Genomic DNA, 72,089 nt, shown 5'->3' with positions numbered 1-72,089 from the left:
CACTGCCACACTGGTGTTTTTGTTTTGAGTAGTAAGTATAAAAATAGTGACATCTGTGTTTCATTCTGTGCAGCCTGACACTTTTCATAGACTTCCCATCTGAGCTGACCCACTTTTTACAGATTTCACAGATTCAGAAATTCAATTTACTGTCTATACTTCCTTCTCACCCTCCCTGGGAATTGAGCCAACATGGAAAATGTGGCATTTTCAGACTTCATTCATATTGAAACACTCTAGAGATAGTTTGAACCAGAACAGACGAATTAAATGCAAGCAAAATGGAAAGCATGTTACAGGGAGACAGCCCCAGGGTGAAGCACTTGCCTTCCATACACATGGCCTGGGGACAGCCCTGGATTCCAAATACTAGTACTGTACTAATAATACTAACATAATGCCAGAGAGTGCTTGAGGATGCCCAGATTCCAGTCCTGGCACCACATGCTGCCCTGAGCTCCATTGAGGTTCCTCTAGAGCAGCCCAGAGTGAGAAAGTAAAATAAAATAATAGTAATACTTGGAGCTGGAGCAATAGCACGGTGAGTAGTGCATTTGTCTTGTACAGACAGCCCCAGTTCTATCCCTGGTATCCCATATGATCCCCTTAGCTTGTCAAGAGTGATTTCTGGGGGCTGGAGAGATAGCATGGAGGTGGGATGTTTGCCTTTCATGCAGAAGGGCGGTGGTTCAAATCCCGGCATCCCATATGGTCCACTGTGTCTGCCAGGGGTGATTTCTGAGCCTAGAGCCAGGAGTAACCCCTGAGCACTGCTGAGTGTGGACCCCCCCCCCAAAAAAAAAACCACCCAAAAAAGAGTGATTTCTGAGTAAAAGCTAGGAATAACCCCTGAGCACTGCTGGGTGTGGTCCATAAACAACAATAAAAATAATAGTAAAATCTACAGACATGGCCCACAGCTGGGGGCACACCCAGTGATGCTAAGGAGTTACTCCTGGCTATACGCTCAGAAATTGCTTTTGGCTTGGGGGACCATATGGGATGCCAGGGATCAAACCCATGTCCATCCTGGGTCAGCTGTGTGCAAGGCAGACATCCTACCACTGTGCCATCACTCTGACCCCTTAATGAATCTTTTTATTTTCTTTTTCTTTCTTTCTTTTTTTTTTTTTTTGTTTTTTGTTTTTTGAGCTACACCCGGCAGTGCTCAGGGGTTACTCCTGGCTGTCTGCTCAGAAACAGCTCCTGGCAGGCACGGGGGACCATATGGGACACCGGGATTTGAACCAACCACCTTTGGTCCTGGATCGGCTGCTTGCAAGGCAAACGCCTGTGCTATCTCTCCGGGGCCTCTTTTTTTTTTTTTTTTTTTTGTGGTTTTTGGGTCACACCCGGCAGTGCTCAGGGGTTATTCCTGACTCCAGGCTCAGAAATTGCTCCTGGCAGGCACGGGGGACCATATGGGACGCCGGGATTCCAACCGATGACCTTCTGCATGAAAGGCAAATGCCTTACCTCCATGCTATCTCTCCGGCCCCCCGGGGCCTCTTTTTATTTTCTTACTGAATTTTTTTTTTTTTTGATAATTCCATTGCCATTTAGTTCTAACGAGTAAGATAAAGTAAATTATTTGAGGTGGGGGCTGGAGAGATAGCATGGAGGTAAGACATTTGCCTTGAATGCAGAAAGATGGTGGTTTGAATACCGGCATTTCCCCCCCCCCCCCCCCCCCCCCCCCGAGCCTCCAGGAGCAATTTCTGAGTGTAGAACCAGGAGTAACCTCTGAGTGCTTCCAGGTGTGACCCAAAAACCGAAAAAAAAAAAAAAAAAAAAGTAAAACTATTTTGTGCCTACCAAGAGGACAGGCTTAGGAGCGGGTGAAAGATGGAACAATGGTGGAGAGAATGTTATACTGGTGGTGGGCCTGGTGCTGGAACATAGATTGGAATGCCAGAAACAACTGAATCTTGAACAACTCTGTAAACTATGATGACCCCAAAATCAAAAAAACCAAACAAGATTCCTGCTGTGCTTCTCTCACATTCTTTCCAGGGAGTAGAAATGCTTATATTATTTTGTGTGGGGGACACACCCAAAATGATAATGAAAACAAAAACCTGGTCAGGCAGGGACTGTGAGTCTGATTCCAGCACCACTTATGCACTCCAACCCCAGTACCCTTGAGTCAGGCCCTGGTGACCCCAGCACTTCTGGGCCTCACCAGGTCACAGTGCCGACAGAGTTTTGAGCCTTCTGCTGGGTTGGCATAGGGATTCTCGGGGGTGGCCTTGTGTGAAGCTACCTCCACCCCACAGCAACCAAAGCAGAAGCAGGGAATTATCTGCTGGGATTCCAGCAACCTAGTGGGCCTTCACAGCCTTTGTAGAGATTGGCAGCACTTCTTTTATTAGTTTAGAATGAGCTCTTCTAGATTCTAGGTTCAGTCAAAGCCTCAAAATAAAATATTCGTAAGACAAAATCCAGTCTCTCTCAAACATCACAATTTTTTTTTTCATTGAGGCCTGAGTGATAGCACAGTGGTAAGGCATTTGCCGTGCAAGTGCCTGACCCAGGACAGATGTGGATTTGATCCCCGGCATCCCATATGGTTCCCTGAGCCAGGAGCAATTCTGAAATCCCTGAGCACTGCTGCTGGGTGTGGCCCCAAAACCCAAAACAAACAAATCAAGTGTCATTTCTATTTTCTTTAAATCAAGAGGATAAGGGCTGGGGCAATAAATACAGAGGTGGGCTATTTGCCTGGAATGCTGCTGGCCTGTATTTGATCTCCGGCATCCCATTTTGTCCCCCAGTCCACTATGCTCTGCATTCAGCACCTGAGTGTCACTGGGTGTGTCCTCAAATCTAATAAATAAATAATTAAACCCAGAGGACAGTCTGTCTTCAGCTCTTTACTCAGGCTTTGGTCTTGGGGCAGCAGTACAGATCTCTGTCTGGGCTGGAGGCCTGTGGTTCTGACACTCTTGGACAACTCTAGAGAGGCCAAGAAGACACATACCTCTCAGCACTGTTATTTCACAGGTTACCAGGAAGCACAGATATAGCCAAGACACTCATGGCACCAAAACCCCAAAACAACCCTCCCAAAATTCAAAGTTTGGTAGTTTATTTATATTTGGGGGGTCACACCTGGCAATGATCAGAGGTTACTCCTAGCTCTACACTCAGGAATCACTCCTGATGGTGCTCAGGGGACCATAAGGGTCTCTAGGAATCAATCCTGGCTTGATCACATATACATGCAAGCCAAATGTCCTACCCATTATACTATTATTCCATTCTGTCTGTCTGTCTGTCTGTCTGTCTGTCTGTCTCTCTCTCTCTCTTTTAATCTTTTATTGATTGATTGATTATTGGACCACACCCAGCAGTGCTCAGGAGTTATTCTTGGCTCTACACTCAGAAATAGCCCTGGTTGGGCCGAAGAGATAGCACAGCGGTAAGGCATTTGCCTTGCATGCAGAAGGACAGTGGTTTGAATCCCGGCATCCCATATGGTCCCCCAAGCCTGCCGGGGGCGATTTCTGAGCATAGAGCTAGGAGGAACCCCTGAGCACTGCAGGGTGTGACCCAAAAACCAAAAAAAAAAAAAAATTAGAAAAAAAGAAATAGCCTTGGTAGGCTTTGGGACCATATGGGATGCTGGGAATCAACTGAGTCCCTCCTGGGTCGGTTGCATGCAAGGCAAATACTCTGTGCTATCTATCTCTCCAGCCCCTTTGACTTCATTCTCAACAACTCAAGTTTTGGGAGATCTAACTTTCAGGCAATGAGATGCAATCTTTATCTTATTCTGAGAGTTTTGGCAAGCACATACAGTTGTATAATCATAATCAAGATTTAGGTTAGTTCATTGTCCTTGCTCCTCTCTCAAGTTCCTGTGTTCCTTTGTAGTCAGCTTCCCTTCTCATATTTATCTTTTGGCAACACTGAGCTATTTTCTGATCCCCCTTAAATTTTGCCTTTTCCAGGATGTCTTGTGTATTCCCTTTTGTGTCTGCCTACTTTCACTTAGCATCCATTCATGTTGTTGGTGCTTATGAGAAATCTGTTTTGTTTTGTCTTGTTTGTTGTTTTGGGGTCACACTCAGAAATCACTCCTGGCAGGCTTGGGGGATCATATGAGATGTTGGGAATCAAACCACCATCAGTCCTGGGTCGGCTGTGCTCAAGGCAAACGCCCTACCTCTGTGCTATCGCTCCGACCTGTTTTGTTTTATTGATGTTTCCCCATAACGTAGATATACCACAGTTTATCCACTTGCAAGTAGAAGAATATATAGATTATTTCTAATTTGGGACAACCATACATAAAACAATTTTTTTGTTTTTGTTTTTGGGTCACACCCGACAGCCCTCAGGGGTTACTCCTGGTTCTAGGCTCAGAACTCACTCCTGGCAGCCTCAGTGGACCATATGAGATCCCGGGATTCGAACCATCGTCCTACTTCCATGCTATCTCTCTGGCCCAAAACAATTATTTTTTCTGTTTGTTTGTTTTTTTGTTGTTGTTGTTTTTGGGCCACACCCGGCATTGCTCAGGGGTTACTCCTGGCTGTCTGCTCAGAAATAGCTCCTGGCAGGCACGGGGGACCATATGGGATACCGGGATTCGAACCAACCACCTTTGGTCCTGGATTGGCTGCTCGCAAGGCAAACGCCGCTGTACTATCTCTCTGGGCCCTATTTTTTTTACTTTTTTGGTTTTTGGGTCACACCCGGCAGTGCTCAGGGGTTATTCCTGGCTCTACACTCAGAAATAGCCCCTGGCAGGCACAGGGGACCATATGGGATGTCAGGATTTGAACTACCGTCCTTCTGCATGAAAGGCAAACGCCTTACCTCCATGCTCTTTCTCCGGCACCCAAAACAATTATTTTTGATTTGAGTAGATATTTGATTTTTTTTTGTTTGTTTGTTTGTTTGCTTTGGGCCACACCCGGTGACACTCTGGTTACTCCTGGCTATGTGCTCAGAAATCGCTCCTGGCTTGGGGGACCATATGGGACGCCGAGGGAACCAAATCGCGGTGGGTCCTAGCCTGGCGCTTGCAAGGCAGACGTCTTACTTCTAGCGCCACCACTCCGGCCCCTGTTTTTTTTTTTTTTTTTGAGGGGGTGGGTACCAGGTGGTGCTCAGGGATCACTCTCAGTTCTGTGTTCAGGGATGGGGCTTAAGAAACATATGTGGTTCCATGCAGGCATGGACTATTTTTCTGCTTTTATTGTTGTTGAGTGGCTTTAACAGCCAGTATATGTTTAACTGTAAGGAATGGATGAGTTATTTTTCATTATGATTGTGCTAGATTTTGTTTCCACCAAGGACTCCAGTTGTTCCAAATCTAATAGATTTGGAGTGATGTTTCATTTCAGTTTTAGTTGGGGGAGCCAGAATCAGAACAAAAAATAAACTCCAATAGATGCTGCCAGACATAAATGTCAAATGAGCTAGACAGTTAATAGGTTCTAAGAACCCTGAGGAGGAGCAATCATTTTGATGAAAGTAGGACATTGTAAACAAAAGTCAAGAGAGCAGAATGTCCATCCCCGTTACACAGCAACAAGAACACTAATAGGGACTTGAGTACGACAGGTCGGTGTTTGATTTGAATGTGGCTGACCCAGGTTTAATCCCTGGCATCCCATATGGTCCCCTGAGCTCTACCAAAAGTTATTGTTAAGTAAAGAGCTAGGAGTAGGCTTTGAGCACTGCTGAATATGACCCCCAAACAATAAACAAACTAACACAAGAAAGAGCACTAGTGAGACTTGATCAGAAAATTTTGTTCTAGGACCTTCTTTTTTTCTTTCATCTTCTTTCTTTTCCTTCTCTCCTCTGTTTTGTTTGTTTGTTTGTTTGTTTTGTTTTTTGGGTCACACCTGGCTCCAGGGACCATATGGGATACGTACTTCTGCATGCAAGGCAAAAGCCTTATCTCCAGGCTATCTCTCTGCCCCCCCTCCTTTTTTTTTTAATCTCCACAAATGGTTATGCTAAGAGCTTATTTGTGGATCTATCTATACTCAGGGATCACTCCTGAAAGGGGTCAGGGGACCCTATGGGGTGCAAGATTGAACATGAGTTGGCTGCATGCAATGCAGCCCTCTATTATCTCTTTGATCCTGGGACTTTTGAAATCATAGATCATGATCCTGTATGAAATCACATAACTAAAGATGTGAGGGTCATGAAAAACTTGGTAACAGCTAAAGGTTTCTGGATGCGCAATGACAAAAATGAACTCAAAAATCAACTGCATGGGGCCGGAGAGATAGCATGGAGGTAGGGCATTTGCCTTGCATGCAGAAGGTCAGTGGTTCAAATCCAGCATCCCATATGGTCCCCTGTGCCTGCCAGGAGCGATTTCTGAGCATAGAGCCAGGAGTCACCCCTGAGTGCTGCAGGGTGTGACTCAACCAAAAAAAAGAAAAAAGAAAAAAAATCAATCAACTGTATAATGAGCCCGAGACTTTTTGCAGATGGAAGAGTCATGGTGAACATTTAAGAAACCCTGTCTAATATATTTGCTCCAACTACTTTTTTTGTAAAATAGCTCCAAATTTAGAGGAGAGTTAAAACAATAATGAAGGTTTATCATGGGTTCTGTGGGCCCAGCACTTGGGACAGCTTCAGCTGATCGGCTCAGGATTTCTCTTGTTGTAATGAGACAATGACCAGAGCTGGAAAAGTTGGCAGGCTGCAGAAAGTAGGGCTTCCTCCGAGGGTAGGTCTTTGGAGAAGGCCACTGTTATTTGTCGGGTTCCTGAGGAAGTAAACGAAGATAGAAATAGCATTCAGGATATTTACTGGGAAGCAATATTGCAGACCAACATCTATTAAAGGGAAGCAGAAATGAGTGGAAAGAATTCTGTTCCAGGGGCCGGAGTGGTGGTGCAAGCAGTAGGGCATTTGCCTTGCACACGCTAACCTAGGACAGACTTTGATTGGACTCCCTGGTGTCCCATATGGTCCCTCAAGCCAGGAGTGATATCTGAGCGCATAGCCAGGAGTAACCCCTGAGCATCACCAGGTGTGGCCCAACCACCAAAAGGTGATAAATATTTTCCTTGAAGTAACTTCACAGTCAAGTGAAGAAAAAGGGGCCTCTAGAGAAGAACTTTAAAACTTGAAATTGAAAGATAGTATTTTTTGTTTGCTTGTTTTTGGGCCACACCTGCTGACTCTCAGGGATTACTCCTGGCTATGCATTCAGAAATCGCTTCTGGCTTGGGGGACCATATGGGACACCCAGGATTTAACACAGGTCTGTCCTGGGTCAGCCACGTGCAAGGCAAATGCTCTATCGCTTGTGCCACTGCTCCTTCCTTCCTTCCTTCCTTCCTTCCTTCCTTCCTTCCTTCCTTCCTTCCTTCCTTCCTTCCTTCCTTCCTTCCTTCCTTCCTTCCTTCCTTCCTCTCTCCCTTCCTTCCTTCCTTCCTTGTTTTCTTCCTCTCTCCCTTCCTTTCTCCCTCCCTCCCTCCCTCCCTCCCTCCCTTCCTTCCTTCCTTCCTTCCTTCCTTCCTTCCTTCCTTCCTTCCTTCCTTCCTTCCTTCCTTGCTTGTTTTCTTCCTTCCTTCCTTCCTTCCTTCCTTCCTTCCTTCCTTCCTTCCTTCCTTCCTTCCTTTCTTCCTCTCTCCCTTCCTTCCTTCCTTCCTTGTTTTCTTCCTCTCTCCCTTCCTTTCTCCCTCCCTCCCTCCCTCCCTCCCTTCCTCCCTCCCTCCCTCCCTCCCTCCCTCCCTCCCTCCCTCCCTCCCTCCCTCCCTTCCTTCCTTCCTTCCCTCCCTCCCTCCCTCCCTCCCTCCTTCCTTCCTTCCTTCCTTCCTTCCTTCCTTCCTTCCTTCCTTCCTTCCTTCCTTCCTTCCCTTTTTTATTTTTATGTGGAACAGAGAGATAGCATGGAGGTGAGGTGTTTGCCTTTCATGCAGAACGTCATTGGCATCCCATATGGTCCCCTGAGCATAGAGCCAGGAGTAATCCCTGAGCGCTGTGGGGTGTGATCCAAAACAAACAAACAAACAAACAAAATTTGGGGGGGGCACACCTAGTGACTCTCACAGAAATCGCCCCTGGCTTGGGGGGCCATATGGGATGCCAGGGAATCCAACCGAGATCTGTCCTAGGTTAGCGTGTGCAAGACCAAAACGCCTTACTGCCTGTGCTATTGCTCCAGCCCCTCTTTATATTTCTTTTAACACAGTTGTAAAGTTGTTCATGATTGAATTTTAATCATACAGTGTTCCAACACTTATCCCTTTAAATTCCTGATTTTTTTTTTTTTTTTTTGGTTTTTGGGCCACACCTGGCGTTGCTCAGGGGTTACTCCTGACTGTCTGCTCAGAAAGAGCTCCTGGCAGGCACGGGGGACCATATGGGACATCGGGATTCGAACCAACCACCTTTGGTCCTGGATCGGCTGCTTGCAAGGCAAACGCCGCTGTACTATCTCTCCGGGCCCACCTGATTTGTTTTGTTTTGCTTTTGCTATTGGGCCTCTCTTGGCAATGCTCAGAGCTAAGTCAAAGCTAGGAGTAACAACCCAGATGCCTAACAACAGATGAGTGGCTAAAGAAACTGTGGTACATATACACAATGGAATATTATGTAGCTATCAGGAAAAAATGAAGTCATAAAATGGAAGTCATGGACATGGAAACTATTATGCTGAGTGAAATAAGTCAGAGGGAGAGAGATAGACATAGAATAGTCTCATTCATCTATGGAATTTAAGAAAAATAAAAGACATTATTGTAATAATACCCAGAGACAATAGAGATGAGGGCTACAAGAACTGCCCCATAGTATGAAAGTTAGCACAAAGAATGTTGAGTCCAGTTAGAGAAATATCTTCACTGACAACTGTCATGATAATGGTAGTGAGAGAAATAGAATGCCTGTCTCGAATAGAGGCAGGGGCTGGGGGAGAAGGGAGATGGGAGGCATTGGTGGTTGGAATGTTGCAATGGTGACGGGGGTGGGGTGGTGGTGTTCATTTTATAACTGAAACCCAACTACAGACATGTTGGTAATCATGGTGCTTAAATAAAAATATTAATTAAAAAAATTAGGGGGGCCAGAGAGACAGCATGGAGGCAGGGGTTTGTCTTGCATGCAGAAGAGCGGTGGTTCCAATCCCAGCATTCCACATGGTCCCCTGAGCTCACCAGGAGTATTTCTGAGTGTAGAGCCAGGAGTAACCTTTGAGTGCTGCTGGATGTGACCCAAAAACCAAAAACCGAATAAAAAAAAAACAACAACAAAAACAACAAAACAACAATTAGTGTCTTACTTAAATGGGTAGATTCCTTTTATGGCTGGCTGGTGCTGGACTGTAGGACTAGAATATGGAACAATAAACCCCTACAAATAGCTTACGAATTCTTGTGGAAAAGAAGATAGGAAGCATCACTTTCCCCAACTTCAAACTGTACTATTAAGCAGCAGTCATTAAAACAGCATGGTACTGGGCCCGGAGAGATAGCACAGTGGCGTTTGCCTTGCAAGCAGCCAATCTAGGACCAAAGGTGGTTGGTTCGAATCCCGGTGTCCCACATGGTCCCCCGTGCCTGCCAGGAGCTGTTTCTGAGCAGACAGCCAGGAGTAACCCCTGAGCACCGCCGGGTGTGGCCCAAAAACCACAAAAAAAAACAAAACAAAACAAAAAACAGCATGGTACTAAAGACAGACGCTCAGATCAATGAAATAAACTTGAATCTCCTGAGATAGATCGTCAGGTAGATGAACAATTAATCTTTGATAAAGGGGCAAGGAATGTGAAGTGGAGCAAGGAAATCCTCTTGAGAAAACTGTTGAGAAAACTGGTCAGCTACATTTAAACTTTTTTTTTTTTTTTTTTTTTTTTTTTTTTTGGTTTTTGGGCCACACCCTGTGACGCTCAGGGGTTACTCCTGGCTATGTGCTCAGAAGTTGCTCCTGGCTTCTTGGGGGACCATATGGGAGCCGGGGGATCGAACCGCGGTCCGTCCTAGGCTAGCGCAGGCAAGGCAGGCACCTTACCTCCAGCGCCACCGCCCGGCCCCTTAAACTTTTTTTTTTTTTTTTTTTTTTGGTTTTTGGGCCACACCCGGCGTTGCTCAGGCGTCACTCCTGGCTGTCTGCTCAGAAATAGCTCCTGGCAGGCACAGGGGACCATATGGGACACCGGGATTCGAACCAACCACCTTTGGTCCTGGATCGGCTGCTTGCAAGGCAAACACCGCTGTGCTATCTCTCCGGGCCCGGTCAGCTACATTTAAAAAAAAAGTGGGGGCCGGAGAGATAGCACAGAGGTGTTTGCCTTGCAAGCAGCCAATCCAGGACCAAAGGTGGTTGGTTCGAATCCCGGTATCCCATATGGTCCCCTGTGCCTGCCAGGTGCTATTTCTGAGCAGATAGCCAGGAGTAACCTCTGAGCACCGCTGGTGTGGCCCAAAAACAAAAACAAAAACAAAAAAAAAAAGTGAACTCAGACCGCTTTTTAATGCATAAAAGTCAAATCAAAATGAATTAAATACCTTGATATCAAACCTAAAACTATAATGTAAACAGAGAAAAATGTAGTGAGAACACTCCTTGACATTGAAGCTAAAGGCATCTTTAAGGGTGAAACATCACTGGCTAAGCATGTGGAAGCAAAGAGATACAAATGGGACTACATTAAACTAGAACTTTTGCACTTAAAAGTTATGGTGACTAGGATACAAAGACTGCCCATAAAATGGGAGAAGATATTCACCCAATACTCATCTTATAGGGAATTAATATATAAGATATATAAGGCAGTGGTAGAGCTTAACAAGAGGTAAAACATCTAGCCCCATTCAATAATAGCAAGAGACGAACAGACATTTCCTCAAAGAAGAAATACAGAGGGGCTGGAGTAATAGCACAGTGATAAGGCGTTTGCCTTGCACACGCCCAACATAGGACAGACCCTGGTTCGAATCCTGGCATCCCATATGGTCCCCCGAGTCTGCCAGGAGTAACTCCTGAGTGTCGCTGGGTATGCCCCCCCCCAAAAACCCTAAACAAACAAAAGAAGAAATACAGGTGTCCAAAGGCACTTGAAAGGATGCCCCATATCATTAGTTGTCAGGGAGATACAAATAAAAACAACAATGAGATATCATCTGACACCAAAGAACATCAAGAAAAACAAGAACAACCAGTGGGTGGCAAGTATGCAGGGAGAAAGAGACTTTTACTCACTGCTGTGGGAATGTCAACTGGTTCAGATTTTTTTGAAAAACAATATGGCAGTCCTGGAAAAACTAGAAATTGAATCCCATATGACCCAGCAAAAATGCTTCTACGAATATATGCAAGGAGCCCAAAAATACAGTGCAGAAAAGCCCTTTTGTTAAGTCCAGGAGAACCATGCGCCGTTCAAAGACACCAAGACCACAGTCTCATGCAAAAGCAGGGGGTTTATTTTCTTACAAGCATATGCAGGGGCTGCGCTAGAATCCAGCATAAGCCAGAAACTGCCAGCCCCGAGCCATGAGCTTATAAGCTGTATATAGCATTTCAAACAATAGAAAGTTACAGTAGATTGATTTGCTTTAGGAAGTACATCATATCTGGCATTTGCTCAATCACATTTTTGCAAGGTGCAGGTGCAAGCTTACAGGGTTAACATGACCAGGTTAGAACCATGTCAGAACAGAAAGCAAGTTGAACTGTAACTGGGTCTACAAGTTTCCACAATTGTGAAAGGGGGGTAGGTGATCAGGGCAGTCAGGGAACTCAGGGGAAATTTTTCCTTTTCACTTTGAACTCCTAGGTTCACTGCAACACTATTCACAATAGCCAGAATATGGAAACAATCCTAGTGTCTGAGGATAAATGAACCAAATAAAGAAGCCGGGGCTGGAGAAATAGCATGGAGGTAAGGCGTTTGCCTTTCATGCAGAAGGTCACCGGTTCGAATCCCGGCGTCCCATATGGTCCCCTGTGCCTGCCAGGAGCAATTTCTGAGCATGGAGCCAGGAGTAACCCCTGAGCACTGCCGGGTGTGACCCAAAAACCACACACACACACACACACACACACACACACAAAAAGAAGCTATGGTACATCTACTCAATAGGAAATACTACACACCTGTTAGGAAAGATGAAGTTGTGAATTTTTCTTATGCATGGATAGACATGGAAAGTATTATGCTGAATTAAATGAGTCAGAGGGAGAGAGACAGGCATAGGAAGAACAACTCATTTGTAGGATTGAAAAAAAAAGAAGAGGGCTGGAATGATAGCACAGCTGTAGGTTGTTTACCAGAGGAGGAAGAGGAAGAGGAGGAGGAGGGGAGGGGGAAGGGAAGAAGAGAAAAAAGAAGAGGAAGAAGAGGAGGAAGAATAAGAAGAAAAAGAGGAAGAGGAGGAAGAGGAAAAAGAAAAAGAAAAAGAGGAAGAAAGAAGAAAAAAGAAGAGAAGGAGGAGGAAGAGGAAGAGAAAGAAGAGTACAAGAAGTCTGCAACCCTACCATACCAAAATCACTATGCAGAAAAGCTCTTTGCATTCCTATGTTCATTGCAGCACTATTGACAATAGCTTGAATCTGGAAACAACTCAAGTGCCCAAAAACTAGAACCCGAGTGATAGCACAGTCATTGAGCATTTGCCTCACACAATGCTCACCCAGAATGGACCTGGTGGACCTACTTTCAGTCCTCTGCATCCCATATAGCTCCCCAGTCTGCTAGGAGCGATTATGAGCACAGAGCCGGGAATAACTGCTGCTGGGTGTGTGCTGCAGGCATCTTGTGTCTCAGCATCTCTAGTGGGGAGCAAATCCGTCATGAGAGGAAAACAGGTAATATGAAATAATGAAACCATACACAGAGTATGTGGGGTCAACACATCTTCTGATACGAGTGCAATAAGTTTAATCTTTAGGCAAGGGGATTTATAGAGGTAAAACCAGTCATAGGTATAGAGAAAAATAATTACAATCACGAAGCAAAGTTTAACAGTAAACATACTTAAGCTATGGGTGTGAGTTATAAGGATTCTGAGTTACAAAGGAGAAGGTTGTAACTCAAGGCAGCTCTTTGCAAGCTAACTTCAAATACAAAATCAGGGTTTATTAGCAAGTAGAAAATATCTAGGAACTTGATCTTCACTGGGCTGGGCTCTACTGTTTTAGAGGGCAAGTAAAGGAAGGAGCTAAATCCCCTCAGGTGTGGTTCGCTTTATCTAAGAAGTATCATCTGCCTTCTGGCTTCGCCCTTGATTACCAGAAACTGCAGCTGCAAGGACATATTTGAAAAAGAGGAAAAACATTGTCTTTGCTTTTAGGGCTAAATATTATCCAGAAAAGGGGTTCTCTTAGCAATCTTTGGTGTTGGAATTTCTGAGCCAAATTATTTGATAGAGGCCACAATTTTGCCTGATATTTACAAAGGAGAGCCAAAAAATGACCGGAAATGTAATGCTAAGCATCTCTTTGGAAATTCCTCAACCATCCATGTAGGGGGAAAAGGCGTCCACAGCGGGCCTTTTGAGGAACCATGTGGGGGTTATTTCAGTTCTCCCCACCAGGAAAATCTGGGGAAACATCTGGTGGGCTGAGCTCCCCTAAAAGTTTAGGTATGCCGTAGCAGGTGTGCCCCCTCCCCCCAAAAAATGAACAAACAAGTGGTAAAGAAACTATGGTACAAGTACACAATAGAATACTACAAAACTGTTAGGAAAAAGGAAGTCATCAAATTTGCTTATACATGGACTCAGATACGTGGAAATGATCGCTCTGGACAAGAACTGGGTGCTGAAAGGAATAAAATGATATGCATGGTAACCCTTTCATTAGTAATATTGCAAAAAGGAAGAGAGAAATAGAGAGAGAGAATGAGAGAGAAGTAAAATGCATCTCCTAGAATCAGGGAGGTGGATGGGAGGGAAACTGAAGACATTCGTGGAGAGAAATGTGTGCTGGTGAAGGGTCGTGTAATTTCTATGGCTAAAACGCAATCATGAAGTGCTTAAATTAATTATATGGAAAAAAGAGGGGGCCGGGCGGTGGCGCTCGAGGTAAGGTGCCTGCCTTACCTGCGCTAGCCTAGGAGACGGACCGCGGTTCGATCCCCGGCGTCCCATATGGTCCCCCAAGCCAGGAGCAACTTCTGAGCGCATAGCCAGGAGTAACCCCTGAGCGTCACCGGGTGTGGCCCAAAAACCAAAAAAAAAAAAAAAAAAAAAAAAAGAAAAAAAAAAGAAAAAAGAGTAAATGAAGATCTTGGTGGGGAAAAAAAAACCCAGTGCCTAAATAAAAATATTTAAATAAAAATATAAATAAAGAACTCAAAGGTACAGTGAGTCTACTATCAGTATATGTTAATTATGTTAATTAAAATAATAAATAAACTATGAAATTTAGAAAAAGAAAATGTCTGCAATAGAGGCAGCTGCCCTGAATGGGAGAACTGGAGGGAAACTGAGGACTTTGGTGGCAGGAAGTGTGCACTGGTGACACTGGTGAAGGAATGCGTGTTGGACATTGTATGACTGAAACTCAATCATGAATAAATTTGCAACTCTATCTCACGGTTCAGTTAAAGAATTTATTTTCCTATACATGGATGTACTTGGAATCTATTATGCTGAGTGAAATAATTCAGAGGGAGAGAGATAGACGCAGAATAGTCTCACTCATCTATGGATTTTAAGAAAAATAAAAGACATTTTGCAATAATTCTCAGAGACGAAAGAGAGGAGGGCTGGAAAGTTCAGCTCACGGCATAAAGCTCACCACAAAGAGTGTTGAGTACAGTTGAGAAATAACTACATTGAGAACTATCATAACAATGTGAATGAATGAGGGAAGTAGAAAGCTTGTCTAGAGTACAGGCGGGGTGGGGTGAGGAGGAAGGAGATTTGGGACTTTGGTGATGGGAATGTTGCATTGGTAAAGGGGGGTGTTCTTTACATGACTGAAACCCAACTATAATCATATTTGTAATTAAAGTGTTTAAATAAAGATATTAATAAAAAATAGAAAAAAATAAAGTTAGTCTGGAACCAAAAAAATTTTTTTTATTTCAAGGGCCGGAGCGATAGTACAGCAGGTAGGGCATTTGCTTTCCACACGGCAGACCCAGGTTTGATCCGTTGCTTCTCCAAGACTGCCAGGAGTGATTTCTGAGCATCGAGTCAGGAATGACTCCTGAACACTGCCAGATATGGCCCCCAAACCAAAAAAAATTTTTTTATTAAAAATATGAATAAATAAACAAGAACACACACACACACACACACACACACACACACACACACACACACACACCAAAACATGCTACAAACTCAATTCCTCAGGGAGTTAATTTTATAGCAAAAATGCTGCTCTTCACAAAATTCCTTTCCAGGAAAATTAGGGGAAAATTTTTACCCAGATAATGCAATCAGTATTTTGTTTTCCTTTAACATAGTTAACACTGGGGCCAGAGGACTAGCAAAGTGGAGAGGGTGTTTGTCTTGTACATGGCCATTTCAGGTATGATCCTGGACATCCCTTATGTTCCCCCGAACCTGCCAGGAGTGAGTCCTGAGTTCAGAGCTAGAAATAAATCTGGAGCATCACTGGTGGGTCCATTAAAATAAAACAGTTAACATGTCAGGACCTCTCCTTGCTTTTCTACCACCCCTGGGAGGCCTGCCTTCAGTTGACATCCCTTTGCCTACTCTGGTTTGTGAAGTAGAGCAGATCCCTACCACAGGGCGTCCTAGCAGCCTCCACATCTGACCTGCACCTTATTAAGAGCCCACATGGTGGGGCCGGGAAGGTGGTGCTAGAGGTAAAGTGTCTGCCTTGCAAGTGCTAGCATAGGACGGACCGCGGTTCGATCCCCCGGCGTCCCATATGGTCCCCCCAAGCCAGGGGCGATTTCTGAGCACATAGCCAGGAGTAACCCCTGAGCGTCAAACGGGTGTGACCCAAAAACCAAAAAAAAAAAAAAAAAAAAAGAGAGCCCACATGGTCTCCCCACATATCCACTCAGCAAATTAGATGTTGAGGGAAGCTATTCTTCCAGTCAGTCTGTGAAGATGAGCAGAAAAGACAGAGAATAACCTCCAGTTCAATCTCTCAGCATCTTTCAGGGGTATTAACCACAAACACCACCAGTATAGCAAGAACTGTCAACTAGGGGGAAAGTAAAGGGGAAAACACAAAGAAATCTGCCAAGTTCGATGAGTGAAAACAATATTACTGAAGACATAAACAACACCAATATTCTCACACACACAGGTCTCCAAGTGGAGAAATTGGAACCAATAATATGTAACCAGGGCCGGAGAGATGGCATGGAGGTAGGGTGTTTGCTTTGCATGCAGAGGGGCTGTGGTTTGAATCCCGGCATCCATATGGTCCCCCGAGCCTGCCAGGAGTGATTTGAGCATAGAGCCAGGAGGAACCCCTGAGCGCTGACGGGTGTGACCCAAAAACCAAAAAAAAAAAAAAAAAAAAAAATGGAAAATAACATGTAACCAGCTCTGGGAGTAATTGGATGGAGGAGTTCACTCACTTCTGTCCTCAAAACAGTTAAACATTTTCTGGCTATTTATCCTTAGAATGTTATTGAAAGAAAAGGGTAGAATTTAAGTAAACACTGAAAAAAACGTTAACGAGTTTGTTTTTTGTTTGTTTTTGTTTTTTGGGTCACACCCAGCAGTGCTCAGGGATTACTCCTGGCTCCATGCTCAGAAATCGCTCCTGACAGGCATGGGGGACCATATGGGATGCCAGGATTTGAACCAATGACCTTCTGCATGAAAGGCAAATGCCTTACCTCCATGCTATCTCTCCGGCCCCAACAAGTTTGTATAAGGGGTCAGGGATGTAATTCATTTGAGAGGGTATGCCTGCCAAGTATGAGACTCAATCCTGGAACTGCGAAAATGAAACACATAAATAGATTGGCAAAACATTCTCATCCCCTCTGGCATAAACAGACTTTTAATATTTATTTAATTAATTTTTTTGGGTCACACTCAGGGGTGCTTAGGACTTACTTCTTGTGGGGTTCCGGAGACCATATTGTGTGTTGGAGATGACACTTGGGATGGCCCTGTGCAAGGCAAGCCCTCTACCTACTGTCCTGTCTCTGGCCGTGACAGACTTTTTTTTTTGGTCACAGCCGGTACACTTTGGTCCTGGGTCAGTCGCTTGCAAGGCAAACACCTACTGCTGTGCTATCTCTCTGGACCCATTTCTCCATTCCTTCCTTCCTTCCTTCCTTCCTTCCTTCCTTCCTTCCTTCCTTCCTTCCTTCCTTCCTTCCTTCCTTCCTTCCTTCCTTCCTTCCTTCCTTCCTTCCTTCCTTCCTTCCCTTCCTTCCTTCCTTCCTTCCTTCCTTCCCTTCCTTCCTTCCTTCCTTCCTTCCTTCCTTCCTTCCTTCCTTCCTTCCTTCCTTCCTTCCTTCCTTCCTCTACTTATTCTGGGGGTGTCATAAAGGGCAGTACTTTTTGGTTCTGCACTCAGAGATTACTTTTGGCAGGCTCAAGGTGCTGGAGATGGAACCCAGGCCCAACCAAGGTAAGCACCCTACCAGATGCATTATCACTTCACTTCGTATATATTTGCTTGTTTTTGGGCCACCCACAGGTGCTCAGGGCTGACTCCTGGCTCTGTACTCAGTGTTCATTCCTGGCAGTGCTTGGGGGACTACATGGGTTGCGGGCGAGCAGCTTGCTAGGCAGGTGCCCTGACCTCTGTACTAGACCTGGCCCCAAGAGTTGTTCCATTCACTTATTTATTTTTTTGTTTTGCTTTGGGTCACACCTGGCTGCACACAGGGGTTACTCCTGGCAGACTCAGGGACCATGCGGGGTGCTGGGATTCGAACCACCGTCCTTCTGCATGCAAGGCAAATGCCCTACCTCCATGCTATCTCTTCGGCCCCTGGGTTGTTCTATTGAAAGATACCAGACTTGTATACTTTTCTCAACCATTTGGTCACTCAGCTGTACATCATAGACACCATTCTTGGGCAGGAAAGAGATCACGGCGCGTAGGATTCTTGCCTGGCACAAGGCCAACCTGGGTTCGATCCCTTCCACCCCATTTGGTCCCTTGAATCTCTCTAGGAGTGATCCCCGAACACAGACAGGGATCTAATGCTCTGAGCACAGTGGAGTGCCTAACTTCTTCCCGACCCCCATAACAGCCAGAAGCCCACCATCTTCATCCCTGTTGGTACTCTGCACCAAGTCCCAGGTAGGCAAGTGCTACCAAGGTTCACTTTTTTGAAGTGCAGCTGCGCTTTCAAATGGACCCATGTTGTGTGCTCAAAGATCTGTGTAATAACTCTGGCAAGTAAAAAGGACGCCTTTTTTTTTTTTTTTTTTTTTGTTTTGGTTTTGGGTCATACCTGGCAGCGCTCAGGTATGACTCTGCTCAGAAATCGCACCTGGCAGGCTCGGGGCACCATATGGGATGCCGAATTCGAACCACCGTCCTTCTGCATGTCAGGCAAATGCCCTACCTCCATGCTATCTCTCTGGCCCCTCATCTATGGGTTTTAAGCAAAATTAAAGACAATATTAGGGGCCGGAGAGATAGCATGGAGGTAAGGCGTTTGCCTTTCATGCAGAAGGTCATCGGTTCGAATCCCGGCGTCCCATATGGTCCCCCCCGTGCCTGCCAGGAGCAATTTCTGAGCATGGAGCCAGGAGTAACCCCTGAGCACTGCCGGGTGTGACCCAAAAACCACAAAAAAAAAAAAAAAAAAAAAAAGACAATATTAGTGGGGCCGGAGAGATAGCATGGAGGTAAGGCGTTTGCCTTTCATGCAGAAGGTCCGTGGTTCAAATCCCGGTGTCCCATATGGTCCCCCGTGCCTGCCAGGAGCGATTTCTGAGCATAGAGCCAGGAGTAACCCCTGAGCACTGCCGGGTGTGACCCAAAAACCAAAAAAAAAAAAAAAAAAAAAAAAAAAAAAAGACAATATTAGAGACAATAGAGTTAAGGGCTGGAAAGATCAAAAGAACCGGCTCACAATTTGAAGTTCACCCTAAAGAGTGGTGAACGCTGTTGGGGAAATAACTTCACTAACAACTAGCATGACATTGTTAAAGAGTGAGAGAAGAGGGGCCGGAGAGATAGCATGGAGGTAAGGCATTTGCCTTCTGTCCAGAAGGACGGTGGTTCGAATCCCGGCATCCCATATGATCCCCTGAGCCTGCCAGGAGCAATTTCTGAGTGTAGAGCCAGGAGTGACCCCTGAGCACTGCCGGGTGTGACACCCCCCAAAAAAGAATGAGATTGTGACCCCAAAACCAAACAAAGAAACAAAAGAAAAGATTTATATATACATAAAGCAAACAAACAAAATCATTATAAAATTTCCTAATCTAAAGTCATACAAAAAATAATATTTTGGGGGGAGGGTCACATGTGGCAGTGCTCAGGGGTTACTCCTGACTCTACGCTCAGAAATCACCCCTGGCAGGCTCAGGGGACCCTATGGGATGCCAGGATTTGAACCACTGACCTTCTGTATGCAAGGCAAACGCCTTACCTCCATGCTATCTCTCCGGCCCCCACTTTTTGTTCTATATTTTATTTATTTTGGGTGTTGGGTCATACCCGTCAGCGCTCAGGGGTCACTCTGGCTCTACGCTCAGAAATCACTCCCAGCAGGCTCTGGAGACCCTATGGAATGCCGAGATTTGAACCACTGACCTTTTGAATGCAAGGCAAATGCTTTTTCTTTTTTTCTTTTTTTCTTTTTTTGGTTTTTCGGTCACACCGGGCAGTGCTCAGGGGTTACTCCTGGCTCCATGCTCAGAAATCGCTCCTGTTAGGCTCGGGGGACCATATGGGATGCTGGGATTTGAACCACCGTCCTTCTGCATGTAAGGCAAATGCCTTACCGCTATGCTATCTCTCCAGCCCCGCAAGGCAAATGCTTTACCTCCAGGCTATCTCTCGGGCCCCTTGGTTTTTGGGCCACACCCAGCGGTACTCCTGGCTGTCTGCTCAGAAATAGCTCCTGGCTGGCACGGGGGACCCTATGGGACACCGGGATTCGAACCAACCACCTTTGGTCCTGGATCGGCTGCTTGCAAGGCAAACACCGCTGTGCTATCTCTCCGGGCCTCTTGTTCTATATTTTAATACATTCTTAAATTCATAGAAAACCTTTTTATGTTCTATATTTTAATAAATTCTTATCAATAAAATATAAATATTTTATGTTCTATATTTTAATAAATTCTGTTATCAACCCCGAAAGTCACTTTTTATGTTCTATATTTTAATGATTTTTTGTTGACAATCAAATAAAAGTAACTTTTTATGTTGTATATTTTTTTGTTTTTCCTTCTTTTTTGTTTTCTTTATGTTGTATATTTTAATAAATTCTTTATGAACCCAGAGAAAAGTTTTTATGTTGTATATTTTAATAAATTATTTACCAACCGTATACAAACTTTTTTTTTTTTTTTTTTTTTTTTTTTTTTTGGTTTTTGGGCCACACCCGGTAAGGCTCAGGGGTTACTCCTGGCTATGTGCTCAGAAGTTGCTCCTGGCTTGGGGGACCATATGGGACACCGGGGGATCGAACTGCGGTCCGTCCAAGACTAGCGCAGGCAAGGCAGGCACCTTACCTTTAGCGCCACCGCCCGGCCCCGTATACAAACTTTTTATGTTCTACATTTTAATAAATTGTTTTCAACCGGAAAAATAACTTATGTTCTGTATTTTAATAAATTCTGCTATGAACCAAAAAAAACTTTTTTTTTTTTTTTTTTGGTTTTTGGGCCACACCCATTTGACGCTCAGGGGTTACTCCTGGCTATGTGCTCAGAAATCGCCCCTGGCTTGGGGGGACCATATGGGACGCCGGGGGATCGAACCGCGGTCCTTCCTTGGCTAGCGCTTGCAAGGCAGACACCTTACCTCCAGCGCCACCTACCCGGCCCCATCTGATTTTTTTTTTTTTTTTTGCCAAAAAAAACTTTTTATGTTGTATATTTTAATAAATTGTTCACCAACGCACAAAAGTTTTTATGTTCTTTATGTTAGTAAATTCTTCATCAACAACAGCAAAAGGACGACAAAAATGAAGGCCGCGTTCCCCTTTCCTTCCAGGGTGGACCCGAAAACCCACCTGCATACCAGCCCCCGCAGGGCCTGAAAAAGCGCCCGAGAGCCCCGGAGGTGGGGAAAGCGCGCCAAGGACACAAAGAAAGGGAGGGGGCGTGAGGGATTCAAAACTGCTCTCGGGGAGACGGACAGACCCCCGAGCCTATCGGAATTAACTGCGCGTTTGCTGTCAGCCAATAGGCCGCGGGATCCGCCTTGGTCCCGCCCTCGACGCGGATCGACGTCCGGGCGGCCCAGTGGGCGAGCGCGACGCCGAAGCGCCGGCCAATCGGAGGCGGGGGCGGGCGGGGCCTGGGCCAGGGGGCCGGCGGGGCCGTGTCATGGAGGCTCAGTCGCGCAGCAGCCATTGAAGGGGAAGGAGCCGCGGGCGAGCGGGCGAGCGAGCGAGGCAGCGGGCGCGGGGCGAGGCGAGGCGAGGCGAGGCGAGGCGAGGCGAGGCGCAGGCGCGCGGGGCCGGGGTGCGCGTGGCGGCGTCGGGGCTCGCTGTGCCCGCGGCGCGTCTCCCGTCGGGCCGCCCATTCATTCGGGCGCCAGCCTCGGAGCCCGCGCGGGCGGCGCCATGGAGATGCACAAGAAGATCCGCCTGGAGCTGCGGAACCGCGCGCCCGAGGAGGTGAGGGGCGGCGGCGGCGAGGCGAGGGGAGGCGAGGGGAGGCGAGGCGAGGCGCGGGCGGGCGGCGGGCGGCGGGCGGGCGCCTCGGGGTTCTCGCCTCGCGTCGCGTCGCGTCGCGTCCTCACGCGCTCTAAGATGGCGCACGCGCCCGGTTCGCGCTCGCGCCGCCGCTCGCGCAGCAAACTTTCCGCAACTTGGCGCCGCCGGGAGGGGCGCTGGGGCCGCACGCCGGCACACGACGCAGCGACAGGCCGCCCGCCGGAGCCAGCGGGCGCGGCGCTTCGGGCGGATGGAGGCGGATGGAGGCGGATGGAGGCGGCGGCTCCCGGGCGCCTCAGCCTCCCCGGCTCGGAGCTTGGGGAACGAACGGCGAGGGGCCGCGGGCACGTGCGGCGCACCTCGCAGCGGCTCTCCGCCGCCGCCGCCGCCGCCTCCCTCCCTCTGCTTCCTCCCTTCCCTCCTCCTTCCCCTCCCTTCCTTTACCTTTTCCTTCCTTTCCTCCCTTCCTTCCCCTTTCCTTTCCTTCCTTTCCTTTTCCTCTTTCCTTCCCTCCCTCCTTCCTTTAATCCTTTCCTTATCCTTCTCCTTTCCTTCTTTCCTTCTTTCCTTCCCTCCCTTCCTCCCTCCGCCCCCTCCCCTTCTTCCTTCCTCCCACCTTCCTTGCCTCCCTTTTTCTTTCTTCCTCTTTCCCTCCTTTCTTTCTCTCCCTCTCTCCCTTCCTCCCTCCCTCCCTCCATCCCTTCTTTCTCAGGGAGGCACGAGGCACGCAGGGTGGGCAACGCCGGCCCCTGATTGCAGAGTTGGAGCCTCCTCATGTCTTTGTACCTTTGGAAGTTTCTGTGTCCCAGTACTCAGGTCACCCCCCAAAACAACCCGACTCCCGGGACACCTCCACACGCGGAAACAAGAGTCAGACTGAAAAATTTGCCTTGAACTCAGCTCTCACCTGAGAGGGAGAGAGGGAAAGGGAGGGAGGGAGAGACAGAGAGAGACAGACAAAGAGACAGAGAGAGAGAGAGAGAGAGAGAGAGAGAGAGAGAGAGAGAGAGAGAGAGAGAGAGGGAGGGAGATGGAGGGAGGGAGGGAGGTACTGTCCACCTGTCCACCTGCCCGGTGCTCCAGCCCCCCTGCTTCCTGGCCAGTTTGGGGAGAGCCTGACTTCCCAGCGCCGAGAGACCTACCGGCCTCAGATTCACATCACACACTTGGCAAAACACACCTCTAGTTTGTTTGCCGTCTTCAGCACACACCCCGTCAAGTCGAGTGGACTGTTTAGTTCTAGAATCCCAGCTCGCAGACCGAGTCTATAGGGCGGCAAAGAGGCGGACTTGATGCGGCGGGGGAAACTGGGTTTCTGACATCGAATCTCTTTGTGCCTGTCGTTTCACCACCGGGCCGGGTCTCCGTGTGTAGCGACCCTTGCAGGTGCCACCTTTGCTCAGGAAAAGAAGTATTTCAAGGGCTGGAGCCAGATAGCACAGCGGGGAGGGCATTTGCCTTGCACGCCACTTAGATGGATCACTGAGGTCTCGGGGTTCCCCAAACTCCTCCAGGAATGATTCCTGAGTGCAGAGCCGGGAGCAACCCTTGAGCGTTGCTGCTGTATAGCCCCAAACCAACATTATTTCAGAGTCGCACTCACACTACTCTTTGTGTGGTTGTTATTTATTTTTGCTGATTTATAACCCTCACAATATCTGGCATGTTTTTTTGGGGCCACTCAGGGGTTGTTACTCCTGGCTCTGTGCTCAGAAGTTGTTCTAAGTTTACTTCTGGCAGGCTCAGGAGACCATATGGATGTTAGGGATAGCATCCAGGTTGTCAGTGTCCCTACCCACTGTGTTATTGCTCCAGCCCTAACATGGCATATTCAACCTAAATGAGGTAAAATTAAATGTAGGGCGAAAGTGTCTTGTTGCCCTCTACTTTTATTTTTTTGGTTTTTGGGTCAGACCTGGCAATGCTCAGGGGTTACTCCTGGCTCTACGCGCAGAACTCACTCCTCGGGGGACCATATGAGATTATGAGATGCCAGGATTCAAACCACCATCCTTCTGCGTGCAAGGCACGCCCTACCTCCATGCTATCTCTCCAGACCCTCCCCTTAAGTTTTTTTAAAAACAAAAATAAATTATTTCTTGGGTTTTGGGCCACACCCAGAAGTCCTCGGGGATTACTTTTGACTCTGAGCCCAGGATCACTCCTGGTGGGCTGGGGGACCATATGGGATGTTGAGGATCTAACCACTGGTTAGCTGTGTGCAAGGCAAGCACCTTACCCACTGTGCTATATACTCTGGTTCCACCCCCAAGTTCTTTTTTCAAATTTTAATTTTTTTGAGTCTTTTAAAAATATTGTATTTATTTATTATGTATTTATTTATTGTTTTTTGGCCACAGCCAGTAGCATTCAAAGGTTACTCCTGCTCTGCACTCAGAAATTGCTCCTGGCAGGCATGGAGGACCATATGGGATGCTGGGATTCGAACCAATGACTTTCTGCATGAAAGGCAAACACCTCACCTCCATGCTATCTCTCCAGTCTTTAAAAAATATTTATTTACTTATTTATATCTATTTACTTATTGTTTTTGGGCCACACCCTGCAACACTCAGAAGTTACTTCTGCTCTGCACTCAGAAATTGCTCCTGGCAGGCACGGAGGACCATATGGGATGCTGGGATTCAAACCTGGGTTCGTCCTGGGTCGGCCACATGCAAAGCAAATGTCCTACCTCTGTGCCCCCAAATATACTTTTATTTTTTGCTCCTCTTAATAAGAGTTTTAAGAACTGTCACAGAAAGTTTTGTTATTACAACTCTGAATTTATCCTTTTGTGGTTCATCATGCCTCAGGGAGAATGCCACAAAAATGTCTTTAGGATGACAGAAGTAATGTTTTATTTTGGGTTCTAGGTGATATTGCTTGGTCTCCATGTTAGAACAGATAACCTTCCAAGACTGACTGTCACAGGTGTTCACCTCCCTTCGTCCCTCTCTCCGTTTCTTTCTGCTTACTTGTGATTCTGTACTCAAGAATCACTCCAAGTGGACTCGGGATCCTATGGGATCCCGGGAATTGAATCACCTTGTCTGTGCAAGCCTAGCGTCCTACCGGCAGTACTATCTCTCTGTCACAATTTGTCTTTTATTAGGGAAGGTGATGGTTCTTTTTTTGTTTGTTTTTGGTTTTGGGTTTTGGATTACACCCTGCTGCACTAAGGGGTTACTCAGAAATCCCTCCTGGTGGGCCGGAGAGATAGCACAGTGGTAGGGTGTTTGCCTTGCAAGCAGCTGATTCAAGACTGAGAGTGGTTCTGTGCCTGCCAGGAGCAATTCCTGAGTGCAGAGCCAGGAGTAACCCCTGAGCACTGCTGGGTGTGACCACCCCCCCCCCCAAATTTGCTCCTGGCAGGCTCAGGGTACCATGTGGGATGTCGGTTTTTGAACCCATGTTCATATCCTGACCAGCCTTGTGCAAGGCGAATGCCCTGCTGCTGTACTTATCACTCCAGCCTCAGGAAAGGTGTTTTTTTTTTTTTTTTTTTTTTTTTTTGTTGTTGTTGTTGTTTTGTTTTTGGGCCACACTCAGCAGCACTCAGGGGTTACTCCTGGCTCTGTGCTCAGAAGTCGCTCCTGGCAGGCTTGGGGGACCATGTGGGATGCTGGTATTCGAACCCATGTCTGTCCTGGCAAATGCCCTGCCGCTGTGCTATAAACCCCAGGAAAGGTTTTTTATTTTATTTTATTTTTGGGTCACACCCGGCAGCGCTCAGGGGTTACTCCTGGCTATACTCCTGGCTCTATGCTGGCAGACACAGGGGACCATATGGGATGCCGGGATTTGAACCACCGTCCTTCTGCATGAAAGGCAAACGCCTTACCTCCATGCTATCTCTCCAACCCCAGGAAAGGTATTTTTGAGTTAGGGTGCATTTGCCAACCAACGATAAAGGGTTTAAAATGAGAAAGTGAATTTTCCTGAGTCTTCTCTTACAGGTTTGCTTTGACAATAGAGTAGAAGGCTTTTTCAGTTTTTTTTTTTTTTAACGCATCATTGGTTTGAAGCAGGCATTGGGTTCCTCTTTCCAGTTTATTTATTTATTTATTGACCGCACCCAGTAATGCTCAGGGCTCTGTGCTGAGGGATCACTCCTGGAACTCAGGGATTGAACTCGGGTTGGCCACATGCAAGGTAAAATGTTCTCCTGTTCTATCACTCTGGCCAATTCAGTTTATTTATTTATTTATTTATTTATTTATTTATTTATTTATTTATTTATTTATTTATTTATTTTTACTGTTTGGCTCATCCCCAGCATTGCTCAGGAGTTCCTTCTGGCTCTGTGCTCAGGAATCACTTCTGGAACTGCTCAGGGAATCACACGGGGTCTTGAGATTGAACCAGGATCAGCCTCTGGCAAGACAAACATCTCCGTCCGTCTGTCCCATGTCCCATCTCTGGCCCATCATTCCAGTCTCCTCTTTCCAGTTCAAGTCCATCTCTGGTGTATCAGCCTTTGCTCCTGTCCTTTGCTGGGAGAGAATTCCGGCCAGCCGCTTTCTCTTAACCGGAACAGAAGGCAAAAGCAGCTACAAATAATTCGCGAGTGTTAAGCTCTTTTGTGAACACCTAGAAAATTAATCCGTAGAAGTTAATAATAAAAGCTCAAGCTGAATTCCTGTCAAGAGGTTTATTGAGAGAATAAGCAAAGCTTTTATAGCCTGTTTCAGTGGGAGGAGCAAAAACACAGGATTGAAACTTAAACCAATCAGATTTGTACAGGTACAACGATTTTTAACCAATGGGAGCAGACACATTTTGATGGCGGGAAGGATAAGGAGAAACCTGGCAGGATGGGGGGAGGGGAAGCAAATCCTTAATAGATTCTAACAGTTTAAACCTTACAAAAATCTATTTATGACTATGCTTGAGAGCAGTTACAAAAACAGATTCCATGGAAAGATTAAGGAACCTAGTTAAGCCAGGTTCTCTGTGGTGAGCTAAGTTTATTTGCAGGGTTCTTTTGGCTCAGGGCTATGCAAACTTTTGGCTTGAATCAGGCAGCGGTGAAAAATCCATACAAAGTTCCTTTAAACATGTGGGTACTCGGTCGCCCACATCTCCCCCTGTTTAGTATACAATATGGAAGGGACAGATGTGCCTCGGTGGACTGGCCACACTGGGTGAAGAGGTGTGGGGCTTCCAGTCACCGCATCTGCTACCCTTGAGTCAGTCGTTTCCAAAGCTTGGCAAGGCGCGAGCGCACAGATTGAGGTCTATGCGCCAGCTCCTCGATTACTTCAAACTTAAGTGGTGGAGAGTTGGCAGGAGGGGAGATGTCAGGCGTCAGCTGGTCTTCTGAGGTGCATAGCTGTTGGTATAAAACTTTTGAGTCCTTTCTGGTTGCTTCACCCACTTGATTTTTCACGAAGGTGGTGAGTTTGCGAAAAGCCCAAGGACCAAAAGAAACTAGCAACATGAAGCCAATGAAGGGTCCCAAAAAAGCTGGGAGCACTGTAGTTATCCATGGAGTGGTAGAAAACCAATTTTTGTACCAGCTCTCACTCTGCTCTAAATCTTTTTGTTTATTTACTAAATCATCCTCTATACGTTGAATGCTGTCTCTAAGTAAACCTGTTTCATCCTTAAAAACACAACATTCTTCTTTAGGAGCTACACAGATTCCCCCTTTCTTCAAAAAAAAGGAAACCAAATTAAACCATGGTGGTTTTGCTGCACTATTTTTGCTAGGGATTTAACAATGTGCTTTAAGTGTTGTAAACTTAGTTTAAGTTTGGAAACATTATTAACAACAGTTATACTTAAGGCATTGACAGATTTTAGAGTATGAACCAATGAATAAATTATTGTGCTTACAGCGGTAGCACCCAGGCCTATGATTAAGGCTAGGGTGAGAGCAGGTTTGACAGGTAAGTTAGGCATTAAAACAATGAAAACACAGTAGTTTTAGGACTGAAAAAACAAATGTGAAACAATGTGGGGAGATAAACCAGTAAAACAGGCAAGAAACGTTAAATTGGGGGCAATTATGAACTGAAAGGAGGAATTAATGACAAGAATTTGATTACAATTTTCAATAGGGGGAATTATATTGGGTACCAAAAGGCAAAGTTCAAGTTTCACCACCTGTTTGAAGGTGATGCTGAAGTGAGGCTTGGGGCTGGATTGCAGAGCGAAGGGGTCAGAGACAGGCAGGAGGTTGCCAAAGCAGAAGGGCGGTTGAGATGAATAGCAGATAGGCAGGGTCGGTGATGGTGGAGGCGTTGACCATCTGCAGGATGAGGTTCAAGGTGGAAACTGGACCAACAGGTTTGATGGTTAATCTGGCATTAACAAAGCTAATAGTCATGATAAGCAAGAAACATTTCAGTAACAATATGGGGAGAATGTCCAGTGGAGTTGGGGGCTTCAATGAAGATGTAAGTGTTGTTAACCACAATGGTTTGATTGCAAATGTCTGATAGTTGGACAGGGGGGGCGCATATATGGTCCGAGTAAGCAAGGTCCCACGCCCATGACCTGTGTCAAAGGTATGCCTTGATGAGTCTCAGCTCCCCAGTGGAGGTCAGCAGGGTCGTTGGTAGCAGTGGGCATGCTGAAGGTTTATAGAAGGGCTGCCAGGCAGAGTATCATCCAGCATTCCCCTTAGGCAGAGTCAGTCAGAAACAGGTGCAGCAGGAATGGTGGGATAGCAGGAGGGGTGGCAGGCTTTTTTGAAGTGAATGAGGACAGGACTGCAGGAAGCTGTAGGAGGTCTATAAGAAAACAACTTGGCAGGAGGTAAAATGATTATTTTTGAATGCCACAGAAATGCCTTCTGACTTTTGCCAGACTTTAGCACTTTTAAAAAATCTTATAATTAATGATAGCCAATTGTTTAAAAACCTTTAGACTGAACTTAAATGATTTCTTTTAAACTTTTTAGTTATTATTTTAAAGCTAGATGCTTCTTTTTGTAGCCACATTTGGCCTTATTGTATTGGCCTTAACTATACATAGCAGAAAAACTGGGGATTGCAAAGTTCAAAAATTCTCCAGGAAAAAGTTATTCCTGATGGCCATTTGAGAAATTTTTGAGGTTTACCATCCCCTATCTTTTTTGCCATGCTGATAGAACAAAGCTAGCTTAGCACAGGATTTTTAGCATGATTTCACAGTTTATAGATGACTAGACTAAGCTAGGTAAAAAATTAATTGAAATTTTAAAAATGGATAAGACTATAAAAATTGTATTTATAGAAATGCAAAAACAACAAATAGACAGACAGAACAAACAAGAAACACAACATTGTGGCCACTTTCACTGATAACACGCACACCTGAACAAAAGGATTGAATGAAAACTTGCATTAGAAAAATGGACAAGCGCTTTTAAAGTATTTAGCCGGCATATTTGTGAGAGAAAAGAAGAAGGAAAAAAAATTATTTTAATGTAGCTGGAATGGAACTGCTGAAAATAAATTTTAAGGTTGGCTTTAACACAAAACATTTTTTAAAACAATTTAAATTTGAAGTTTAAAACATGAAGTAAAATGTTAGCAGTTAAAAAAAATTTTTTTTTTTTTTTTTTTTTGTTAAGTGACATGGTTAGGGGAGCGCTGAAGAAGGAGTTTCCACGCTGAAGTATATTATTTGCTGAAAATGAACAGGTTTGTTATAAATTGGTTTCACAGTAGAATAGTAAGACAGCTGTAATAAAGTGTTAAAATTTTTATGATTAAAGACGAGAGCATGAACTATGATTATTAAAGGTATAAAAAACTGACTTTAAAAAACAACTGTTTGTACTTTGAAGATTTTAAGTGAATAATTTGTAAAAATTATATACCAAATTAACAAGATGTGTAGACATTATAAAATATAGTTAAAGACATTTGATGCATTTTTACACCTAGAACTGAAGACCAAAATTATTTTTAGTACTTGTGAATTTGCTTATAAAATTTAGGTACCTTTATAATGCTAATTAACAATATTATTTTAAAAAAGGCTAACCAGAACATGAACAGAGACAATTTAAGATTAAACTTGGAGAATGCAAAATTATTTGTACTTACCTTTGAGTTTAAATTTAAGCTTGAAATTGAGAAAAGGGATAAGGCTACTTAAGGTTTAAGTTTTTTAAATGGCAATGCTATTTTGCTATATTTATTATGCATTTAAAAGAACTTAGGCTTAGTTTAGAGTTTTGGAATGTTTACACACTATTGTTAAGGAAAGCTGACCAACTTATTTTGCTTACTTGTATTATTTTAGTTGTTAAAAAATTAACTTTATAAACATGTGCAGTAATTTTAACAAAGGAGTTTTGCTCTTTTTTCAATGCAGAGGTAAGAAAGACACCTGTGTTATATTTACAAATTATTCCTTAAAAACAAAGTTAAAAATGTTACAAAATGTTATTTGACTATTAGATTTGAATAGCAGACATGGAGAGGAAAGAGCAATTAAAAAGACAAAATATAAGAAATATTTAAATGCAGATTAAGGAGCCTAAGCTACTAAAAAATGCCCATGACATGAACTATTTTACAAACTTTATATACTTTTAAGATTAAAAATAATTTTTAATAGAAATATAAGATTTAAACTTTAATACTTGTGTGTTTGTTTAAGTTTTAAAACACGAAAAGGTTTTTTATTTACTGATAATTTGTTATTACAAGTAACTGAATTATGACCTTGCTTTAAAATTTTTGAGAGGCATGAACAAAGGGTGTTTATTGCTGTTAGTTGCTTTTTTTTTTTTTTTCTAGAGAATTTTTTTTTTTTTTTTTTTTTTTTTTTTTTTTTTTTTTTTTTATGTTTTGCACCTTAGCTACACAGAAACCTAGTTTTTAAAACAGGTACAAAGTATACCACATATACGCCACCTTTGCATAGGTTAAATAACTTATTATGACATTTTTTAACACATATAAGACTTTTTAATTTCACCAACTGTGGCCTTTATCTTTAGAAAAACATTTTAACTTAGGCATTTCGACTTAGGAGAAAGGAAAGCTTGTAAGGGATGGAAGGAGGAGGGGGGAGGACCGTTCTGCTCGCTTAAATCTTTGAAGCAGCCTGAAGTTTTTGTAGGCAACGGCCACTGGCTAACCCAGACAGGTGTGTTTGAACACCAGGTAATTTATTTTGCTTGGGGGTAGGTTAAAAAGCCGGAAAAGCGTGTGAATAGCCTAATTTTAGGCGTTCAGGAATGGGGGCGGGCTAGAACCGGCCACAGCTTCTAGCTCGCCGGCATTCTGCCCCGCGGGGGGCTGTGGGGGGTGCAGGCATAGAGAAGGGAGTGGCAGCGGGAGTTAGTAGAAGTTGGTTGCTGTGACACAGACCTGGAGAGTGACTCAGGCACAGAGTTGCTGACAAGCTGGGATTTGGAAAATGTGTGTTGTTTTTATAAGAGTTTAGAGACTGGGATATTTGCCCGCCCGCCGGCTGGCTAGAGATTAACAGCGCGGGGGAAAAAAAAAAGCGGCGAAATTTTGGCCCGCCCGCCGGCTAGAGCTGTTCAGGGAAAAAGGCGGCGGTTTTAACAGGATTAGCACAGAGGTTGAAGCAGCAGAAGTGAAGATAAAGGGTTAAAGGAGGGAGGGAACTGAGAGATTTAAAGCGACAGGAACCTGAAAACTAGATTTTTGGTAAACATCATAAACAAAACATTAAGAAATTACAAATATATTTTTTGGTAACTTCTATGTGCCTGCGTTTTAATGCAGACTGAATATTAAGCACTGAATTTGGCTTCTGTGCTTGAGGGGGGCTGCCCATAAAAAAGCACAGGAGTCCCAAAGCCAATTGCGGGACGATAGGTCGGCACAAAAATAAATGTGTGCACACATAAGAAAGGCTGACTTACGCAGCGTCACTCCGGATGGGAGTTTACCCGACGTCTTACCACGTTAGCTCCTGGATTCGCCTGCCTCCAGCCGACGGGATGATCACATAGGATTCAAAACACACACGTGGGGCGCCATTTTGTATCAGCCTTTGCTCCTGTCCTTTGCTGGGAGAGAATTCCGGCCAGCCGCTTTCTCTTAACCGGAACAGAAGGCAAAAGCAGCTACAAATAATTCGCGAGTGTTAAGCTCTTTTGTGAACACCTAGAAAATTAATCCGTAGAAGTTAATAATAAAAGCTCAAGCTGAATTCCTGTCAAGAGGTTTATTGAGAGAATAAGCAAAGCTTTTATAGCCTGTTTCAGTGGGAGGAGCAAAAACACAGGATTGAAACTTAAACCAATCAGATTTGTACAGGTACAACGATTTTTAACCAATGGGAGCAGACACATTTTGATGGCGGGAAGGATAAGGAGAAACCTGGCAGGATGGGGGGAGGGGAAGCAAATCCTTAATAGATTCTAACAGTTTAAACCTTACAAAAATCTATTTATGACTATGCTTGAGAGCAGTTACAAAAACAGATTCCATGGAAAGATTAAGGAACCTAGTTAAGCCAGGTTCTCTGTGGTGAGCTAAGTTTATTTGCAGGGTTCTTTTGGCTCAGGGCTATGCAAACTTTTGGCTTGAATCAGGCAGCGGTGAAAAATCCATACAAAGTTCCTTTAAACATGTGGGTACTCGGTCGCCCACACTCTGGGGCCAGGGCAAAGGCCCTGAGGGTCAGAGTCAAGCTGACCCCACAACTGCAGGGCTCTTCTGCCTACTGGGAGTGACCCCTGACCTCTAGCACCAAGCTTGGATTCTTTTTTTTTTTTTTTTTGTTTTTTTTTGTTTTTGGGCCACACCCGGTGACGCTCAGGGGTTACTCCTGGCTATGCGCTCAGAAGTCGCTCCTGGCTTGGGGGACCATATGGGACGCCGGGGGATCGAACCGCGGTCCGTCTCCTAGGCTAGCGCAGGTAAGGCAGGCACCTTACCTCGAGCGCCACCGCCCGGCCCCCAAGCTTGGATTCTTATACCCAGAGTATTACCTGGTGTGGCCCCAAGCCAAAAGGAAAAATGGGGAAAAGCTGGACTTGGCTGGAGCAATGATCGTACAGTGGGTGGGGTGCTTGCCTTGCACCCAGCCTAGCTGGGTTCGATTTTGGGCCCCACACACGGTCCCATAAGCCTCACCAGAAGTCATTCCTGAACTGTTGGACAGGAGTAAAACCTGAACACTGCCAGCTTTGTCTCTAACTTCAAAACCAAAAATAAGACCGCCAAGGAAAGCTTGACTTGTCGTGACTTTAGCCTGTTTGGTCTTGGGAGGAGGGGCTTTCTTTGCACAGAGCCTGGTGGCAGTGATGTCCTCTTTGTTGGTGTTACGGAACAGACAGCGAAGCAACCCTGATGTGTGTCCTCTTTCTTCCAGGTGACGGAGCTAGTTCTGGATAATTGCCTGTGTGTCAATGGCGAAATTGAGGGCCTGAATGATACGTTTCAAAAACTGGAGTTCCTGAGCATGGCTAATGTGGAACTTAGCTCACTTGCAAGACTGCCCAGCTTACATAAACTTCGAAAGGTAAGGCTTGATTTGTCTGTCTGGGTTTTGTTTGTGCTAAACTGGCCGTGCAGGGGAGTCTCTCTTGGCCTTACCTCTTTTTTGTTTTTGTTTTTTTTGTTTTTTGTTTTTTGGGCCACACCTGGCAGTGCTCAGGGGTTACTCCTGGCTGTCTGCTCAGAAATAGCTCCTGGCAGGCATGGGGGACCATATGGGACGCCGGGATTCGAACCAATCACCTTTGGTCCTGGATCGGCTGCTTGCAAGGCAAACGCTGCTGTGCTATCTCTCCGGGTCAGGCCTTAGCTCTTTTGCTCAGGGGACCCCACCTCCTATGTGCAAAAAAGCCTGTGCTCTGACTCCATGAGCTATTTCTCTGGTCCTAGTCAGTTGGTTATTTAGTTATTTAGTTATCTGGTGGTGTTCAGGGGTTATTCCTGGCTCTGTGCTCAGGAATCACTCCTGGTAGCAGGCTCGGGGACTAAACTATGTGGGATGCCGGGGATCGAACCCAAGTTGGCTGTATGTAAGTCGAACGCCCTACCCCTTGTACTATAGCTTTGGTCCTAGACTATTTTATTTAAATATTAATTTGTTTGTTTATTTTTGGGCCATTCCCAGCATGGGCTAGCTCCTCCCATTTCAGGTTGTTGGGGACCATTCCTGGCAGTACTCTGGGGAGTAAGAGAGGCCTGAACCCACCTTGTGCAGTATCGTCATTAGCAACGTCATCCAGGGCAGTGCTCTTCCCAGGCCCAGTAGTGCTATGTTTCGGTGTGGGAGAGGGGAGGCTGCTCCCAGCAGTGCTCTGTCCTCTGCTAGAATTTGAACAGGGATCTGTCACAGGCCAGGCCTTAACCATCGCTTTGACTCTATCCTTCCCTATTAGAGTTTGTAAGCGAATGATTCCCATCCATGCCAAGACCTGGTATGTCAACTATTTGGCTGAGAAAATGACCGAGCGCTTTTTTTTGGTTTTCGGTTTTTGGGTCATACTCGGCAGTGCTGCTCAGGGATTCCTCCTGGCTCTACGCTCAGAAATCGCTCCTGGTAGGCTCGGGGGACCCTATGGGATGCCGGGATTCGAACCACCATCCTTCTGCATGCCAGGCAAATGCCCTACCTCCATGATATCTCTCTGACTCCCGACCGTGAGCCTTTTAATGAGAAGGTGTTGACTTTTCAGCAAGACGAGTCAGAGGGACAGAAGAAATAGCACAGCTGTTAAGATGCTTGCCTTGCACATGATCAACGCAGCTCAATTCCTGACACCCTATGTTTGCCCACGCCCACCAGGAATGACTCCTGGCTGCAGAGCTAGGAGCAAGCCCTGAGCATGGATATGGCCCCAAAACAATGAAACAAAAGCTCCCCCCCCAAAAGAAAATAAACCAAGGTACGACAGATTTTAGAATCTGCTCATAATGATTTAGAAATTTAAATTTAATGATACTTTGTGACATCAGTTTGAATTTTATGTATACTTTTTTTTTTTTTTTTTGTTTTTGGGCCACACCCGTTTGACGCTCAGGGGTTACTCCTGGCTATGTGCTCAGAAATCGCCCCTGGCTTGGGGGGACCCTGTGGGACGCCGGGGGATCGAACCGAGGTCCGTTCCTTGGCTAGCGCTTGTAAGGCAGACACCTTACCTCTAGCGCCACCTTCCCGGCCCCTGAATTTTATGTATACTTAATGTTTTTCCTTTTCTTTTTTCTTTCGCTTACTACTGACTCTGTGCTCAGGGATCATTCGTGGTGATGCTCGGGGACCACTATAGGGTGCTGGGGATCAAATCATGGTCGGCCATATGGAAGGCAAATGGCTTACCCACTGTACTGTCTCCCTGGCCTTATACCTAACATTTTTTTTTTTTTTTTTTTTTTTTGGTTTTTGGGCCACACCCTGTGCCGCTCAGGGGTTACTCCTGGCTATGCGCTCAGAAGTTGCTCTTGGCTTCTTGGGTGACCATATGGGACACCGGGGGATCGAACCGCGGTCCGTCCTAGGCTAGCGCAGGCAAGGCAGGCACCTTACCTCCAGCGCCACCGCCCGGCCCCATACCTAACATTTTTATCTGGAACATGAAATCAAGTTTTGATACAGCTGGACTCAAATCTGGGTTTGGTTTCTGTACCTGTTTTTGGTTTGGGGTGATGCTCAGTTGTTACTCCAGGTTCTGCACTGAGGATAACTCCTGGCAGTTTCTGGGGACCATATGGGATGAAGGGGATTAGAACTCAGGATGTTTGCTTGCAAGGCAAATGCCTTACCTGCTGTACTGTTGCTTTGACCCCTGGGTTTAATTTCTTTTTTTTTTTGGTTTTTGGGCCACACCCGGCAGTGCTCAGGGGTTACTCCTGGCTGTCTGCTCAGAAATAGCTCCTGGCAGGCACGGGGGACCATATGGGACACCGGGATTCGAACCAACCACCTTTGGTCCTGGATCGGCTGCTTGCAAGGCAAACGCCGCTGTGCTATGTCTCCGGGCCCTGGGTTTAATTTCTTGAAGAAATTCACTGTTCTTTTTTAAGTTGACAGATTTTGTAATTTGGTTTGATTTTGAGTCCATTTTGCTGTGCCCAGCTATCTCTTCTGGTAGTGCTAGGGGTACCATATGAGGTCTTGGGGAATGACTGTTGGCTGTGTGCAAGCCAAATACACTACCTATTTTTTTGCTTTCTCCCTATACTTTTTTTTTTTTTTGGTGGGGGTGGGGGGAACCACACCTAGCAGCTCTTTAGAGGTGTCTCCTAGCTCAGGGCCCAGAAATTACTCCTGGCTGGCTCAGGGGGTCATCCAGGTTCCCAGGGATTGAAACTGGGTTGGCCATGGGCAAAGCAAACACCCTCCCAGCTGTGACATCATTCTGGCCCTCACCAGTTTTTGTTTTGTCTCTGTGTTGCCTGTCTAGCTGGAACTTAGTGACAATATAATTTCTGGAGGCTTGGAAGTCCTGGCAGAGAAGTGTCCCAATCTCACTTACCTTAATCTGAGTGGTAACAAAATCAAAGATCTCAGCACAGTGGAAGCTCTGGTAAGTGGGTAGATTTGTGTTGGGCTTTCTTGAGGGAAGGGGAGTAGATTTTCTGAGATGTGCTCATGGGGATTTTTGGTTCTTGGAGTTGTGGATATTCCTGAAGATTGAAGAACCAGCCACTCCTCCAGTGCCTGGGATGGAACTCAGGGCACTTTCAATTCATGCAAGGCCTATGTTGCTACACTTGGATCAGTATCCCAGCCTGACATCCTTGGACTTTGCGACACTTTTGAGCAACCTTCTGATTTCAGTGCTGACCGCTTTCCTTTTGTGAGAAACATTTAGGGCCAGGATGTGGGACAGAGCTGTCAGTCTAGCCTTGGATATGTTTGAGATCTGATTTTGACACACACACACACACACACACACACACACACACACACACACACACACACACACACACACACACACACACACACACACCCCTGATTTTGACACACACACACACACACACACACCTGATTTTGACACACACACACACACACACACACAACTTTCAGGGGGAAAAATTGGGAGGCAGCACACCTGGGGATACTTGGGTTATGTCTGACTCTGCACTCTTTTTTGTGGGGGGATCACACCCAGTGGTTAACTCCTGGCTCTGTGCTAAAAAATCACCCTTGGCAGGCTTGGGGGGGCCATATGGGATGCTGGGAATCGAATCCTGGTTCATCCTGTGTTGGCTGCATACAAGGCAAATGCCTACCACTGGGTTATCTTTCATCTTTCTGGCCCTGTCTCTGCACTCTTGATGGTGCTGGGGGGGGACCCAGTACACAGGATAAGGCAAGCACCCTACCTGCTATACTATAGTTGTGGCCCTTCCTCTTTCTAAGGTTTCTTTTTTTTTTTTTTTTGGTGGAGGGGGGGACACCCAGTGGCATTCAGGGTTACTCCTGGCTTCTGTGCTCAGAAATCTCTCCTGGCAGGCTTGGGGGACCACATGGTATGCTGGTGATCAAACCCAGGTTGGTCCCGGGTCAACAGCATGCAAGGCTGTTGCGACATTGCCCTACTACTGTGCTACTCTTCAGTCCCTGAAAATGATTCTCTTGATTTTAAGTATATATATTTTCTGATTTATGAATGAAAAATAAATTATATGGTGTCTTTATCTTGAATATGAGTTTCAACTTTTTTCTTTTCCAGCAAAATCTGAAAAATTTGAAAAGTCTTGATTTGTTTAACTGTGAGATTACAAACCTGGAAGATTATAGAGAAAGTATTTTCGAACTGCTGCAGCAAATCACTTACTTAGATGGATTTGATCAGGAGGATAATGAAGCTCCAGACACAGAGGATGATGATGATGATGAGGGTAATTATTCTTTTTTTTTGTCTCACACCTGGCAGTGCTCAAGGGTTACTCCTGGCTCTACACTCAGAAATCGCCCCTGGCAGGCATGCGGGACCATATGGGATGCCGGGATTTGAACCACCGACCTTCTGCATGGAAGGCAAATGCCTTACCTCCATGCTATCTCTCTGGCCCCGAGGGTAATTATTCTTAAAACTGGTAAATGTGGGGCTGGTGAGGTGGCGCTAGAGGTAAGTTGACTGCCTTGCAAGTGCTAGCCAAGGAAGGACCGCGGTTTTTTGATCCCCCAGCGTCTCATATGGTCCCCCCAAGCCAGGGGCAATTTTTTTTTTTTGGGCCACACCCGGCAGTGCTCAGGGGTTACTCCTGGCTATCTGCTCAGAAATAGCTCCTGGCAGGCACGGGGGGACCATATGGGATGCCGGGATTCGAACCAACCACCTTAGGTCCTGAATTGGCTGCTTGCAAGGCAAACACTGTGCTATCTCTCCGGGCCCAGGGGCAATTTTTGACCGTAGCCAGGAGTAACCCCTGAGCATCAAACGGGTGTGGCCCGAAAAAAAAAAACAAAACCCTGGTAAATGTATCAGACTTATAACCTCTAATTGAGCTATGTAAATTAGAAAAGGATTATGGAAAAGGATATCAATAAGAGGAAAAATTTAAAAACATGTAATGACTTTTCTTTCCCTCCCTCCCTCCCTCCCTTCCTTTTGGTTTTTGGGTCATACCCGGCAGTGCCCAGGATTTACTCCTGGCTCTGTGCTCAGAAATTGCCCCTGGCAGCCATGGGGGACCATATGGGATGCCGGGATTTGAACCACCGTCCTTCTGGGTGTAAGGCAAATGCCCTACCTCCAGGCTATCTCTCCGGCCCCTCTTTATTTATTTACTTTTTGATTCTAGTCGTCTTGGGGGAATTTAATTATTATAAGAGACCCCATGAAAATTTGTATCTGTAGAAATTTGTGTATTGGCTCCTAGTGGAAGTGTTTACAATACTGATTTAAGATACAACCAACCATCATTGTAGTAGTATCCATAGTAGCCTAAAAATGGGAGCAGCTCAATGTCAGGCAGCTGATGGATAAACAAAAGGTGATAATACCATATATTGTGAGATTACTCAGCTATGAAAATGATATCAGAGGCTCAGCTTAGCATCTGGGAGTGGCCCTCATATCCCTCAAGAGAAAAAAAAAGGAAGAAATAGGTACTCATACATGCTTCAGTACTCATGTGTGAATGAAACTTGAAAATATTCTGAATGAGGGGCTGGAACGATAGCACAGTGGTAAGTAAGACATTTGCCTGACATGCAGCTGACCAGGAACTGACTTGGGTTCGATCACTGGCATCCCATATGGTCCCCCAAACCTGCCAGGAATGATTCTTTTTTTTTGTTTGTTTGTTTTTGGTTCACACCTGGCAGGGCTCAGGGGTTACTCCTGGCTCTATGCTCAGAAATCACCCCTGGCAGGCACAGGGGACCATATGGGATGCCAGGATTCGAACCACTGTCCTTCTGCATGAAAGGCAAAAGCCTTACCTCCATGCTATCTCTCCGGTCCCAGGAATGATTCTTTAGTCAAGAGCCAAGTGCAGGGCTGGAGAGATAGCATGGAGGTAAGGCGTTTGCCTTTCATGCAGGAGGTCATCAGTTCAAATCCCAGCGTCCCATATGGTCCCCCGTGCCTGCCAGGAGCAATTTCTGAGCATGGAGCCAGGAATAACCCCTGAGCACTGCCGGGTGTGACCCAAAAAAAAAAAACCACAAAAAAAAAAAAAAAAAAAAAAGAGCCAAGTGCACACCCTGAGCACCGTAGAGTGCGGCCCAACTCCCCCCCCCCCCAAAAAAAAAAATAATTGAAATGATGGGCCAGGTATATCTTGGTCCTTTGCTGGTCTAGAAGGACCCTTAGCCCTTCTGGACACTGCTTGGGAAGCTTTCCCAAAAGAAAAAGAAATGGTGGAAAAGTATACTTGAAAGTGTTTATAAAGCGGGCCCGGAGAGATAGCACAGCGGTGTTTGCCTAGCAAGCAGCCGATCCAGGACCAAAGGTGGTTGGTTCGAATCCCGGTGTCCCACATGGTCCCCCAAATAAAAAAAAAAGTTGTTGATTTATTTTGGGGCCTGAGAGATAGCATGGAGGTAAGGCGTTTGCCTTTCATGCAGGAGGTCATTGGTTCGAATCCCGGCGTCCCATATGGTCCCCCGTGCCTGCCAGGAGCAATTTCTGAGCCTGGAGCCAGGAATAACCCCTGAGCACTGCCGGGTGTGACCCAAAAATCAAAAAAAAAAAAAAAAAAAAAAAAAGAAAAAGAAAGTGTTTATAAAGCAAAACAAACTTTAGTTCATATGACATTTGGACAACTGTTGGGAAAAGAATCAGCATTTAGAAATCACTTTTTTCAGATAGGAAATGTGGATGTTGTCAAAGGGAAAAAAGACTTAATCACTCAGAGGTCACATGTTTTGCTTAGGCATTTGAAGTGATGGGGGCAAGGGCAAAAAGAATCCTAGCAAAAAGCATTTGTCGGGGCCAGAGTGCTGGTGCAGGGCGTAAGGTGTCTGCCTTGTGGGCACTAGCATAGGACGGATCCCCTGGCGTCCCATATGGCCCCCTCAAGCCAGGGGTGATTTCTGTTTTTTGTTTGTTTTTGTGCATGGTTGCTTTTATGGTGGTGGTGGGTGGTAGTGGTGGTGGTGAAGGGGCGATTTCTGAGCGTATAGCCAGGAATGTGTGGCCCAAAAACCATTAAAAAAAAAAAAAAGGAAGCATTTGTCTAACCATTTACTTACCTCTTCAAATGTCATTCAAGATGGAGATGAGGAGGAGGAGGAAGATGAAGCTGGCCCGGGATACGAAGGTGAGGAAGGCTGCGAGGAAGATGATGAAGAAGAGGATGACGACGACGATGACGATGATGACGAAGGCTCTGAATTGGGAGAGGGAGAAGAGGAAGTGGGCCTCTCATATTTGATGAAAGAAGAAATTCAGGTGATAGATGCTTCTTAGAAGCACTGAATATTATTTAGGCATGGGGCTAGGACTTGAAAAGTAAGTGTGGGTTGGAGCACATGCTTAATCAGCCTTGTAGGAATTTCTGTCTCCACCCGTGGTCCCTGGGAGCTGCAAGGAGTGCCACACTAGCAGTGTTCCCAGCCTTGCTTTGGGGACCCTGTGGTTCCAGAGATAGAACCCGGTATCCTGCATATGAAACATGGGCTCAGTCTATTGCTGTTCTCCCTCATGGCTGGGACTGTTTTATGTTTATGTTTCTGAGCTTCGATTTGGGCATTTACAAAACTAAAATTATACAACTTTCAGAGGATTAAAGATTTGGGGCTGGAGTGATAGTACAATGTTGTAGGGTGCTTCCCTTGCACATGGCTGAACTTGGTTCATATGACATCCCATATGGTTCTTGAGTCCTGCCATGAGTGACCTCTAGCGCAGAACCAGGAGTAACCTCTGAGCATTGCTGGGTATGATATGCCCCTCAAAAAAAATAAAGATTTTAAGGTTTGGAGAGATAGTATGGAGGTAGGGCGTTTGCCTTGGATGCAGGACAGTGGTTTGAATCTCTGTATCCCATAGGGTCCCCCGAGCCTGCCAGGAGCGATTTCTGAGCTTAGAGCCAGGAGGAACCCCTGAGTGCGGCCGGATGTGACACCCCCCCCCCCCCAAATTTACAAGCTAGTTTGTGTAAAGTATTTAGTTTCTGGCTCTTGAAAAAGAAAATGGTTCCTTTAGTTTTCTTTACATATACATCTACATATATACACTCATACATATATATATAATTACATACACACACATACACACACACTGTTGGTGTGTACATAAATGCTGTTACTCTTGGCAGTGCTCAGTTGACCATAGGGGATGTCAGGGATTAATTAAACCTCGGTTGACCTTATGAAGGCAAAACCCTAATCTCTCTGGCCTTGTGTCTTTAATCTTTTAGTTCTTCTTCTTTTTTTTTTTTTTTTTTTTGGTTTTTGGGCCACACCCGGTAACGCTCAGGGGTTACTCCTGGCTATGCGCTCAGAAGTCGCTCCTGGCTTGGGGGACCATATGGGACGCCGGAGGATCCTAGGCTAGCGCAGGTAAGGCAGGCACCTTACCTCCAGCGCCACCGCCCGGCCCCTTCTTTTTTTTTTTTTTATTGAAACTCATATAGGAAGATGTGAGTGTTGAAAAGAGAGGAGTGCTTGTGTTTTTTTTCTTTTTAAGAGAGAAAACTGAATGTTTAAGAAGCTTCTTGATTACAGCTTCTCCAGAGTGGAAATAAACAAGCAAAATTATATAAATACAGGCAAAGGTTTTGAAGGGAGAACCCAGGCTTAAATAGCCAGCCCCTTTTTCAAATTCTTTTATTCATTTATTTACTTACTTATTTACTTATTTATTTATTTATTTATTTATTTATTTATTTATTTATTTATTTATTTATTTATTTATTTATTGGTTTTTGGGCCACACCTGGTGCTGCTCAGGGGTTACTCCTGGCTGTCTGCTCAGAAATAGCTCCTGGCAGGCACAGGGGACCATATGGGACACCAGGATTTGAACCAACCACCTTTGGTCCTGGATTGGCTGCTTGCAAGGCAAACACCGCTGTGCTATCTCTCCGGGCCCCATCCTTTTCCTAATTCTTACGTATGCATTTGAGTAGCTTTCTAAAGGGTCCTGGACCACTTTGGAGTAGCTCCATTCAATGCTGGTCTTGTCATCTGAGTGCTGAGGCCACCATTTACGTGGCTTGGTGGAAATCATTGTGTTTGTTTTCTCCAAGACATAGGAGCCCTTAGATAGACAGGTAGATAGGTGGATAGATAGATAGATAGATAATAGATAAATAGATAGATAACCTTCCTTGAATTCCATCTCCCAAAGTGCAAACTTAAATTGTCACAACAAGCCTTCTTGTTTTTCTACTTATATATATTGTTGAAATGACGATCTTGCCTTGCATTTAATTGCTTTACTAAGTGAAGAGCACTGATGATAGATATAAGGCCATGAAATTTCACTACGATACTTGTGCAACCACCGCCCAAATCATGCTTCATGACTTGTTTTATTTTGCTGTGTGTGGTGAGAGGCTCAGATCAGGAGTCACTTCTGGCCACTCAGGGACCATATGTAGTGCTTACCCAGTTCAAGGTAAGCACATGAATCTCTGTATTGTTTCTAGCCCAGTATTGTGTTTTCTTTTTCACCATGATTTTGTTTAGGGCTGCTTCCAGCTCAGTATTTGTGTGATGCTGGGGATTGAACTTAGATCTTTTGCATGCAAAGCATATGCTCAGCCCCTTGAGCCATCTGCGAATCTTCAGCTTGGTGAATTTGTATGAATTCCTATTTTTCTTTTTTTGGGGGGGCCATGCCTAGCAATTCTTTGCCTCTATACTTCAGAATCATTCTTGGCAGTGCTCAAGAGACAGTGTGATGCCAGGGATTGAATTTGGGTACGCAGTAATATCACTTTGGTTACATTTCAAAAAATTCTTAGCGATAAGAATTCCCTGTAGTTGTCTCATGCAATTTTAAAATCAGTCACACCCAATTCCTTTGCTCTTTGTTCCTTTTTTTCCTGATGCTTTGGGGTCATGCTCAGTTTACTCCTGACTACTCAGGGTTCACTCCGGGAGTGGCTCAGAGGACATTTTGGGGCTGGCCATGTGCAAGGCAAGTGCTTTGCCTCTGTCCTAACTTTTCAACCCTGTTTTCATAATTTATATTGGTTTTTTATTCGTTAAAATAACATTTCTTGAACTTGCTAGTGTTCTTTTTCAAATTAGTTTTATATTGATCAGTTATAGTTCTTATCTATTGGATAATACAGCCTTTCTTTTGGTTGGGGCAGGGACCCAAACTTGTGTAAGTGGCCAAAAAACAAAAAAACAAAAAAAAAGAACTGCTAGGCAGGGAAAACTTGGGTAACACACTCTGACAGTGTTCACAGCCCCATTCACATCCAGAAGTACTAAGCAGAGGGGTGAGAGCGATAGTACAGCGGGTAGGGCCACGCAAGCACCAATCCAGGTTCAATACCCAGCATCCCTTATGGTCTCCTAAGCACCACCAGGAATGACCTGGAAGCACAGAGCCAGGAGTAACACCTGAATATGCCAAGTGTGGCATTCATGAGACCAGAGAAATAGTATAGCAGGTAGGAAGTTTGTCTTGCATGCATCCAACTCTGGTTTGATCCCTGGTATCCACGGCTGCCAGGAATAATTTTTGAGCACAGAACCAGGAACAACCTGAGTGCTACCAAGTGTAGCCCCAAAATAAAAACAAAACAAACAAAAACAGCTAAGAAGTTCTTAGCTTCTTAAAATAAGCATCTTTGAGGGGGGCCACACCCGGTGACGTTCAGGGATTACTCCTGGCTCTGCAATCAGATATCGCTCCTGGCAGGCTCGGGGTACTATATGGGATGCTGGGGATCAAACTCAGGTCCATCTGAGTCAGCTGCATGCCCTACCTCTGTGCGATCTCTCCAGCCCCTATCTTTAAATTCTTTTTTTTTTTTTTTTTTTGGTTTTTGGGCCACACCCGGCGTTGCTCATGGGTTACTCCTGACTTTCTGCTCAGAAATAGCTCCTGGCAGGCACTGGGGACCATATGGGACACCGGGATTCGAACCAACCACCTTTGGTCCTGGATCGGCTGCTTGCAAGGCAAACGCAGCTGTGCTATCTCTCCGGGCCCCCTATCTTTAAATTCTTAAAAGTTTATCTTCGGGCCCAGAGAGATAGCACATCTGCGTTTGCCTTGCAAGCAGCCTATCCAGGACCAAAGGTGATTGGTTCGAATCCCCGTGTCCCATATGGTCCCCCGTGCCTGCCAGGAGCTATTTCTGAGCAGACAGCCAGGAGTGACCCCTGAGCACCCATGGGTGTGGCCCAAAAACCAAAAAAAAAAAGTTTATCTTCAGGGGCCAGCGAGGTGGTGCTAGAGGAAAGGTGTCTGCCTTGCAAGCGCTAGTGTAGGACGGACCGGGGGTTCCCCCGGCGTCCCATATGGTCCCCCCAAGCCAGGGGCGATTTCTGAGCGCTTAGCCAGGAGTAACCCCTGAGCATCAAACGGGTGTGGCCCGAAAAAAAAAAGTTTATCTTCATTATTCTATAGCTCCTAATTTACCAAGATCCCAAACAAGTTGTCAGGATTTGAACCACCGTCCTTCTGCATACAAGGCAAATGCCTTGGACCCGGAGAGATAGCACAGCGGCATTTGCCTTGCAAGCAGCCGATCTAGGACCAAAGGTGGTTGGTTCAATCCCGGTGTCCCATATGATCCCCCGTGCCTGCCAGGAGCTATTTCTGAGCAGACATCCAGGAGTAACCCCTGAGCGCCACCGGGTGTGGCCCAAAAACCAAAAACCAAACCAAAACAAAAAACCAAGGCAAATGCCCTACCTTCATGTTATCTATCCGGTCCCCTCTTCTGTTGAGGCTAATGGGACCAGATGTGGAGCCCAAAATCGAACCCAGGTCAGCTGAGTGCAAGGCAAGCACCCCACCCACTGTACAACCAATGTTCCAGCCAAGTACAGCTTTTTCCCATTTTTTCCTTTTGGCTTGGGGCCACACCAGGAAATCCTCTGGGTATAATAATCCAAGCTTGTGCTAGAGGTCAGGGGTCACTTCCAGTAGGCATAAGAGCCCCGCAGCGGTGGGGTCAGTTTGACTCTGACCCTCAGGGCCTTCGCCCTGGCCCCAGAGATGGACCTTTTTACTTGAACTGGAAAGGGGAGACTGGAATGATGGGCCAGAGATGGGACATGGGACGGACGGGTGGAGATGCTTGTCTTGCCAGAGGCTGATCCTGGTTCAATCTCAGGACCCCGTATGATTCCCTGAGCAGTTCCAGGAGTGATTCCTGAGCACAGAGCCAGGAGGAACTCCTGAGCAATGCTGGGATGGTTCAAAAAATAAAAATAAGGGGGTTGTTAGGTTTAGAATACAATATTCATAGAAGAGCTCATTACGTATCAGAGATTTGTGTTCTACTTTGCAAAAGTTAAAATTATATATATATATATTTTTGGTTTTTGGGCCACATCCGGTGGTGCTCAGGGGTTACTCCTGGCTGTCTGCTCAGAAATAGCTCCTGGCAGGCACGGGGGACCATATGGGACACCGGGATTCGAACCAACCACCTATGGTCCTGGATCGGCTGCTTGCAAGGCAAACGCCGCTGTGCTATCTCTCTGGGCCCTAAAATTATATTTTAAGATTATATTTAAAATCTTGGCCACTCCAGGGTCAGTGATGTTTTCAGTCATAGAGCAGTATACTTGCCTTTCAAGTAGAAGCTTCCTAAAACTAGACAAATCAGGGCCCTGAGAGATAGCACAGCGGTGTTTGCCTTGCAAGCAGCCAATCCAGGACCAAAGGTGGTTGGTTCGAATCCCGGTGTCCCATATGGTCCCCCGTGCCTGCCAGGAGCTATTTCTGAGCAGACAGCCAGAAGTAGCCCCTGAACACCGCCGGGTGTGGCCCAAAAACCAAAAAACACACACACACACACACACACACACACACACACACACACACACAAAACAGAAAACTAGACAAATCAGATTTTAGCAATTTAGAATTTATTCTGTAGAAATTAAAGCTCAGAGGGGCCCGGAGAGATAGCACAGCGGCGTTTGCCTTGCAAGCCGCTGATCCAGGACCAAAGGTGGTTGGTTCGAATCCCGGTGCCCCATATTGTCCCCCGTGCCTGCCAGGAGCTACTTCTGAGCAGACAGCCAGGAGTAACCCCTGAGCGCTAGGTGTGGCCCCCCCAAAAAAAAAGAAATTAAAGCTCAAACTTTACTGGTTTTTTTTTTTTTTTTTTTTTTTTTTTTTTGTGGTTGATAAATTGTTATTTGGATGAGTAGATTTTTAAAAATTTCTGGGCCACACCTTTGGTGCGAAGGAGTTAATATTGGGTCTGCATTGAGGAATAGCCCGTGGCACATCTGGTAAGTTTGGGGAACCATCTGGGATGCCAGGGATCAAACTCAGGTCAACTGCATCTAAGGCAAGTACCTTACCCCACTGTTCTATCTCTGAGTCTTTGGATGAGTAGTTTTTTGTTTTTTTGTTTTTTTGTTTTTGAGTCACACCCAACCGCGCTCACTTCTTGGCAGACTGGGGACCATATAGGATGCTGAGGATTTAGCTTGGGCCCAGTCTCATGCAAGGCAAACTTCCTACCCTGTTGTGCTATCACTCCAGCCCTGGATGAACAGATTTTTAATAGTAGGAGGGATTTAGAGATCTTTCTAGATGATTACTTTCTTTGACCAGAACATGGTTCAGAGAGTAAGTGACGATTAAGGCTTGGGCTGGTATTCAAGTATTTCCTATTTCAGTTGATAAAATGAAGACTTTGTTTTTGTTTTTGCATCATGCTCTATGGAGGTCAGGGAGTTACTTGGTTCTGCACACAGGTACCTCCTGGAGGTGTTCAGGAGACTGTATGAGATGCCGGAGTTCAAATCCACATCAGCAGCATGAAAGGCAAATGACCTACCCAGTCTCTTCAGCACCCTAAATGGAAAATTTTGCCTATGAAATAGCCAGAAGTTGCCCTTTCGATGTGGGCATATTTTATTATTTAAATTAGTTAAAATGGGGCCAGAGGGATAGCACAGTGGGTGGGTAGGATGCTTGCCATGTACGTAGTTGACTTGGCTTTGATCTTGGCATCCTATATGGTTCCTTGACCCCTCCAGGAGTAATTTCTGAGTGAAGAGCCCCTCAAGTACTGCAAGGTGTGACTCCAAAACAAATTTAGTTAAAATGGAATAAATTTAGCAATTTAGTCCTTAATTACAATGGTTATATTTCCAATGATCTGTAGTCTTGGTCAAAACATGGAACTTTGTTCCATGAATAAATTTGATTTGCTCGGGCTTTTACAAGTAGATCTCCCCCACCCCCCGCTTCCTTTGGTTTTAACAAAGGTTTTTATAGTTTTGGCAGAGGTTGTCAGAGTAACCAGTCTTTTTGCTTTTATTGGAATGTATATTAAAAATTTATGTCATGGGGGCCGGGTAGGTGGCGCTGGAGGTAAGGTGTCTGCCTTGCAAGCGCTAGCCAAGGAAGGACCGCGGTTGGATCCCCCGGCGTCCCATATGGTCCCCCCAAGCCAGGGGCGATTTCTGAGCACATAGCCAGGAGTAACCCCTGAGTGTCAAACGGGTGTGGCCCAAAAACCAAAAAAAAAAAAAAAAAAAAATTTATGTCATGACTTACTGATTTTCAAACAATACTTGAATTTCAAGGATGAAGAAGATGATGATGACTATGTTGAAGAAGGGGAAGAAGATGATGAGGGTAAGTTAATCAGTAAAGGGTAAAGGGTAAAGGATGTTGAGTGAGATTGGAGTGGCTAGGGCATTTGTCTTATGTTTGGCTAACCTAGTTAGATTCCCAGCATCCCATATGAACTCTGAGTGATCCCTGAGTACAGAGCCAGAAATAAGTTCTGAGTACCTTGGGGTATGGCCCCAAAACAACACAATAACCCCAAACTGAAGTAGCTTAGAACATTTGCATTTTAAATAAGAGTAAAAAGATAGTGGAATGATGAGCTCAGTTTATTAGTTTTTTTGTTTGTTTGTTTGTTTTTTGTTTTTGGGTCACACCTGGCGGTGCTCAGGGGTTACTCCTGGCTGTCTGCTCAGAAATAGCTCCTGGCAGGCACGGGGGACCATATGGGACACCGGGATTCGAACCAACCACCTTTGGTCCTGGATCGGCTGCTTGCAAGGCAAATGCCACTGTGTTATCTCTCCGGACCCTATTCGTTTTCTTAAGGTCTTTCATTTTGGAAAGTGTGAAGTCTCTGAGATGAGTTCTTTCTGAACCCCAGATGATGTCTTCTCTAGATTTGCTCTGTGGCATTTTTTACGTACCATAGAGAATTATTATTTACTACTAATATAAAACCAGGCCCTTCAGTTTCTCAATATGTATTTCATGATTTGGTCACAAGGGTACATATCAAACTGTCATTTATGGATTTCTTCATTTAAGTTCATTACGGTGCAATTGACAGAAATTAAGAGGAGACAAACTATTTCTTCAGGCCATTACTTTTTCACTATATTAACTAACATTCATGTGCTAAGGTTATTTCACAATTTTCCTTTGGCTATTTCAGAAGAAGGTCTTCGAGGGGAAAAGAGAAAGCGAGATGCTGAGGACGAAGGAGAGGAAGATGACTAGACCAGTGAAAGGCTGGGTCTCCGATGGGTCTTGGGTATACAGTGGAGTGATGACTTACTTCATGTACAAATAGCTTACCCTACAGACAATAATGTGTAACTTTTTATAGGAAAAGCTTGGTTTTACTATTTTTGCCTTATCATTCCAAATAAAATTTACTAGCCTGTTAATGATCATCTTGTATGTAGAGAAAAATTTCCATTGGCCGCATTGTGAAATTCCCTAGGAGTTTATTTAGAATCTTAATTTTTCTAATTCCGGGTTATTGTAATAGTCATTTTTAGCCCATAATGAAAACATCTCACTTTGCACAGATATAGTATGGTACATTTCCTGTATAAGGATTTAAAGTTATTTATAAATTAGCAGAAATCACAATTGGCTAAAATAAGAAAAGTTTCTTGAATGATAAGTTAGTGATTTATTTTTTTAAAGAAGAACCCAGAGCAATTTACTTCGAAGGTAGCGGCGCTTTTTTGAGGAGCGTGTTGTCCAAAGATATTGAGTGGTTTTTTTTGTCGGTATCTTGGAAACCGATATAGGCACAGAATAGATGGAGTTTCGAGTTTGTGGAGGCTTCTGAAAACCTTATAAGAAGGTGGCTAATAAGATTTTATATTTGAAGAAAAATATTACTTCTGCTAAGTTCAGAGAAAGCATTCAGCCCTTCTCCAAGCTAAAGAGCATATTCTAATGGTTGTGTTGTTTCTAAGTATGTCCTCTTTGTTTTCTGTTCAACAATTTCTTTATGATCACATCCCTTTCTTTCACTCAAATTTATTTTAGCGACTTATGGAAGCCAAGGAAAATATTACACCTCAACCATTCTTTTCACGTCTATCTCAGTTTTAATTGAATCATATGAAAGAAGTGGAGTGTTATTAGTGCAGTTTTACATGACAAACTACTTTCTTGGTGAATATTTTTTGGGTAGTTTTATGTACAGATTATCAGTGGGATGAAGAAAGAAAAGTGAATGAGCCTCTTTGGAAAATTGTCTGTTGATAGGTTTTTGCTTTTGTTTTGTTTTGTTTTTGGGTCATACCTGGCGGTGCTCAGGGGCTACTCCTGTCTCTGCGCTCAGAAATCACTCCTGGCAGGCACGGGGAACCATATGGGATGCCAGGATTTGAACCATTTTGGTTGGTCGCATGCAAGGCAATATGCCCCACCGCTGTGCTCTTCGGCCCCTCCGTTGATAAGTATTATCAGATAAAACATTTAATTGGAATATATTGAACAATTGGAAAAATATTTGAAACTATATCATTATTAAAATTAATTTTTCAAGTAAAAGGCCATGTAAAAACATTTGGAATTAGGTGTGTGTTTCCTTACATGGCTCCTGAATGTGATTGCGAAGCACTCTGGGAAGATTAGTCCACCTTGTATGGTGGCTTCATAGTCAAGGCTTTTGAATTTTGGCATCTAAATGTTTTTCATTGTTGTTAAAGTTAGAGTCAAGTTAAGTGAAGTTATCCTTCCACATTGGCATACATCTAAATTACTAAATATACTTCTTATTTAGTTTTAAGTGTATGACTTGGGGGTTTTAAAGTAAAAACTATGCAGTTATTTATGGATAATAAAAAAGATACACAGCTGACTGAACTCAAGCTCCTGGAATATATTTAGTGGGAGGATGGAAATAACCAAAAGCTAGTATTTTTTTCTTTTAACCAGTTGAAATGCCCAGTTTTCGTCGTAAGTATTCTCATTGCACTGTATACGATTGATTATAAAATACTTTTTTAAAAGTTAAATCTAACCATTGTCTTTATCAATCATCATGTTATGCAATCTCAAAGATTTTTGCTTGGAAAACAAACGTTTTAGAACCTCCAGATAACTTTTTAAGACTTGTTTAGCTTTGTGGGTGGTATTTTCATGCAAATAAGTATGGGTGGGTTTTATATTTTGTAGAAGTTTTTGGTCCTATTTTAATGCTCTTTGTATGGCAGTATGTATATAGTGTTAAATCATCAAAACTCCTTTAAAATCTTTGAAGTTAATACTTTTGTGCAACTGTGTTTTGAATAAAGCCATGACAGTGTTAAAAACAATTCTTTCTGTTTATGACTAATCCCCACTCCCATTTGTCCCTCTCTTCTTCCCCCCCACTTAGAGCTGTAACTTAAAGGTTTGAGTTTCTTTTTGGGGGGTCACCTGGCGGCGCTCAGGGGTTACTCCTGGTTCTGCTTAGAAATCGCTGCTGTTAGACATGGGGGACCATATGGGATGCCAGAAATTGAACCTAGGTTATCCCGGATTGGCTGCATGCAAGGCAAACGCCCTACTGCTGTGCTATCTCCAGCCCTCTTTACTTTTTTTTTTTTGAAGGAGCAGCAGGTGGCAAATATGGTGTTGCTCAGGGCCTATTCCTGGAATCACTTTTGAAGTGATTTACTCAACTGACTTCACTTCTGGTGGGACTTGGGTGGGGGGACTTTCTGTAGTGGCTGGGAGCAGTCCTGGGTGGCTTCATGGAAGACAAGGCACCCTACCATCACTCTAGCCATGCTGTTTATGCCATTTAAAATGGAAAGGCTTTTTCCTTTTGGCTTTAGAAAATGTAGGTCTGGGGCTGGAGAGATAGCGCGGAGGTAGGGCGTATGCCTTGCATGCAGGACGGTGATTTGAATCTGGGCATCCCATATGGTCCCCCCATAGCCTGCCAGGAGCAATTTCTGAGCACAGAGCCAGGAGTAACCCCTGAGTGCTGCCACCCCCAAATAAAAAAAAGGAAAAATAGAGGTAGGGATTTATTTGCCTTGCACACAGAAGGATGGTGGTTCAAATCCTGGCATCCCATATGATCCCCCGAGCCTGCCAGGAATGATTTCTGAGCCAGGAATAACCTCTCAGCGCTTCTGGGTGTGACACAAAAACCAAAAGAAGAAAAAAAAAAAGAAAGAAAAGAAGATGTAGGACGGGGCCGGAGAGATAGCACATCGGCATTTGCCTTGCAAGCAGCCGATGAAGGACCTAAGGTGGTTGGTTTGAATCCCGGCGTCCCATATGGTCCCCGGTGCCTGCCAGGAGCTATTTCTGAGCAGACAGCCAGGAGCAACCCCTGAGCACCGCCGGGTGTGGCCCAAAAACAAAACAAAAAAGAAAGAAGATGTAGGCCTACACTAAGAGTTGCTGGAGGTATTAGCTAGTGAGACATTTCTGTGCAAGACTGACAAATTTTTTTTTTTGGCTTTTGGGCCACACCCGGTAACGCTCAGGGGTTACTCCTGGCTATGCGCCCAGAAGTTGCTTCTGGCTTGGGGGACCATATGGGACACCGGGGGATCGAACCGCGGTCCGTCCAAGGCTAGCGCAGGCAAGGCAGGCACCTTACCTTTAGCGCCACCGCCCGGCCCCTGACAAAATTCTTTAAGCACTTGGAGGGCTGAGAATTAGTACATTGGTAGGCTGCTTCCCTTCCATGCCGCCAATTCGAGTTGATACCCAGCATCATGTCCTCTGGGTACCATCCGGTGTAGTTCCTCAGTGCATAGAAAGCGTTGCCGTGTATGGTACAATGCCCAAAAATAAAGCGCTTAAGCACTGCTTAGTCCTCAGCATTTTCCAGGGGCGGTGAGATGTGATCACTTTTCAGCGGAAATTCCCTGTGTCTTACAGCTGAATGCACCGATATTCTGCAGCTGTTGCCTAATTGGATTCTATACTGCATTCCTTCTCCATGTATGAGTCAGTCTAAGATTTGAGAACCAGCTCGGTAATGTGACCCCAGGCACTACTGCATTCAAATTATTGAATAGTTTTATCCAAGCTTAAGAAACTGGTTATACCACAAGATGTAGATCACAAGATGAGTTCTGGAGTATATTTACAAAGACACTAGCTGATAAAGTGCTTATTTTTCAGGATGGAGCAATAGCCCAGCAGTAAGGTATTTGCTTTGCACTTGGCTGAACCAGAACGAACCTGGGTTTGATCCCCAGCATTCCATAGGGTACCCCGAGCCTGCCAGGAGCGATTTCTGAGCACAGAGCCGGGGTAACCCCCCACCCAATAAAAGAAAAACCCAAAACCACCAACAAAAATGCTTATATTTCTTACGAATCTGGCCATTTTATTTTGTGGTTAGGATTTATGGTTGCTGGCTGGAGTAGTGTTTGCCTTAAACAAGGCCAGCAGTTAGAGAAATAACTACACTGAGAACTATCATAACTATGTGAATCAATGAGGGAAGTAGAAAGCCTGTCCCGAGTACAGGTTTGGGTGGGGTGTGGAGGAGGTAGATCTAGGAAATTGGTGGTTGGAATCTTGCACTGGTGAAGGGGGGTGTTCATTACATGACTGTAATCATACAACTACAATCATATTTGTAATCATTTTTTTTTTTTTTTGGTTTTTGGGCCACACCCGGCGGTGCTCAGGGGTTACTCCTGGCTGTCTGCTCAGAAATAGCTCCTGGCAGGCACCGGGGACCATATGGGACACCGGGATTCGAACCAACCACCTTTGGTCCTGGATCGGCTGCTTGCAAGGCAAACACCGCTGTGCTATCTCTCCAGGCCCAATCATGGTTTTTAAAGATAATTTAACAATAAAAATGTAACATTTCACATTTCTTAGGAACTATGCAAACTGATTTTAAACCACAAGTTGAATGCAATTTTTCTGTTTGCATGGGGAATAGAACACAACAGAAACTATTAGAATCTATATAGGTAGAACACACCTTTTAATATGCAATATAATGACCGATGCAGATAGGATCAATAGATGAACCTATAAGATAGTTGCAGAGGTTCTGAAAGCAGTTTCTCCGCAGGATGGTCTTCTGCTGGACTTGGATCCTCCATCTTTTCCTTCTGTAGTAGGCTGCGGAGGTCATCTGGGATGGAAAGGGCATATGTTCCAGAGCTGGAATATGCATGGTGGATCTGCTCATCTCCCTGCTATTATTAAAGTCTCCCACAAATGGAGCTTTCTCTGGCTTCTACACCATCAGTGACCTCAATATGTTGGGTGGGCCTAGGTCCTTACATGGAACACCTTTGGTAGAAGACAAGTGGTAGTGTCCCAGTCTCTGGATGCTACTCAGAGTCATCAGCTCTCTCCCCTTCACTGCCTGCTTCTGCCTGAAAGGGTCTCTAACACATTCAGAACAGGGGCAATGTCCACCGATGTTCCGGTGATGGGCACTGTGCACTCAATCCAGTTCAAGGAGACCATCATAGTCACTATCCACTAGAGGTCAGGGCACGATCTTTGTGGTGTTCTCGGGTCCCTGGGTCCTGGGTCTCTGTTTGGAGTCCAATTGAAATAGAATCCCCAGTGTTATGAAATCAACCCATGCACTGTATTTCTACCTACCCTCCGCCCCATGCAGGTCTGAAGAAGCAGGGTAGTGGTGAAGAAATGAAAACTCAAACTAGCAGGAGAGAGTAATGGAGTCAGTGGCTACACATGATCTTCCTCTGGTAACTGCCAGAGCCAAAATCCAGAACTCCTTTCTTTGATTAATCCATTTCCCAGTACACCAGGAGCAAGAAGGTGGAGAGCAATTCAGGTGGGATCTACATATCAAAACAGATTTATGGGAAAAGGAAGGTGGGGGAACACCGTAGTTTAGGGTTAATAGTTGGGTGTCATCTTACAATTTTGGACACTTTTTTTTGGGTTTTGGGTCACACAGACAGGTGTTCAGGGATAATTCCTGGCAGGGTCCTGGTAACTCCCAGAAGGCTTGAACAGCATGCTGTTTTTTTCCCCAGATGTTAGATTTTTCTCCACATCTATTTACAATCCATCTGGATCTTTGTGACATCGTGGTCTGATATGGTGCTTGGTATAATTTTTCTATCTGTGAGTTTATGTTTGTTAGACTTGTGTCCTGAAATGTCTCTCCTAGAGAAGATTCCATGTGCAGTTGAGAAGAATGTGTTTTGAGATTTCTCAGATTTTTGTTTGAGGAGAATAGTTCCTGTATATATCCATCAGTCCTACTTCTTCTAGTTTCTCATTTAGGGCTCTTATGTCTTTGTTAGTGTTCCGACTAGTGGATCTATCTAGCAGAGATAATGACATTGAAATCTCCCACTACTATCACATTTCCTTCTGTATGTTTCTCTAGGTTTGTGAGTAAAAGCCTTCCATATTTTCGCTGGCTCTACATTTGGTGCATAATGTTGATCTGCATTAGTTCTTGGTCTATTCTTACCCTGGTCAATAAGTAGTGTCCATCTATGTCTCTAAGTACTTTATTAAAGTTAAATGCAATTTGGTCTGATGTAAGCATGGCTGTCCCAGCTTTGTTTGTTTTTCAGTAGGTCATATAATAATTTTTTTAACCTTTTATTTTAATTTTTTTCTATCCTGAACTTTGTAGTGTGTCTCCTGCAGGCTGCAACTCACTGGCTTTTTTTTTTTCCCCTGATCTACGCGCTATATTGCCTTTTGCTAGAAGAGTTTAGTTTATTAGCATTATTTTATTTTATTATTTTTTTGTTTTGTTTTTTTTTTGGGCCACACCTAGTGATGCTCAGGGGTTACTCCTGACTGTCTGCTCAGAAATAGCTCCTGGCAGGCATGGGGGACCATATGGGACACTGGGATTTGAACAAACCTTTGGTCCTGGATCGGCTGCTTGCAAGGCAAATGCCGCTGTGCTATCTCTCTGGGCCTTAACTTTTTTTTTTTTTTTTTGGTTTTCGGCCACACCCGTTTGATACTCAGGGGTTACTCCTGGCTAAGCGCTCAGAAATTTCCCCTGGCTTGGGAGGACCATATGGGATGCTGAGGGATCGAACCGTGGTCCTTCCTTGGCTAGCGCTTGCAAGGCAGACACCTTACCTCTAGTGCCACCTCGCCGGCCCCTATTAACATTAATTTTTTATTTCGTTTTTTTGAGGGAGGAGGGGGGAGAATGATAAAGGGGGAGGAAAAGGAGGGAGGGGAGAAGGAAGGAGGAGAAAGAAGGGGAGGAAGAGGGAGGAAGGAGGGGAGGAGGAAGAAGAGGAGGAAGGGGAGGAGGAGCAGGCGGGAGGAGGAGGAAGAGCTAGTTTATTAACTTTTAAGGTTTATGTAATTGTTCTTTGAGTTGTTCATTTAGAGTCTGTTGTTAGCATGAATATTGCGAGTTCTGTTTTGTCTGAGAATGTTTGTAACCCTCCTTCCCACATAAATGAGAGTGCTTAGTAGTGGACTCTAGGTTGAAAGTTTCTTTCATTTAATACTTTGAATATGTCATTCCACTCTTTTTGCAAGGTTATCTGAGTATGATAAAAATATTGCAAACTGATTCATGGGTTAGCTCAAATGGGTTTTAAATGAGAGATCTGGTTTGATTTTCATATTTTATTCTTTTTTTTTTTTTTTGGTTTTTGGGTCACACCCAGCGGTGCTCAGGGGTTACTCCTGGCTGTCTGCTCAGAAATAGCTCCTGGCAGGCGCGGGGGACCATATGGGACACCGGGATTCGAACCAACCACCTTTGGTCCTGGATCGGCTGCTTGCCAGGCAAACGTCACTGTGCTATCTCTCTGGGCCCCATGTTTTATTCTTTATACTTAAGGTTCTTCCTCCTTTACTGCTTTACAGTCAGTCGCTTTTTTTTTTTTTTTTTGCAATTCGGATCACTATAGGCCCTTCTAATTTTCTGTGAGGTCCATTTTGTTGGCACTTTTTTGCCTCTGATTTGTATATCACCCTCTTTTCTGAGAGTTTAAATTTCTCTGTTGTTATCTTCCTCATTGCTTTTTGTTCTTTCACTTTTTCCTCCCACTGGTATTCCTTTCATCCAGAGATTATTTCTTTTTTCTTCGTTCAGTAGGTACCTTACATTTTATTCCAGTAATTTTTCTGTCCTTTCTTTTTTGACTTCTTTATTAATGCTGTCTTGCTCTTGTATTCAACTTTGTACAGTTCTCAGCTGTGCTTATCTGGCTTGCTAACATGTTTTTTATTTCCTTCTGTTCCATTTGTATGACACTTCTGAAAGATTCTTTGAATTGGTTGAATTGTTCATCTAGAGATATCTTACGTTTGCCAGCTAGTGACTTTTTAATTTTTGTTGCTGAAACATTAAGTGTTGATTTTAGATTCTCATCTATAAGGCTCAGGTGTTTTGGTGAATTTGAAAATTTGCCAGGAAAAAGAAGTGCTAGGTCCAATATATTTGCCTATGGAAATATATGATATAAATTGAAATGTCCTTACATCCTTAAATGCACTAGCATCCTTGTAGGTTGGGAAAAGGAGGGTTGATGAGAGGATGGGAGGGACCAGAGGGCAATGCGGGAGGGCGACCAAGGAGGAGGTAGAACACAATGGAGTTGACCTGAAGTGTTTTCCAATGGGAATGACCAAGCAAGGGATCCCAGGCATTTGGGTCAATGGGGACAGCATGAGGGTTCAGCATTGCCTCCCTTTCATTCCAGTCCTGCCTAGACCTTGGTACACAAGGAGCTACACCATCAGCTCCCAAGCAAAACATGGATGTAAGTGCTCCTGACAGCCAGATTGATACACATGACCCATGTACCTGCAGAACCCCATCCCCAACTTCTGAATAGCCAAGACTGGGTCCCCAAATTCGGAAAACACCTTTAAGAGAACCAAGATCCTGGTGTAGGTATAGGTCAGTCCTATCTGCCCTCCTGCTCACTACTTTCTCCTCACCCACCACCTTCATCTTTGTTTTCCTCAGTTCTCCCCTTGATCATCGATTGCTCCATGGAAACCACCCCAACCAAGGAGCATAGCATAGAGGTCCTAGATAACATTGGGTTTAAGTGCTCCTGACAGCTTAATCCCTACCAATAGACCTGAAGAGCCCATTCCCAACTCCTCCACAGCCAAGGCTGGGGCCCCTACTTGGGGAGAACCAAGATCCTGGTGGAGGTGAGACCTCTCACCACAGACACAGCGCAGACTCCCCTAAACATCCTACTTTTTCCATGGGTTCCTGTCACATTCTGACCCCACATATGGCTGAGAGACAGTAATAAGCAATCCTATTTGCAGAAACTGGAATGCTAGTATTAAGGGTAAGGGGCTGGCATTTATAGGACTGAATAGGCTTTCATTGTAGGGATCCTACCAGGTCTCTCAGGTCAAAATGGAGTGTTCTCTGCCTAGGCACTCTATCACAGCCCTAACCTGGTTGGGAACACTCCTCAGATTTCCCCTTCGATTCTGCATGTCTCAGCTTTTCTCCTCACCTCCAGGTCCCTTTCGCTACAAACAGACCTGCCAGAGACTTCCAGAAAACAAATCTGGTGAGTGAGGACCAGCAAATTGGAAATCTGAGACCTGATGAGTTGTGTTGAGGCATGGCAACAGAAGGCCCCTTTTGGAGGTACAGGATGAGAAGACTGAGGAGAGACCATTATTGCAGCTCCAAACTCAGCTGTCCCCGGTACAGATTGAGAAAGACACCTGGAAGAGGCAGGCCCAGGACCAAGAGAACAATAATTTTGGGAGACCTCAACACAGCCCTGTCAACACTTGATAGGTTAACCAGACAGAAACCCAACAAAAATATACTAGATCTGAAGAGAGAATGAGAAGAAAGAGACCTAATATATATATATATATCATATCATATTATATATATATGTATATATATATATATATATACATATATGACACTCCATCCCCAGAAACTTGGATATACATTCTTCTCCAGTGTACATGGGTCATTTTCCACGATAGACCACATGCTGGTCCATAAAACACACCTCCATAAAATCAAGGGGATAAAAATTTTCCAGGCTACCTTCATTGACCACAAAGCTCTGAAATTATATGTGAACTACAAAGGGACACAGAAGAAAACTTTAACAACTGGAACTTAAACAGCCTGCTACTGAACAACCATTGGGTCAGAGATGAAATCAAAGAGGAAATAAAAACTTTCCTGGAAACACATGACAATGAAGACACAAACTATCAGAATCTATGGAACACAGCAAAAGCAGTACTGAGAAGAAAATTTATAGCTTTGCAAGCACTCATCAGAAAGGAAGTAGGGGCATACCTAAATAGCTTAATGACACAGCTTATAGAATTAGAAAAGATCAACAAAAGGAACCAAAAATAGGGAGACAGAAAGAAATAACAAAGCTTAGAGCAGAAATCAATGAAGTGGAAACCCAAAAAACAATCTGAGAGATCAATGAAAGCAGAAGTTGTTTCTTTGAAAAAATAAACAAGATTGATAGACCATTGGCAAAACTCACAAAGAAAGAGAGAAATTTGATAACCTGTAGTAGAAATGAAAAGGGGGAGATCACTCCAGAGATTGCAGAGATTCAAGGGGTAATGAGAAATTACTTTGAGAAAATTTATGCCACGAAACACGAGAACCTGGAAGAAATGGATAAATTCTTGGACTCTTATAACCTTTCACAGCTGAACAAGGAGGATGTAGCACATCTAAACCTCCATCACTATTAAGGAAATTAAAATGGTAATCAAATATCAGCCTCCAAACTAAATCTAGGCACAGATGGATTCAATAATGAATACTTTCAAACCATTCAAGAGGAACTACTACCAATCCTTGCCAGGCTATTTCATGAAGTTGAAAAAGCGGGAACATTTCCAAACATTTTCAAAGCTTCTATGAAGCCACTATCATCTTGATACCAAAACTAGAGAGAGATGCTACCAAAAAAGAAAATTATAGACCAATACCCTGATTAACACAGATCCAAAAATCCTCAATTAAATTCTGACAAATAGGATCCAATGACTCAACAAGAAGATCGTTCACTATGATCAAGTAGGTTTTATCCCAGGAATGCAAGTGTTAGGTTCCGGAGCTACAGATCCCTCCTTCCGATGGCCCTGGGGGCTCCAAGAAAGTGCTGGAGACCTTGCAACTTGCAAAGGTGAGGACTTTATTTCTGGCGCGTCAGGTTCAATGCTCATGGCTCTCCTCAGAGCAAGCCAGTGAACAAAGACCCTGAGCAAGGATCAAGCAGGGTTTTTATATGGTACATTTTAGGGAGGCACAAAAAAAAAAAAACAAAAAACAAAAAAACCCCAATCATTTCAAACAGGCAACGTCATTTTATCTTATCTTGTAGTCGTAGCTGCACTGTAACTGTTTTACAGGGTTCGAAAAACATCATAACATTCCCACAAAGAAGATCTTTAAGACTCAGATTACATTTTATGGAAAGATGTGGGTGGTTAGTTAATGGAACTTTGCAGGCTGGGAGCTTATGTGCAGTGCTGCATGTACGCACGCTGGGGGAAGGGCAGAGGCCTACTAAAGCCTGGAATAGCAGAGGCCTGCTTAAACCTGGAATGGCAGAGGTCTGCTGAAATCTCGTTTTCTTTCCTCTTCACAAGGATGGTTTAGCATCCATAAATTTATCAACATAGTACAGAACATCAACAACAAGAAAATAAAAATCAGATGATCATATCACTAGATATTGATTAGATATTAGATAATAGATATTATATATAGATATTGCAGAGAAAGCATTTGATAAGTCCAACACCTATTCTTTTTTTTTTTTAATTTTTTTTTTTTTTGGTTTTTTTGGGCCACACCCAGTAATGCTCAGGGGTTACTCCTGGCTATGTGCTCAGAAGTTGCTCCTGGCTTGGGGGACCATATGGGACACCAGGGGATCGAACCGCGGTCCGTCCAAGACTAGCGCAGGCAAGGCAGGCACCTTACCTTTAGCGCCACCGCCCGGCCCCACCAACACCTATTCTTTTTTTTTTTGGTTTTTGGGCCACACCCATTTGACGCTCAGGGGTTACTCCTGGCTATGCGCTCAGAAGTCGCTCCTGGCTTGGGGGACCATATGGGATGCCGGGGGATCGAACCGCGGTCCGTCCTAGGCTAGCGCAGGCAAGGCAGGCACCTTACCTCTAGCGCCACCGCCCGGCCCCCACCTATTCTTGATAAAAACTCAGCAAGATGGGGTTGAAAGAAACCTTTCTCAATCTAGTCAAGGGCATCTACCACAAGCCAGTGGCAAATATTATCCTTAATGGAGAAAAACTAAAAGCCTTCCATCTAAATTATGGTACAAGACAAGGTTGTCGGGGCCGGGCGGTGGCGCAAGAGGTAAGGTGCCTGCCTTGCCTGCGCTAGCCTTGGACGGACCGCGGTTCGATCCCCCGGCGTCCCATATGGTCCCCCAAGCCAGGAGCAACTTCTGAGCGCATAGCCAGGAGTAACCCCTGAGCGTTACCGGGTGTGGCCCAAAAACCAAAAAAAAAAAAAAAAAAAAGACAAGGTTGTCTCTTCTCACCACTCCTATTTAACATAACACTGGAAGTACTTGCTATAGCAATTCGGCAAGAAAAAGATACCAATGGAATCCAGAAAGAAAAGGAAGAAATCAAGCTCTGTTTGCAGATGGCATGATACTACACTTAGAAAACACTAAGGACTCTACCAAAATGCTTCTAGAAACAATAGATGCATATAGCAATGTGGCAGGTTACAAAATTAACACACAGAAATAAATGGCCTTTTTATACACCAATAATGATAGGGAAGAAATGGACATTAAAGAAACAACCCCATTCACACTAGTGTCACACAAACTCAAATATCTTGGAGTCAAGTTGACTAAAGACCTATATACAAGGGACCTATATAAAGAAAACTATAAAACCCTTCTTTAAGAAATAAGAGAAGACTTGTGGAAATGTAAACACATACCTTGCTCATGGATTGGCAGGATTAACATAATTAAAATGGCAATACTCCCCAAAGCATTATACAGATTTAATGCGATTCCTCTAAAGGTACCCATGACATTCTTCAAAGAAGTGGAGCAAACACTTCTGAAATTCATTTGAAACAATAAACAGCCATGAATAGCTAAAGCAATCCTTAGGAAAAGGATGGTATTGGAATAAAGACAGAAGCTCAGATCAGTGGAATAGGCTTAAATATTCAGAGAATGTTCCCCAGACATACAGTCATCTAATTTTTGATAAAGGGGCAAGAAATCCTAAATGGAGCAAGGACAGCCTCTTCAATAAATGGTGTTGGCACAACTGGTTAGCCACTTGCAAAAAAGCAAACTCAGACCCCCATCTAACACCATGACCTTGATATCAGATCTGAAACCCTAAGATATATATATATATATATATATATATATATATATATATATATATATATGTAAAACACTCCATGACATTGAGACTAGAGGCATCTTTAAGCACTCTCCAACAAGTGGAAGCAGAAATGAAGAGATGGAACTATATTAAGATGTGAAGCTTCTTCACCTCAATGGAAATAGTGCCCAGAATACAAGAGTCACTCACTGAGTGGGAAAAGCTATTCATCCAATAACCATCATATAAGGGGCTAATATCCAAAATATACAAGACACTGACAGAACTTTACAAGAAAACAATCTAACCCTATCAAAAATGGGGAGAAGAAATGAACAGACACTTTGACAAAAAGTAAAGCATGGGGCTGGAGAGATAGCATGGAGGTAAAGTGTTTGCCTTGCATGCAGAAGGACAGTGGTTCGAATTCCGGCATCACATATGGTCCCCTGAGCCTGCCAGGAGTGATTTCTGAGCATAGAGCCAGGAGTAACCCCTGAGCACTGCCAAGTGTGACCCAAAAGACAAACAAACAAAAAAAAAGTAAAACAAATGGCTAAAAGGCATTAGGCATCCACTTCTGCCTCCTCACTGCTTCCTTCCCTTTTAGAAACACATCCGAAACCTGTCCTTTGAGAAGGAGGAGCTGCATACCCAGCTGGCAAATGTATGCTGACCTCGTAGGAGTGTGAGAAGCCGCTTTTTGGAGTGTCAGGAGATAGGGTTCCCCAGAGAGGTGGGACCAAGCAGACCCTGATTAGACCCTGCCTACCTCCCTTTTGTGTCTGAGATTCTGGTGCTCCCCTACAGCGAGAGAAGTGGAAGGAGCGGAGGAGGTGGAAGTGGTCCAGATGGACGTGTCTGAGGTGGAGCTGGAGGGTTCAGAATCGGTCAGCAGGGACATGGCCAAGATGGTAGAGGAGGAGAAGAGGAAGATGGAGATGGTGGCCAACACAATGCAGTTGCAAGAAAAAGTGCCGACCTGGACTCTGCCTGTAAGCCTGGAGAGCAACAAGGCCTCAGTTAGCCTGTCAGCCTCGAGGGACCAGAAAGGATGACTTTCCTGAGGACACCCACAAGCACAACACACCCTACCTCTTGCACATAGAGGCCACGGACACCTGGCACCAAGGCACGCCTGTGTTCAGAGCCAGAGGGAAAATCCTGGAATTGCGATTCAGCCTCAGATGTCTGCATGCCTTGGGAAGTCACAGACCCTGTGATGGCCGGCCAGAAGGAAGCCCAGGATGTTCCACTGGCCCCGAACCAGGGCCGCATTCGTCCACATCATAGCGCAATTATATAGCCTAATGGACCTCCCTCATTCATGTCTCCCTATCTAACCCCACCTTGTCCTCCTTGCCCTCCAGCTCCCCGACATCTCCTCACCCACCGACCTTCTTCTTTGTTCTCCTCCTTTCTCCCTTCATCTCCATTCTGATGGAGGAAAGATCACTGATTGCTTCATGGCAGTGGTCGGCGACCTGCGGCTCGCGAGCCACATGTGGCTCTTTCCACTTTTAATTTGGCTCTTCTGTGTGCCCGATGGCCGCTGCAGGCGCCGGGACTCTGCTCCTAGCCTCTGTCAGTGCACGCCCTGTGTGGCTCTCAAAATAAATTTCAATCGTGGTTTTGGCGAGATTTGGCTCAGTTGAAAAGAAAAGGTTGCCGACCACTGCTCCATGGGAATCACCAAGGAGCATAAACAAGGAGCATAACAGAGGCTCTAGATAACATAATTGGGCCTCATTCCCTGCTTTCATGCAGGTCACCAAATGCTTCCTCAATAAGGGGCAGAAATATCCCCAACTGAACAGCATCTGAATTGGGGGACAGAAAGTATACCCCAAACCAAATACTAAACCTGGGGGGAGCGAAAACATCTCTCCAACTGAACATATTATCTGGGCGACAGTAATGTCCCCCAGTGGTGGTATCTGAATTGGATGAGAACAATGTCTCCCAAACTTAGCATCTTATATCGGAGGACAGAAAGTGTCCCTCAAACTGAGCATTTTATCTAGGGGACAGTTGTCCCCAATCTCAGCATTTAGATTGAGGGACAACAATGTCCCCCAAACTTGCACCTTGATCAGGGGTAGGATATATCAGCCAAAAAGGCATTTATAGGAGGGAAGAAATGTCCCCCATTAGGAGACATGTTACCTAGAGGGGCAGAAGTGTCCCCCAGACAAACCACCTTAACTGAGGATCTGAAATGTGTTGGAGGGCTGGAATGATAGCACAGTTGTAAGGCGTTTGCCTTGCAAGCAGCCAATCCAGGATGGATGCTGGTTCAAATCCCAGCATCCCATATGATCCCCCGTGCCTGCCAGGAGCAATTTCTGAGCGCAGAGCCAGGAGTATCTCCTAGTGCTGCTGGGCATGACCCAAAAACCAAAAAAGAGAACAAGAGAGAGTCAGTGACCCAGAAGGCAGCTGCATAGCAGAGGCTATGCACAGGTCTGGGATGTCCGGGATGAATGGGGTTGGACACATTGTAAAGAGGGCAATGTGGCATATTTGGGTACCTTCTCATCAGGCCACAGGATACCTCTAGAGCAGCACAGTGATGCGGAGTGTCCGGTTCTACACGTGAGCATCGAGAACAAGCCAGAGCAGCACCCGAGAGAAGGTGCAAGTTTCCCCCATATCGCCCTTGGATGTCCAGCTAAGCACGAGGATGGTCCAAGTCACAGGAAAATGGGGACAGGATCTTTGGGCTGGGGACTTGATTTGGGGTCATGGAAGAGCCATCCTGACCTGGAGGCTCAGGAAGGGCAGACAGAGGTGGAAGAAGCAGGGGACTCTAAGGTTCACTAGACTTGCTGCCAGGAGTGCAGGGAGTGGTGGTGTGGGGAGCAGAGATTGAGAAGGGGAGACAGCGCAGAGAAAGCTGCTGGGGCAAGATCAGGAAGACAAGAGGAGTAAGTATACAAGAGGGGAGTTCATGGGAAGGGATCTGAAAATGACAAAAAGACCATAGGATCAGGACACTCTCTTCCTTCCCACACTGGCCTCTCAGTCCACCAACAGGTACCCCAGGCCTCTAGCCCTGTTCGGCTTTGTCTGCAGCACTCTTCTCCCATTTTGCCCACACCCGCGCCTAAGTAGACGATGCATGTGGGTGCCGTTTGGAAGGACAGAGTCAGGGAGAAAAGATATTGTTTGAACATGGAGGGGGCTCAGCTAGGATGATGGTTGGAGATGGTGGGTTCACCCGAGACCCCCTCAGACTACGCAGGAATTCTGGGCCTCCTCACCAAGCAGCCTGAGCAGGTGTGTTGGGCCTGGTGGGTCGGCAGCTGGCTATCAGTGGCCACAGGCTTTAAGTCTGAGAAGGAGCTCCTGCTGGTTGGGGGACCTCTGGTCACTAGGTGAGGCTCTGTCCTTCCTGCTGGGGAAGAGAAGGTATTAGTGCTGGCCAAAGGGCTGGCAGTCTGCTGAATCTAGTGGGGTCTGTCCTGCAGACAACAGAGAAGCTGGTTTGCTCAGGTGAGCACCCACACTTGTCACTTGACTGGGAGGTGCTGCAGACACAAGAACTCCTCAAACTGTTCTGAAGGAAGGACAGGGCTCCTGAGTGCTGCTTACCAGGGCTCCTACAGTGCTTACCAATCCCAGATTGGGTCTTTCCCTCTGCTCTCCAGGCACACACAAGTTCAGAAGCCCAGACTGGTGACCTCTCTAAGTGGGAATGTGCATGGATCCACAGGAGTAATGCCAATGCCCAGTCCCTTCCTACAGCCCACCCAAAGCTTCTTCCAAATTCCTGCACCCCCACACCCAATGCAGGGGCACCAAACTCTTCTCTCACAACCAGTAATGGGTACCCTTTCCCAACCAACTCAGGCTCATCACTTGTGTCCATGGCATTGAGATCCCAAGTACTCAAAAGGCAGGTTGAGAGCCAGTTGATCGATTGCAAGGACAGAATGGGAACAGAGTAATTCTAAAGGGTGGTAAGGGCATAAAGGGGGTTCTGGGTCATTGCCTCAGACCCGCCATTAGGAGCAGGTAAAGCAGGTGAGGAGGGATGCATCTAGCATGGCCGATGTTTCTCAGGACTTACTGACAGGGTTCTGACCAAGAACAGAAAACCCTTGGGGCCGGGAGGTGGCGCTAGAGGTAAGGTGCCTGTCTTGCCTGCGCTAGCCTTGGACGAACCGAGGTTCGATCCCCTGGCGTCCCATAGGGTCCCCCAAGCCAGGAGCAACTTCTGAGCGCATAGCCAGGAGTAACCCTTGAGCGTTACCGGGTGTGGCCCAAACACACACACACACACACAAAGAATAGAAAACCCAATGACTATTAATTCTTTTGCATCCCTTGTCTACAGGTGTGGGCAGGTGGTAGGACAGTTTTGGGGACCCATGGTTGGGGACCTGCCAGATGCAGCTAAAGAATCTGAATCTTTTTTGATGCTGGTTGATGACAAGAATTCAAGCAATGCTTCATGCCTCCTTCCTTATGCACCATGTCTAGTAGCAAAAAGCAACACCGAATCTCCCTGAAGAAGGTATATGGTAGTTGGAGGAGTTAGAACATGATTTTTGCTTTTGTTTGATTGGAGGAACTAGGGTTTGAGCCACATATCTATCAGTGCCGAGGAGTGACTTCTGGCTGTGCTCAGTAGCTCAGGGACCAAGACCAGAGACAGATCAGAGGCAAGTTCTTTGCTGTGAAGGGGAGCTGTGATGCCAGGGTTTCTATGTCCTTGAGGACTCGACATCATGACCAAGACGTGAGGTAGCAAGAGCGCATGTGATGGGGAAGGGTGATTTTCACCCCTGGGCTGGGTCCTGAGATTCACCTCTCACTGTATATTCACCTTACAGCAGAGCTTGTGAACTTCAAGTGAGAGGAGAAGTTCCCAAGAAGTGAGAGGCCAAAGCAATGGAGGAAGGGAATATAAGGCAGGTTGAGGCTCCATTCATAGGCTCTGAGAGTGAGACCCTTAAGGGCCTGTGCAGGGAATACTGGGGCAATGAGCTGCCTGCCTTGGGTCTCTGAGGCAGTGCTTGGCCCTTTCATCCCTTGCTCTGATCCTGCTGGCTCTGCCATGCTCAGCATCCTGCCAACATACAGAAATGCAGAAAACCAAAGCAGTCTCTACTGCAAAAGCACTAGTGTCTCAGCCAACCACAGAAGAACAGGGGCATTTTCCTAAACTAGCTGGGCACCTACCTGCCGCTGGGTCCAGGAAGGAAAAGCTGTCCCAGCAGGTGCTGCTAAGAAGCTTCAGCAGGCACGAGCTAGATCATGGCAGATGCAGAGTTGTTATGGGACTCGAATTCTCTCAGGTTTATTGCAATGGGTAGCTTCTTAAAGAAATGTGGTTTTTTTTTTTTTTGTATTGTTCTTTTATTTTGGGCCATAACTGGTGCTCAGAAATTATACCTGGTGGGTGCCTGAACAATAGCAGAGTTAGTAGGACATTTGCCTCGTATGCAGCCAAATTGGGTTCCATCTCAAGTATCCCATATGGTCCTCTGATCCTGCCAGGAGTGATGTTTGAGTGCAGAGCCAGGACTAGCCCCTGGTATTTGACAAGCTGGGTTGACTTCTAAATTGTATGCATTTTCTGCAAGATAGTTTTGTTAAAGTGAAATTTCGACCCTTCAATTTGATAGACACATTTTTCTTTTTTCTTGGGTTTTTGGGCCTCACATGGAAGCATTCAGGAGTCATTTCTGGCTCTGTGCTCAGAAATTGCCCTTGGCAGGCATGGGGGCCTTATGGGATGCTGAGATTTGAACCACTGTCCGTCCTATATGGGCTGCCTGTAAGGCAAACACCCTACTGCTGTGTTATCTCTCTGGCCCCAAGAAATATATTAGTTTTTACTACTCTCAACCCTTACCTAAATATCTAGAAAGACTATATATTTTATATAAGAACTTATACACAATGTGCACACTATTAAATTCAAACTGCTCACTAACAATGGTAATATATATATATATATATATACATACTCCTGGCTGTCTGCTCAGAAATAGCTCCTGGCAGGCATGGGGGACCATATGAGACACTGGGATTTGAACCAACCACCTTTGGTCCTGGATCGGCTGCTTGCAAGGCAAACGCCACTATGCTATCTCTCCAGGCCCACAATGGTAATATTTTGAGGTTTTATCTAAATCGGACCATTTGGCCTGAACCTTCCCCTTATTAATTCTTTCCTTGACACCAAATCAACCTCATGAACAAGTATAAGAATTTATGGCATATAGAGGTGGAACTAATTCATATCCAAAATTTATTTATGGAAAGCCTTCCAGTAACAGTCAATAGTTCCAAGGTTGTTGTTTTTTTCCATACATGGGCAACTTTAAAAATTTAGAGATGAGGTTCCCAAAATTATTTCATAGTTCTCAAACTATGATGAAGTTCCCAAACATATAAGGGGGTAAAAAAGTCACTCAGTACCTTGCTGGAAACCTATCTTCTTTGAACAAGCAATGGACCACCTCCTCTCTCCTTACACCCCACAATTGCACCTGAGACAATCTTCCCCTATTCTTCCCAGAACCCACTAGGAGGCAGTAATCACTATTTTTGTTTACTTGCTTTTGGGCCACACCCGGTGATGCTTAGGGGTTACTCCTGGCTATGTGGTCAGAAATTGCTCCTGGCTTGGGGGAAAATATGAGATGCTGGGGGATTGAACCATAGTTCAGGGGTTGGCAAGCCATCGTCTGCGAGCCACATGCGGCTCTTTACACTTTTTAATGCGGCTCTTCTGTGTGCCAGGCGGCCGCTCCAGGAGTCACGACTCTGCTTCTAGCCTCTGTCACTGCGCGCCCTGTGTGCAGCCCGGGCGGCTGGCTCCACACAGCTCTATTTGGGTCATATGGTATGGGGGGCGTGACTTTATGTGTGGCGCCACAGCATTGAGGCAGCATCCTCTCTCTGCATGCTGCCCTCAGAAGAAGACTGCCCTTTCTAAATCAGTAGCGTGTCATCCAATAGGTTTAGCAATTGCTTGGCCTACCTGCCTGTGGGTACTCAATTTCTGTCACAAAAAAAGGAAGGGTTGGGGGAAAATGGAGGGGATGAATATGAACTATATGCCTCTGAAACTTGGAAATGAGAGATGTGGGCAGGGCCAGGGAGAGACCCCACCAGGGAACTACACTAATTCCCTGAGTATGGATGTGGCCACCTCTACGTGATTGGTGGGATCAACGTGCTACGGTGGTGTTGGGTCCGGAGTCATGAAGACTCGCCTACTGCACAGCTTGTGAAAACTGCCCAAGGTCCTAGCCACAAGCTGTACACAAACCTAGGGTGACCAGAGGGGGAAACTGTTTTTGCTCAAGATTTTGACAGAGAAACTTTGATTCACTTTACAAGCCTGTTGAAACATCGCCAAGAAAATAATTCTGATATTGACATTACCTATTTTAAAACAGCACTTTTAAATATGAGAGAAGCTTTTCTCAAGAGATTTCAGGATTTCAGAAACAGCAAAGCGACTTTGGCCTTTGTTAAAAAAAAAAAACAACCAACCTCTGGATGCCACTGTAACGGAATTAAATCCCCCCCCATAATATCGACATTGGAAACTTTGAAATGCAATTGCTGGATTTAAAAAAACAAAGAACTGTGGAGCTTGAAATTTGAACATCTTGTGCTAATTTAGAAAGATTGCAGAAACACAAATGTGAACTTAGTTCACAGCACAAGTGGTCTGCTTTGAAAGACCTGGAGAAGGAAGATATGTTGATTTTTAACACCTGGAATAGTATTCCTGACTCATATAACCAACTAAAAAAGCTATCATTTGCTGTTCTTTCCTTGTTCTGGTCTACATATTTATCATTTTCAAGCATGAATCTTATCAAGAGTAAATTGAGAAATCATCTCATCAATGAGAACCTGGAATCGTGCCTAAAATTAACAACAACATACAAATCTGACTTACTCAAACTATCCAAGGAAATGCAAGGCCAATGTTCACATTAGTGTTTATGACTTTGCCAGTCATTGTCAGGATGTAATTTTCTCTACATTGTAAGGCAAATTTTATGAAATTTAATGTTATCGATAAATAATATCATTCTAGGGAGGGGATAAAAATAATATCGTTCTAAAGTTTTTGTTTTATTAGTTGTGTTATTTGTATCCTCCTGACCTATGTGGATACTTGCATGTAGAATATTCTCAATAAAAACTTATTGAAACTAAAAACAGTGTACTGTTATATATGAATATATTTCCTTAAGATTATTCTTTGCCTATTTTTCCACCTTGACCTTCCAGGTGGGAGTGCTGTTGAGAGCCGAATGAATAGTGTGGGAGCGAGGTTTTCAGAGTTGGCTGGCTGGCTCTAGGTGTGTTCTGAAGCTAGCAGCAGGCTGACAAAGGACTCTCTTCACCCAACCTTTTACCCCTTAACCCTCCTGTCTGTGTGGATTATTTGCTGTGGATAAATATTACCAAGATCTCCCCAGAAAAGGAGACAAGAAGATGGGAATCAATTTCTCATTTTGGGAGCTCTTTGCGGATACACAAACAATCAACAAAGGAATAAATGGGACCCAACAAATGGGGCAACAAATGGCGCCTGAACAGGGCGCCTGAACCCTCTTCCTTATCCTTCCCTCTCTCTTCCTAGTCCTTAATATTGAATTTCAGGAATGCCTTCACATGTGCAAATCATCTCCTTCACCCACAACTACAAGCCTCCTGATAGTGGTTTGAGGAAGATATCCTTGACTGTTGAAGTGCTGTATCAAGCTGTAACCCGCTTTTCCAGACTCATCTTTTGTCAGACTTTTCAGAGTTGTGGTCCCCTTATCTTTACAGAGTGGTAATGTACTCGGTAGAAATTTTACCTTTTGTATTTTTTACACTGTATTTGCCGGCGTATAAGATGACTTTTGAAATGAAAAAAGTCAACCGAAAATCGGGAGTCATCTTATACGCCGAGTATATCCCGAAAAACGTCTCAATATGCTGCTAAACGAAAATCATCGGGCAGCCGATCCAGGACCAAAGGTGGTTGGTTCGAATCCCGGTGTCCCATATGGTCCCCCATGCCTGCCAGGAGCTATTTCTGAGCAGACAGCCAGGAGTAACCCCTGAGCACCGCTGGGTGTGGCCCAAAAACCAAAAACAAGCAAACAAACAAAACCGAAAATCATCTGGATATTGCCACGAAACGAATTTTCCAACTCGATCCTGCATCAATCACTGCGAGGCTGCTCCGACCGCCTCTCTAACTCGGACAATCCAAGCAGGCTTTGACGCATGCAAATTAGACAATGCTCTGTACCCGAATCTACACTGTCAAAAGCCTACTCAAATGGGCCAGAGTCAGAGAGGAAGTCTATTACAGTACAACCTTTGAACCTTTGCTTGTTGTGATTGGCTTACTGTGGTACATACAGTTGCAGCACAGAAACGTTCTGTCTGATACAGCAAATATAGGCCTAAACCTATGTTTTAACTGTAAGATTAGGGGGTCATCTTATATGCCGGCAAATACGGTAATTGTAATCCTTTGAAGTTATATTTGATACTACACTTCTTTTGATTATTGTAATTAATGTATTAATGTTGTTACATTTTAGTTTTTAATTTTAGGAATTAATGTATTACATTAGGGTTTTTCTTTCTTGACTTTAGGTTAGTGGGTTAGATATTGTTGTCAATAATTTACTAAATGATCTTTTTGTCTGGTATCAGGGTGTTTTGTGTGGGCGCATCATAGGGAAAAATAATTAATTCAAAAGGAGGTTCTATCCCTTTTTGAGGGCCCCTCAAGTTGTTCATTTACACAGGCGATTCTCTGCCTTAAACATTTTGTTTTGGTTTGTGACTTAAGCTCCCATCTACAAATCATCGGCTGTACTTGGCTCATCAACCGAAAATTGGGCCTAGTATATCCTAGTATATGCCTAGTATATCCTGAAAAATGTTTCGTTATGCCACTAAATGTAAATCATCTGGATATTGCCATAAAACCAATTTTCCAACGCGATCCTGCACCAATCACTGCAAGGCTGCTCAGACTGCCTCTCTAACTCAGCCAATCCAAACAGGCTTTTGATGCATGCAAATGAGACAATGTTCTGTACCCGAATCCACACTGTAAAAAGCCTGCTCAGATTGGACAGAGTCAGAGAGGAAGTCTATTACAGTACAACCTTTGAACCTTTTCTTGTTGTGATTGGCTCACTGTGGTACATACAGTTGTAACACAGGAACGTTCTCTGTAGCCAAAGTTGCTGTATCAGGACACATGCATAAAAATTA

General features: G+C 44.9%; 1 protein-coding gene across 1 annotated transcript; it reads left to right on the top strand.

Moving 5' to 3' along the window:
• The first annotated feature begins 21,600 nt into the window (after window positions 1-21,600).
• On the top strand, window positions 21,601-48,956 carry ANP32E (acidic nuclear phosphoprotein 32 family member E). Its single transcript, XM_049765947.1, has 7 exons — window positions 21,601-21,694; window positions 33,032-33,181; window positions 36,072-36,194; window positions 37,347-37,515; window positions 40,339-40,517; window positions 47,816-47,867; window positions 48,697-48,956. Exons 1-7 carry the CDS (start codon window positions 21,641-21,643, stop codon window positions 48,759-48,761), a joined length of 792 nt encoding a protein of 263 aa, XP_049621904.1. The 5' UTR covers window positions 21,601-21,640; the 3' UTR covers window positions 48,762-48,956.
• Window positions 48,957-72,089: the final 23,133 nt, after the last annotated feature.

The sequence above is a fragment of the Suncus etruscus genome, chromosome 19 (genome assembly GCF_024139225.1).
Source record: "Suncus etruscus isolate mSunEtr1 chromosome 19, mSunEtr1.pri.cur, whole genome shotgun sequence".
NCBI classification, from domain to species: Eukaryota; Metazoa; Chordata; class Mammalia; order Eulipotyphla; family Soricidae; genus Suncus; species Suncus etruscus.
This window is presented reverse-complemented; position numbering and strand designations above follow the sequence as displayed.

Bases quoted from the DNA above. Each gene is read 5' to 3' on its own strand.
- ANP32E (XM_049765947.1), top strand. From the start codon at position 21,641: ATGGAGATGCACAAGAAGATCCGCCTGGAGCTGCGGAACCGCGCGCCC. The intron at 36,195-37,346 runs GTAAGTGGGTAG...TTTCTTTTCCAG, and splicing joins TCAGCACAGTGGAAGCTCTG to CAAAATCTGAAAAATTTGAA. The intron at 47,868-48,696 runs GTAAGTTAATCA...TGGCTATTTCAG, and splicing joins AGGGGAAGAAGATGATGAGG to AAGAAGGTCTTCGAGGGGAA.